General features: G+C 41.3%; 3 protein-coding genes across 6 annotated transcripts in view; 2 read left to right on the top strand and 1 right to left on the bottom strand.

Annotated features, from left to right (window-relative positions):
- The first annotated feature begins 33,138 nt into the window (after nucleotides 1-33,138).
- Nucleotides 33,139-36,403, top strand: znf414 (zinc finger protein 414). 2 transcript variants are annotated; one of them, XM_078284356.1, is made up of 6 exons: nucleotides 33,139-33,229; nucleotides 33,429-33,539; nucleotides 34,161-34,266; nucleotides 34,395-34,939; nucleotides 35,530-35,581; nucleotides 35,799-36,403. In XM_078284356.1, the coding sequence occupies exons 1-6, from the start codon at nucleotides 33,175-33,177 to the stop codon at nucleotides 35,806-35,808; spliced, it is 879 nt and encodes a 292-aa protein (XP_078140482.1). In that variant the 5' UTR covers nucleotides 33,139-33,174; the 3' UTR covers nucleotides 35,809-36,403. The 2 variants fall into 2 exon arrangements, with proteins under 2 accessions (XP_078140482.1, XP_071775921.1); XM_071919820.2 differs by having other exon boundaries at nucleotides 35,530-36,403.
- An 831-nt stretch (nucleotides 36,404-37,234) lies between these two features.
- Nucleotides 37,235-51,060, bottom strand: mtch2 (mitochondrial carrier homolog 2). 2 transcript variants are annotated; one of them, XM_071919818.2, is made up of 13 exons: nucleotides 50,945-51,060; nucleotides 49,429-49,513; nucleotides 48,478-48,584; nucleotides 46,493-46,519; nucleotides 44,483-44,539; nucleotides 43,676-43,733; nucleotides 43,166-43,217; nucleotides 43,014-43,073; nucleotides 41,042-41,135; nucleotides 39,957-40,004; nucleotides 39,780-39,847; nucleotides 39,623-39,698; nucleotides 37,235-38,132 (listed from the first exon to the last, which is right to left on the bottom strand). In XM_071919818.2, exons 1-13 carry the CDS (start codon nucleotides 51,029-51,031, stop codon nucleotides 38,046-38,048), a joined length of 906 nt encoding a protein of 301 aa, XP_071775919.1. In that variant the 5' UTR covers nucleotides 51,032-51,060; the 3' UTR covers nucleotides 37,235-38,045. The 2 variants fall into 2 exon arrangements, with proteins under 2 accessions (XP_071775919.1, XP_078140884.1); XM_078284758.1 differs by lacking the exon at nucleotides 37,235-38,132 and adding an exon at nucleotides 39,286-39,510 and having other exon boundaries at nucleotides 39,572-39,698.
- A 14,751-nt stretch (nucleotides 51,061-65,811) lies between these two features.
- LOC139925120 (high choriolytic enzyme 1-like) overlaps nucleotides 65,812-72,089 on the top strand; it is a 9,519-nt gene continuing 3,241 nt past the window's right edge. For both annotated transcript variants that reach the window (XM_078283336.1, XM_078283337.1), the window contains exons 1-6: nucleotides 65,812-65,840; nucleotides 67,682-67,712; nucleotides 67,797-67,862; nucleotides 68,102-68,254; nucleotides 68,518-68,635; nucleotides 71,356-71,534. In XM_078283336.1, coding sequence (XP_078139462.1) covers nucleotides 68,128-68,254; nucleotides 68,518-68,635; nucleotides 71,356-71,534 — 424 coding nt within the window. In that variant the 5' untranslated portion in view covers nucleotides 65,812-65,840; nucleotides 67,682-67,712; nucleotides 67,797-67,862; nucleotides 68,102-68,127. The remainder of the gene's footprint in view (nucleotides 65,841-67,681; nucleotides 67,713-67,796; nucleotides 67,863-68,101; nucleotides 68,255-68,517; nucleotides 68,636-71,355; nucleotides 71,535-72,089) is intronic.

The following is a 72,089-nucleotide window of genomic DNA, read 5'->3' as shown; positions in this document are numbered from 1 at the left end:
GAGGATGTTTTGCCGCTGCGATTTTAGGCACCACATCCTGCCGACATCAACGCGGGGTTGTACAACATGTTTGTTTATACTGACATTATAGAGCATCAATCAGTAGGGGACTGTTATGTGCCTCTTTTGAGAATTGTACATTTTGCCGGACCAAACAATCAAATGATCAGAAGGACATATGACAAGCCGCATTACATACCCCTCTCTAAGACACATCGACGACATAGAGATCTCTCAAGTCAGATCAGAATCAAAATATACCCTTTACTTATGGAAAAGTTATCAAGTTACACTTTAGACCTGCAAAGACATCTTTTTAAACTCGTGATCATATATCAGCCTTATATTCATAATGCGGATAAATACGTTTCGTACTATACGGCACAAGCGGGCGGAGATTTACCGAGCTACAGCGGAGTTAGTTCACAATACGGAGCCGGACTAGGGGGTATTTTCCGAGGATTGTTTAGAATGGCATTTCCACTTTTAAAGAAGGATCTCCATATCGCCGCCCCTCATCTCAAATCAGCCGCTAAAAACATAGTTTCTGACGTCGTCACTAACGTCATGACCCACGCCAACAAGACGCAAGAGGGGTCAGGAATGATGACCATGGCACGCAGACCTATGAAACGTCCTCCTGGCAAAAGGGGGAGTGGCCAACCGAGAAAGCGGCGTAGAATCCCAAATAAGAAGAAGAATCCTAGGTCAAGAAAAGCTATACAGGCAAGGAGAGCTGACTTGTCTAAACATTATAGGAGCAGTGTAAAGAACATATTTTAACAAAAAAAAAATGGCTTTGCTACACAACATGTCTGGAGAATGTATTAAATCCGAATTGGATCTGTTCCTGGTGCCGCTCACACAAACTAGTATTGAGAAAAATGTTTACGTTGAAATTCCTCCTCTAGCAGCAATATCTGATACTGCTCCTTTGGAATTCTTTGTTTCTGCAAGCAACGAGAATTATCTAGATTTAAACGCGTATCTCTATCTGCGTGTAAAAGTAACCAAGGCTAATGGAGGAAATTTGGCACAGACGGACGAAGTGGGATTCATAAACTACCCGGGATGTACATTATTTTCACAAGTGGATATTTCTCTGGGAGATAGACTTATAACACAGTCGTCAAACACTTATCCTTATCGGGGTATCATCGAATGTCTTCCCAATTATGGGAAAAATACTTACCCAATACCCAGTTTGGATCCGGACTCTTTTACACAGCTAATCATATGGATGATGTGATTGCCGGGGGAGATAATGAAGGCCTAAACAATAGATCTGCATACACAGAAGGAGGGCGTGTGGTGGAATTGATTGCCCTCATATATTCCGATCTGAAACTCAAATTTATAAGATCTAAAAATGAGTTTTGTTTACTACGCAACACAGTTGATGACTTTCGTGTCAACATCCTTTCGGCGAGTCTGTTTGTAAAAAAGGTCACAGTATCCCCTGCTGTTAAACTAGCACACGGCAAAGCATTAATGCACGGTAATGTAAAATACCCCATTGACAGAGTCTGCCTCAAAAACTTTAGCATACCTGCAGGAACAAGAGTATGTAATCAAGAAAACCTGTTTCTAGGACAGATACCCAAATTTATTGTTATAGGGTTTGTTGACAATGAGGCTTTTACAGGTAGTTATGCCCGTAACCCATTTGCATTTAATCATTATGATATAGAGTTTTATACGCTGACGGGCAGTCATATCCCGCGAAACCGTTTCAACCAATTTTGCAAGAAATAGCGCCATAAGAGAATATCACCAACTAGTTTCGGCAACTGGAAAGTATCTTAAAAACGAACCTTTATCAATAACTCGGGATGAATTTTGCCGTGTTATAGTTTTGTTTTAATATGGCTCCTGATTAAGGTTGCGGACAGCATATCTCACTTATTAAAAACGGCAATGTCAGGCTAGAGGCACGTTTTAGAAACGCTCTCAATCGAACAGTTAATTTAATGTTATTTGATTCAGTCATCGAAATATCTGATCGTAGACAGGTGTTACTGGATAACTATTAGTCACTCTAAACGACTACAGAATGAATACAATTGAACTAACTGCCTCTGTTAATAAAATAGCCAAGACTCCTCTCTTTTTTTAGGAGTGTTTGCCAGTGATCAGCTTCCTAAAACACCTATTAAAAAACTTCCTGCTATGCTAGTGTTGAATACAGATCCTTCTTACCAGAGTGGTCAACATTGGTTAGCAGTTTGCATAAACAAACAAGGTGTTGGATCTTTCTTTGACAGTTTTGGCAACCCTCCTTCATATTCTCATTTTCCAGAATCTATTTCTACATTTCTCAATAACAATTGTAAGGCTATACAGTATTCTATAAAACAAGTGCAGAATGTATGTTCTATTGTTTGTGGTCAACATGTTTTTTTTCTTTACCACATGGAAAAAGGCTTATCCTATGATGAAGTAATGAATAAATATAGTAACAATCTGTCTAAGAATGATTTTATGGTTTGTAAATTTGTGAAAAAAAATATGACCCTCTGTAGTGTGTAGCAATAGTGTTTTTAATTGTGTGCAATGTGTTCAGTCAGGAAATGTATTGTCTAAATAAACATGTCTAAATAAAAAACAACTCAATGATATATGCTGGTTTGTTTCATTTATTAATATTTGTAATTTACATTGAACACAGTACAACTTTGACAAAAAGACATTCAAAAAGCTAACCGCTTTTTAAAACTCATTTTAAGGGGTAGCCGCCATTTCTAATTGGCGCCTTTTCCTTTTAGAAGGTTCTGGCGTAGAAATAGCTTTTCTTTTATACTCTGTAATTTTCTGTGTGACTAAGGTATATTCAATAAGGCTAAAGAATGCAAATATTCTTCCCAGCCTATAGGATATTGCTGCCAGCATTAGCAGCAATATCAACGTTGTTTGGAAAAGAAAGTTAACGTATTCTTCTCTTGCGCTCCCTGCTTTACCATTGTTGGAAATCTTTGCAAGGCGTTTGAGTATTTTGGGGCTTTTTCATGTAAGTCGTCGCTTTTTTGTTCCAAGATGTCTTTAATAGATCTGTCCAGTTTGTTTTCCACAGTCTGCCGAATAGATTGTTGAGCCGGTTGTTGTCTTAAAAGATTTAACTGCTGTTGAGGCACTAGAAACATTTACTGAGCATGCTCCATGATGTTCTACCCCCGTCTTGCTGCAATAAGACTCGATATAAACAGTACAGCCACACTTAAGAGAGGTAGGAGAAATCCGCCAGATTGGTTTATCAGCTTTTTCTTCTTGGTCAAACACACCTTTTTATCAGCAATCAGTTTAATCCCCGCTTTTTTCTTGTTTAACTTTTGATATTGTGTCTTCGTTAAAGGAATTTTCCCTTTAAAACATTGAAAGCTATTTCACACCGTCAAAATAAAGTCTGTAGAAGCAGATTGAATAATAAGCTTTTTCTGAGCAGGCGTCGCTTTATGTAACGATCATAATAAAGACAAATTTCTTCTTATACGTTCTGACATGATGCTTTATTTGCTTTTAGGCATGTACACAACAGGCATATCAGAGAGCAAATCTGTTCTGAGACGTAAACGATCTGGGGTCTTGGCTTTATAATCAATCAAAAGATAACCATAAGGCACACTTGTAGCATCTTCAAAACATTACATAAAATATTTACTTTTACCAGGAAACATTTGTCTAGCCATAAGAAAAACCTGATATTTATCTCTAGGATTTTTAAATAGAATTAGATAATTGGTATTCAAATTAATTTTTCTGCTAACTTTCCCTTGAAAAAACAAATTCTGTATTCTATGATGCACATACTTTGTAAACACATTTTGCACTTCAACATTATTGCTAGCATCATTCATCAATAATTAACAGATTGTTTTTATGTACAGGTAGCAAAGATTCATCACATAGAGAAACAGGCAAACCTTCAACAAAATTCACATTTCTAATTTTCAACAAGTCATCATATAACGGTTGCCAACATGAATAAATATAAACAATGTTTTTAGACATGAGTTTGTCTTTCCGCTGTTTGACGGGCCTGATACAATTAGACTAAAAGGATGTTGTAGTCTAAAATCAAATTCGGTAATTTCTTTAACAGCCATTTCAGAAACCATAAGGCAACGTTGTGAAATCTGGAAATACCCTACGCTTCGTGTACACCACCTGAAGTCGTTTTTCAACTGAAGTGTTTTTAAGCTGAAAGGTCTTTTTATTTCTTACGATCGTGTCCGTTTTTGTCATTATATTTTGAGTTCTTTCATCATGTTCGTCATGGGCCACAAACTGTTTAACTAGGCCTACAAGGGTGTCATGCCTGACAACAGAGGCATTTCGGGCATTTAGAGTGATACCCTTGCATTTCAATTGGGTTTTGTTGTGCCGTGTCTGATACGCGTAACATTTTGGACCGCCTGACACAAACTCCACAATGTAGTTGTCCTCTCCGGTATCACCATTAATCTCATCAGTTAGGTCACCTAAAAAAGGACCCAACTCTGGAACCCAGTCTCCTTCCTTGGCCACAAACACCACACTGTCTGTATCGGAATAGATACATCTCTCCCCTAGTTTGTCCATTAAATCGTACAACATGAGTCGAGCGTATGCAGTTGTCATGGCCCCGATAAAGATGTTTATGTCTTTGGTTTTAGCTGCCTGTGCGTTTGCATATCGCCACTGAACAATCGCTACATGATCAGACACAAATGCAAACTGTCTAACATCATATTGATCTCCAAACATGTAACAGGCAAATTGTTCAGGATCTGTTACTAATTCGCATGTGGGTAGATTTTCACGCATTGAAAAATGACCTCACAAAGAATTAAGCAGCAGTTTGTTGATGCTTCGCACGGCTTTGTTGACAACTATTTTCTCGGGATTTAACTGGATACCCTCTTTTTCATGGTATTCTTTAATGTTATTTAGCCTTTGACTCGTCATCTTTTGCATAGCTGGGGTATCCGGAGGCCTCCTGTTTTCGTTGTAAAAAGGTTTTTACATACTCCTTAAACAGAGTCGCTTTTTTGTGGAAAATGCCACACCTCGTCAATTTTATCAACTACGTACCCTTTTTCAATGGCCTTTTGTAGCTCAAAACTGACCCACACTCCTGAGAGAGCCCTCTCAGAATTGTTGTGGTTACAGCCCCCGGTCTGGTTTTGTGTCTCAGCACATGTCCTACACAGGGGAAACATTAGTTTGTTGTTACATCTGAATGGGAGTACAGGGTGGCACAAACCACGAGGAGGTTGTACAGTGCATTTTATCAAACCGAAATAGTTTTCAACGGGTAAATCGCGAAAGATAATTTTGGGGTGTCCGATCGCGTAACTTTTGCGGGCCTGTACTGTAGTGTACAAGGAGGTAAAGTCATAATAATGAATTTTTTCATCCTCTGCCGCTTTGTAGTACAGCTGGTATGCATTAGTACGTCCGCCAAACAATGCCTTTCTGGGGTCAAGTCTTTCAGGAGCGTCGTAATTTTTCAAAAAACCCTGCACTTCAGGATCTGATTTTTTTTTGGACGACTCCCACTCGCATTCCCAAATCGTTGTCACATTTAGTTTGTACGTTAGTCTAAGCGCCTGTATTTTTTCCATTAACTGTCTGTACAAAACACCAAAAGCAATACCGTTGACCGCGTTTTTATGGCTAGGGTTGTAGCACTTTGGACACCCGTGCCAAAAACATCCTGCAAACTCGTAAGCTGTGCGGTGATTGTCATGTTCACAAAAGCCATCTACGTAATATGGCCCAAACTGTTCCTCGCCATGATTTAACGCGTGATGAATTTCGGTGTTTTTGTCCGCAACAAATTCAAGCCACTGAATAGATGCGTTGGCGTATGTCTTGTGTTGGTCGATGTAGGCCCCGTCGTGTGTCAGTGCCACTGTGTTTTCCGGGAGGAAGTGTGTTTTAAACACGGCCATGCAGCAGGAGGCTAGAGTGGTGTAGTTAAAAGGATCTAGCTGTGTGCATTCTATAAACGCTTCGCGGTAAATTGCGCATGCTTTGTGCAATACTACGACGTCATTTATTCCATATTTACGCAGCTCGAATTGGAAATCAAACACCTCGTGACACACGGTAGTGTACCACTGCATGAAATCAGATCTTTCTTTATCTGACATGTTGTCATAGCCATAGAAGCGCAGTTCAGGGTACGCTCCTACATAATTGTGGTTCTCAAGGGTGTTGAAAAAGTGTGGAAAGTACCCCTTTTTTGCATCTTCAAAACCTAATGCCGCGGGAGTCTTAGACAGACGCATTGGTAAAAAACTGTATGAGTCAATCCATCTCTGTTTGTACGCTACATCGTACATCAGCAAAACTCTGCTACCGCGCATTGTCAGTCTGGGTGTGGTCCCTTGTTTTGTGAAATAGTCAAGCATGATGTAGTTATCAAACCCTGATGCATTGTGGGCTATGAAGGTGTAGTTTTTGTATTTCGGCTGTCTAAATTTTTGGACAAAGATCGACGCATGTCGGACCAGCAGCCCACCATTTTTTGCCTCGAAAATCAATGGCACAGACAAAATTTGCCACATGCCTGTTTTCATCCGTTCGTGTTTCAAAGTCATAAAAGATGTATTTAGTCTGCGGTTTTGAACCCCTTGCAGGCTGAATAAAACAGTGATGTTCTATGTCAGAACTTAACACATCTCCGCAATGGCCACATTTTCCCTTCTGACATTTATGGCCTACAGCATTTGATTTGTTACTTAAAGCGTACACACGGCCGCAGTCGGCACAGTATTTGGTGCGATCGCATGGTCTGAATTTTCCCCCGCGCTGGGTCGTATTTACAATACTTTTGTGTTTGTCAAAACAATACGTCGACCTACAGAAGCGCAAACAGTCTGGACAGCGTATGTTTTTTGAATCTCGATTTTTGTGACAGTCGTCAGAGAAGCAGATGTTGCAAAAATATTTACACTTGTGATAGGCCTTGGTTTTATATCCTTTGTAGCAGTAATCGCAAACATAGGAACTAGCGAAAAATCCGGTTTTGCTTTGTATGGCGTAATAATGCTCGTCGTGAAGATAAAGCCATAAGGTATTAGGGTGGGGCTGTTCACGGGTCTGATACATTTGTAGCTTTTTAGTTCCATCATTGTGATAGAAGACTAGAATCTTGATACCCATGTGGTGTTCAAATTTTGATACATCAGACAGAGAGACTTTGTGGTTCAAATCAAACCCTACCTCCGCGTGGATTTGACGTGCCTGTTCTAAAGTTTCAGATTCTGTCTGATGAGGGTTCATAAAGCGAGCTATACACATAGAAAAACATAGATTATTGTCTGTGTTTGTTGGGACGTATAAACAAGCCTTTTTCTTTTGAATAATCTGATCGTATGGGATGCTCCCTAATTTACGCCGAGCGCCGCCGCCTCCACGTTTATTGAGGGCTATAGTGACCGCAAACTCAAGCCCTTCATCTGACAACATTCTGTCATTGCTTTGCATTACCTGTGCAATCGTGTTTAAAAAGGTTTCTGCGTTGTAGCTGTTTCCGGCATTTAACACAGTGCACACGTCACTAGACAGAGATGGACCTTTTTAGGACAACGTTTAAAATGCCGTCAGGCGCCGCTAAACTGTTTGAAAAATTAACTACTTCTGTTAATTTGTGTTTCAACAACGCTAACGCCGAATTTAAATCATCCAGTCTAATGCTTCGCAAGTTTACATTTTGACGTATTTCGACCCCGTTAAATTTTCGTCTTTCAGTAATGGTAAAATCACGCATACCACCCGCCTGTTTTATACGCTCCATTAGTTGTGGGCTTAATTTGTTGTTTAAGGGTGTACCGTTTTTAGCTGGAACAGTACCTCCCTCCTGCTTTACACACTGCTCAGAATCCAAATTAGATTGGTCTAAATCTTCTAGATTTTCTATTACAGACTCTATCACACTCCCTTTGAACATACCCCAGCTTTGCAAAAGTTTAAGACTATCCGTAGGAGACATGGACTCGAGATCTGGGTCTGGAGATTGTTCTACATCATGCAGCATGCTTTCAAGGCTATCTTCAATGTCGGATATATTTTTGAGGGGAGACGTTTCAAAATCTAGTGATTCGTTGTCACTTTCTAAAAGTATCACAGATTCCTCCGAATCAGACTCTATCCCTTGCCACATGGTATCAATTTCATTTTCTATATCAGACAAACTTTTGAGGGGTGTGGTGGGTTCAAAGTCAAGGTTTGTAGGAATCATGTGTCTATCATTATCATAATCCGAATCATCATTATCACTAGCAACATATCCGCTACGTCTGCCATATTTTGATTTACGCAGACACTTTTTTGGAGGCATGATGAAAGAACATAAAATAAAATAAACACACTCTGTCGCTCTCTCTCTCTATTTTTTAGCCACCCGATTTCCTTTGCGGTAATTGCCTAGGATTAACCGATCAATTTTTTTTGCGTTAGCTTGTTGTATTTTGGAATATTTTAATATTATACGTGCTAGTTGTTTGCTTTCAATACATGCTTTACGTTCTGCAATTTTTATATAGTTAACAGACATCAATATGGCCTTAGCTAATCTTGCCACACGTTCAATTTTATCTTGAGCGCATACGACCTCAGATTCTTGGCGTGGTCCGGTTGAGGCCTCTCGTCCCCGGCAGGATGTAGGCCTACGGGATGATCCTACTTGCTGCCCTTGCCCCCGGAAGGTTGTACGGGATGATCCTACTAGCTGTCCTTTTTCCTGGGGAAATTCGTTGTCATCCCAACACTGGATTTGCGCTTCAGACAACTCTCCGGTTCTGAAGACAGATGAACAGCTTCTTCACGGGTTGGTTCTGCAATTGCGGCTGGGGGTTCTGGAGCTTTGGATGTCTGGAGTCTCGTCACCGGATACTGAAATCAAAAATAAATATTGCCGTATAAGAATTTTAATTCGCTACACCAGTTTAGCAAAATTTGTCTTATTTAAAACATTAGCATCTCACCAGGCAGAATTTGTGCATCTGTCCATTCTTCTGAATCTGAGGGTAAGCAAATAGTTTCTTCCTGGTTCCTGGGTTTTCTTGGCCCTACGGAAGTCTGAGCCGCAGGGCGTTTTGCGCCCGGAGTTTCGTCACAGGATGCTGAAACATAAGAACATTCTTAATTGACTACATGTTGAAGTCCCCTGTTTGTTATCCATTTAAAAACAAGAGAATCTCACCAGGTTCAAAGTTCAATCTTTTACGGCGAAAGAGAGGTTGTCTATTCTTGGTGCTTGAAGTCGATATAAACTTTGTCAGCTCATCGATGTTGTTCAGAGTGGTATCTTAAACAAAATAAAAACACATACTCAATTCAAAACCCTGAAATCAACAGGGTGTGTATTAATAAGGAGAAATTAGTCTAAATAACAGACTAACCGTAATTCGGAGTCTTTTTGGTGGGAATTATTTTTGGGCAAAAATCTCTTCAGAGAAGGTCTCTTGGGTGACCGGGAATACACGCCTTTTTATTCTTTTGATGTATCTCCCCATCTCTTGTTTACCCCTCCCATTTGTAAGAAGATAGCTGTTTTCGTCTGTTGTGGCTGTGGAAAAAACATTTCTTTAAGCTAAAAAAATAAAGTAAATGGCTTTCATTATAAAACCTTTTGCTGTTAGTGAAAAATCCAAAAACATCATGTTATTGTTCTGATGTAATTGTGTCCCCCGCGGAATACCGCGCGGATTTTTTTATTTGGAACCTGTTGGAAACATGTCGAGACACATACCCCAAACGGGCTTTATGATGACAGGACAGTAACACACAGACACCCTCCTTTCTCTCCCACACTCCCGACTGACACCCCCCCCCCCCCACCTCCCTCCGACTGCAGTCTGACAGATACCAAGGCATACATAGGATACACATTATCGAAACAAGTAATTATAACAACACATCCGGTGACAAACGGACAGAGTCGGTGGAAAATGTTAAATTATAAAGGTTACACTTTCACTGACACACACCTAAACTTCCTACATCACAGACACACCTAAACTTCTCCCATCCCTTCTCTCACACTCCCGACTGACACACTTTCACTGACACACCCCCACCCACGTGACCAAAAGTCTCCACGTGGCCGCTGCCGGCACACAGAACAGCGCACACACACACACACACACACAACACCCCCCCTCCCTTCCACAGACACACAAACCAACAGCGCACACTGTAACGCGCGCACGGCCTTTACATTTTTATTGCGTGTGTGAAAACAAAGCCAGACTTGAAATACTACTGACATAAGTACCTCCACCGAAAATCCAAACATTCTTGCCGCAGTGACAGGATTGCGACGCAACAGGTCACACCTGTCTGCTGTTGGGCTTTGATAGGGGCAGGTTTGGTTATTAGCAATTAATAATTGTGAAATTATTAATATTCATAAAATTATTGACGGGAGTCAATGTTAACGGGGCACCACCCTGGAATCAGGGACCAATAACCGAACCTTTAATGTAGTCTCAAAATGGCTGTTCACCCCCAAATGACAGTGTTTAAGTACCACTGTACATTTATGAGTGAACAGTGAAGGGTGAATTCGTACACAGGCCCTCACAACCAGCCGTTATTACAACACATATGCACAAGAAATCACAGACAACTTCTCTTTAAAAGTATAACAGAGTTTATTTAACTTAAGCAATATCAATCAATAACACTTCAGTTAATCAACAACTATAGGTCTAAACTAGCAAGCATAAAGGCACAAACAGCATATGACACGTATGGATGTGTGGGGGAGAGAGAGAGGGCAAGATGGCGGACGTGACCAAGCAGTTTGAACAAAGGGGCTTTGGAACCAAGATGGGGTTGGAGTTAGGCAGTTAAACCAACACCATCTAATCCTTAGGTAGCAATGAATGTGAAATGAGATGTGGGTGTGTGTGTATGTATATGGTGGTTAGTAAGAGAGGGAGAATAGGGGGGAGCACTCAGGGTAAACCTAGAGATTCTACTCGCCGTCTAGAGACGCAATAGCCTTTTACCACACAGAAATTCGGGGTACGACTTGAAAATAGTACACCGGGTTACTGGTCTTTGAACTGGTAAAATGCAGTATATTGGCTCTATACGGTGGCTATTAACACAGATGCAAGTTCAGCGGCATGCAATTGAACACAATCAGCTTTACGTTAACACAATCAAATCAAGCAGCAAGCATAATGATTGAGGTATCTTCACACAGCATAATATGGACGCGGCGGTCCGATGCGCTTCCCAATAAGCACAATTATAGCTTCTGATCAGTCAAGCTTATTTAACACACCTATTCTAGTCTCTGGCCAGAACCAAAGCCTCTTAGTCATGCCGAAGGAGGACTGTTGTCGGGGACTTCTGAGATCTGGACCCCCAGGACTCGAGTGTCGTCGTACTTCCTGAGAGGACGCACACGTGTCTCCCATGACAATTGTGCATACCTCCGGATCGCCTGCATCGTGACGTCATGGCACACGCTTTCGTGGAGGTTATGTAGGAACAAGGACTTAAAAGCCGGATCCTCTTCCATTCCTGGAGCACTGCGCCCTTGGAAATATGCGGCTCTCAGGCGCCGGTAGTATTCCTTAGGGGGTTCCTGCTTCTTCTGCATGATGTTGAAGGCACCAAGGGTGGCGGACAGTGTTGTGCATGAACGCGCTAAAAGAGCGTGTTCATGTTTTTGGTGAACTGAACGTATCAGTTTGCAACTAATGAACGTGAGCGTCGTTAACTCTCGCAGGAGTTAACGACGCGCACTGTGTTTTACGGCACCCGGCATGGCTAGTGCAACTGGCAATTCAGACGCAGCTACCGGTACTGCTGAAGTACTCTAAATACTCTACATTGTGTGCTCTGCAGAACTGAAATCATAGCACATCTTTCAGCTAGTGACTGTAATGAAGCCAGTGGTGGAGCCTGTACCAGCTCGCTTGGAAGCATATGAATCTATTTTATGTTTTTGAACTGCTGCATAATTTGGTTCATGTAGGCTAAATACAATTTCCATTGCATCTACAGTATACCTTTACTGCACCTTTTTTCACTTTCTGCATAATATGACACATTAAGTGGTAAAACATATACTCACATTGTTTTTTCTTGGCTTTTAAAAGTAATCTGTCTGTGATTCTATAGTAGTATACAGTAATTCATTTAGTTTGGGAAGTGGGCAGTGGCAATGATTGGGGGCTGGGGATGGATGGGTAGGAGGAGGTTCTATTGAAAAAGAATAGCTCGGAGCAGCTCATTTAAAAAAAAAAAAGAAATGAACCTGAACTAGTTCATTTTTGGGGACTGTGAACTTAGTTCAAAATTGTGAACTATGAACGTGAACTAGTTCATTTTAATCTGTGTGAACTGAACTTTGAGCTAGCTCTTGTGAAGTGTGAACTTGCACAACACTGGTGGCGGAGGCTGGGTCAGTGTATGGTGAGTATTCCTCCCGTAGGGCCCGACAGAGGGTCGAGTAGCGGTCTCAAGTCCTGGGCGAGAGTGTCTCCATGAATGCATGGACGCTCCTGGCCGTGGTTTTCCAGACCAACCTGAGTTTCTCGCGTGTCAAGGTGCGCGGCAGTTCAAGGAGGCAGCGTTCGACCTCTCAGAGGTAGGCGTCCACATTCGACTCCCAATTGGTTGGGTCGAATCGCTCTATGTCCCTTGCTAGGGACTCTATCAGGCGGACGCGCGGTTCTGGTTCTCGGGACGGCCGTTGGCTCCCGAGTCGCTCAGGTCGTCATAGCGATGAGGCCTAAACCTTCCCCTTCTTGGTGGGGAGGGAGTTCGGTCACGGTGTGAGCGACGCGTAAGGCTCACCGGTTGTCGAGAACTCAAAGCCCCTTCGACCACTCACTAGTCGCATGTACTCCTCCCTCCGCGGAGGGGATGGAGTTCGATCAAGGCGCGGTCACAAACTGTGTGACGCGTAAGGCTCACTGGTGGACAAGGGCTCGAAACCACTTCGTCCACTCAGGAGTTGAGTACGTTCCTCCCCCCTTCGCGGTGGGGAAGGAGTCCGGTCGAGGCGCGTAATGGCACGGTGGAGGCTGGGCCAGGGTACGTCCCAGGAGGGTGTGGCACTTGTCGGCTTGCCGGTGGAGGTGCTCTATAGCTATCCAACATGATGAATTCAGAGACTGCACTTTCAGGGGCTCCCAGGCTCTTGGGCATGGTCTTTGGATGGGCGTGGGTGGCCTGATTGGCCACTTTCATTTCTCGTCTTTGAGCGGCATGAAGTTCTTGACGCAGGCGGCTGGTCTCGGCCGGGTTTCTTCTAAACGGGTTTGGACCAGGTGGGTTGAAGAGAGAACCCGTTGGGGAACCAGAGGTGGCGACAGGTGTTCCCTGACCAGAGGTGTCGGCAAATGCACGTACCTGACCGACCTGAAGTTCTTCGCTTCTGGTCTCTGCTGGCTGTCGGGCAGCCTGGAGCTGCTTGACCAGATCTTCACTGTGTCTCCTCATCCGAGAGTTCTCTGATTCAGCGTTTCTACTTGTTGATGTAGGTGATGGTTAGTCAGCTGCACAGACTCATAGTTTTGCCTTAGGTGGGCAAACATCTCTTCATATGCTACAGCCTGTAGCTGCATTTTACGCTGACAAAGGAGGTTTATCCGCGGGGTTGACCTCGCTGTTGGATGGTTAATATAACCTATTAGCTCCTTTAGCTCACACTCGCTAAGCGTATAGCTCTTGAGGTTGTTCCTTTCCTCAAAGGTGAGGGAAATGAGACCGGCGACCGCATCCAGCAATTCTGGATCGTCTACCTCCCGGGGAGCTGCAGCGCCAGACGCGGAGGGGTCTTGGCTACTCATTGTTTTCTTCCTGATAAACACGTTTAGTAGCCCACTCCCTTGTTATGACAAGGAGTGTCGCTGTGACACCAAACAAACGCACAGGGGATAGGCTTTAGACCTGTGGTTTGTAAGCTGAAGTGTTAAAGCTAATTACTCTTTTGCTATCTATCCTATTAGGATGTTAATGAGGTGACCTCAGTAGCTCTGGTGAGTAACAGCTATGTTAGGGATCTCCAACTCAAGCTCAAACAGTCTGACAATTCGCTATTTGTCAATAACTACTAACCACTAGTACACACTGAAGCAACCCACACACCACAACTGACTATATGCTTGGCAAGTCACACGAAAATATTAATTTCCAAAAATCAAAATTTCTGAAAAATTAAAGTTTCAAAATTCTGGATTATTATGCATAAATATTGCAATAATGCTGGTATTAGAAGGCCTCAGACGGGGCTCCATTTGTTGGGCTTTGATAGGGGCAGGTTTGGTTATTAGCAATCAATCATTAATAATTGTGAAATTATTAATATGCAATTATTAATATTAATATAAATTGACTGGAGTCAATATTAACGGGGCACCACCCTGGAATCGGGGACCAATAACCGAACCTTTAATGTAGTCTCAAAACGGCTGTTCACCCCCAAATGACAGTGAAGTACCACTGTACATTTAGGAGTGAAGGGTGAATTCGTACACAGGCCCTCACAACCTGCCGTTATTACAACACATGTGCACAAGGAATCACAGACAACTCCTCTTTAAAAGTATAACAGTTTATTTAACTTTAGCAATATCAATCAATAACACTTCAGTTAATCAACAACTATTACACAACTATAGGTCTAGCAAGCATAAAGGCATAAACAGCATATGGCACGTATGGATGCGTGCATGAGAGAGAGAGAGAGAGAGAGAGAGAGAAGGCAAGATGGCGGATGTGACCACGTGAGTGGGACGTCTCGCGAGATTCAAAATGGCGGCTGTGACCGCGCAGTTTGAACAAAGGGGTTTTGGAACCAAGATGGGGTTTGAGTTAGGCAGCTAAACCAACACGATCTAATCCTTAGGTAGCAATGAATGTGTAATGAGATGTGGGTGTGTGTATGTATATGGTGGTTAGTAAGAGGGAGAATAGGGGGGAGCACTCAGGGTAAACCTAGAGATTCTACTCGCCGTCTAGAGACGCAATAGCCTTTTACCACACAGAAACTCGGGGTACGACTTGAAAATAGTACACTGGGTTACTGGTCCTTGAACTGGTAAAATGCAGTATATTGGCTCTATACGGTGGCTATTAACACAGATGCAAGTTCAGCGGCATGCAATTGAACACAATCAGCTTTACGTTAATACAATCAAATCAAGCAGCAAGCATAATGATTGAGGTATCTTCACACAGCATAATATGGACGCGGCGGTCCGATGCGCTTCCCAATAAGCACAATTATAGCTTCTGATCAGTCAAGCTTATTTAACACACCTCTTCTAGTCTCTGCCCAGAACCAAAGCCTCTTACTTGGGAAATCACTCTCGAGTGATTGATGTGCGTTTCAGTCCGTCTTATCGATCCGGTGGGGTTCTCCCAGGCGGGTCGGCGGAACCGTTATCTCTCCGTGCACGGAACAACGGTCAGCTGGCTTTCCTTGTAGGCAGCGAAAGATGTCAGCCAGGAGTAGACTTGATTGAAGAAACGTATCCTTACGTCATCTTCTTGGAGGGAAGGAGTGTCCTTAGCTGTATTCTCTTCCAGTCCACTTCTGCAGGTCTGCTACACACGGCAGTGCGTGTAAGGAGTTAGAACGCCGGGTACACAAACAGCTAGTCTAATCCTTCTGGCTCCAACAGTGTTACAGCTAACACTAAACAGTCTGGGCTCATCCAGCGAGTTGAAGACTGCGCCTCGGCTAAACAAAAGAACATTTCAAACGTTTTCAAGTACCACTTAGTTTAGCAACGAAGTCGCAAGGAAGGGGCTTTGCGGAAAAGTAGCTCTGGAATTTATACTCTTAGTGACATCATGGGGACATCCCGGGGCTCGTCCAATGAGGGACTGGAGTTTAGATTCAAACCAGCTAACACCTAAGTGTGAATTCCAGGGCCTGCTGGAATCTATTGTTTGAGGCTTTTAAGTTTCCAGGTAGGCCGCAGATTTAGGCTTTTAATTTTACAAGTAGGCCTTTCCTTTGTTTAACCACTTGGCCTGGCCCAACACTGCCCACTCTAAGTCTTCAACTGTCTCTGTTCTACCTTCCTGTTTCAAAATACTATAAAGAAGATTTGTCCACCGCATATCAGCGGAAGAAAATGAACAAAACCAAGTAGGGACACCAAGCTGACAGGTCACACTGTGCTGTCTGCCAAAAAGCTGGGGTACCTCTAATAGGTTTAAGGAAGCGATACCCATCATCAAACTCCAACAACTTCTTCAAAACTTCTTCGTTGTTCAACAGATCATCACTAACTTTTTGGGACGTACGACCTCCTTTTCCTTATGCTATCGATACATTTGACTTCAATCTCAGACATGTACTGAGCAAAAAAGTATATTCTACATTTTGTGCAAACCTGCCATCGGCATGTAAAATTCTGTTATTAAAATAACGCGACAATGTCAAACGATTCTCTCTACTTTCATGATATGTATTACATCCCTGTGGAAACATTTAGCTTCGTTTGCATGATCAGAAAGCAATTTAACAGGACTATTCCCTTCTGCTGGCACCACATTCAATATATCATCAAAATACTGATCCAGCGCTTCCTGACCGATGTCAACGGGCATGAGACACGTGTCCTGAAACATACAATGTTGCTGTCTATCATGCAAAAGCTCATCTTCAACATCTGTAGATGTTTCGCCATTGTGTACATTAGTATCACTCTCCTTTCCTAAAACCTCATTATCTTGTTCCCTACAAAACTCATTTAGCCACGCTTCATTAAACTCTACATCTTTATAATGCACATTTGTTGTTTTAAATATTGCAACGCTTGCCTTATGTGCATCGTGTCAACAAACTGATATTCATAATGCCCTTTATATGTTAGCTTACGCTTCAATTTTACCGGCAACAAAGATCCTTCCATATTAGAACGGGACAGCAAATTGCTAGTCTGCACAATGTTTGCTGGAACACATGTCACCGGTCCATGTACTCCATTTTGCCCACCTTTAGGTAACGCTAACATTTTCATAAACGGTATATGTAAAAGCAATCAAATGTTCTAAGCTATTCAAACATGCCAATTCTGCTGGAATGGGATGAACTCGTGAAGAAGCACTGCAATGCAGCTATATTTGACTCAGCAGAGAAAGAATCCACAGTGATGTGAACCCTCTCTCCGTCTCCGTTGCCAAACAAAGCTGACCATATGAGTTAAACCTACAGCTGTTACAAGTCTGATGTTATTCTGACTTGTCATTTTGGAAAGTTGTACATTTAAAAGAACATACAATCCCCTCATGATCACTGAAATGTGTTGCAACACTGTTGCCTCTACTTCATACTGTGTTGTTTTCACATACACATGGTCAATTAACGTCCCTTTCTCTGTTGTGGGTTGTCACAAGCTGAACATACCCTTTGTCTGTTACAAATGTGCAGATTGTTGATGATTTCAAAATGTCATTATTGAAATCGCCCATGACAGCAATTGTGTTACATGTGTACATGTTGAGTCAAATTTTGCACAGTCATCAAACACAGTAAAAGTATGTGTATTCAATGTGTGCCTTGTTATATTTTCAATCAAGAACGGGGGCATACTCTGAATTGCATCCTTAATGTCGTCCTTACAATATATGGTTTTATCTTCAAAATCTTGAATAACCAACCCTGACAAACTTCTAACACGACTTAATGCCACATACGCCTGTCCTGCAGAAAATATTTTTTTAAGACATACCACAGCGCTATCAACATGCCTTGCACTTTATGTACTGTACAAGCCCAAGCAAGTTTAAGTGGAAATTGACGTCGCAATCCACCTTTATTGGTAACCTTTTCTTCCTCTGGTTCAATACCCGTAGAACCCATTAAATCTATTGAAACACTTGCAGATCTTTTCCTCCTCTGTGCGCCAACTTGATTATCATCAAACTTAACATACACTTTTTGAGGAAAGTTGTTATTGTTAGAGCTCACTATGTGTTACGGTACCACATACCCCATTAACCAGACCATCCATAACACCCATGTTTTTACACAACATTACACAAGCATTCTTACCCAACAACAGCTGTTCAGCCAAACATGTATTATAAGCTTTGGCATGATGTCCACTTTTTAATTTGAGTTTCCCTGTTTTCTTATTTACAAAATCCTGAGCATCTATCTCCACATATTCAGGACATGTCTTAAATAGCTGCTGAACATTATGCTCATTTACTTGTCTATTTGTAGGAAATATGTGTTAGCTGAGCTGATTTCACCAGTTTCACAATGTTTCAATGTCACTATTTAACATTGGGGTCCCTTTTGAACAAGTTCTTACCCTGTTCAACAACTCTACAAACACATTATCTTTTTGCCTAACTATTGCTTTCAATTCCACAACCCTAAATAGACTAGACCACAAGTTGACACCTATATCATCAACATAGAGGGGTTTTCCTTTAACTGGAGGCAACTGAAAAAAATCTCCAACAGCAACTACACTCACATTTCCAAATGGGGAAAAGTCACCAGTTTGTTTAATCTACCATGAATATAAGACAACAGTTTGTGATCAACCATGGATATTTCATCAATTATCAAGATCTGCAGATCACTACATTTAGCACGCAAAGAATTGAGCTTTTCTTCACCCAAAGGTGTGTACGGTAAGCGAACATCTTTTCCAATGCTAAATGTATTGTGAACAGTTGCTGCATGTAAATTGTATGCAGCAATCCCTGTAGGAGCAGTTAACAAAACACAAATGTCAGGATAACGACACGCTGGTGACAACAGCATTGCCTCATATTGAATAGCTTTTATTAAATGGCTTTTTCCTGTGCCTGCACCACCTCTAATAAATACATGTAATGGATCTGGGTTTTCCCCCATTAGTTTGTCTGAGCACCATTGTCGTATCTGATAAAAAATAGACAGCTGTATCTCATTCAGAGATCTAATAAAGCCAAATCGTCACCTCTGCACATGTTGTTTTTCTTTTCCAAATGTGCAACTTCTTTACTGCTAAATCTGGAATATTTTCCTCATGTTCTTCCACTGTCTGCTCTTTGTCTTTACGTTCTTGTTCACACTGTAAACGCTCTAATTCTTGCTCTGGGCACAGCTCGCACCAGGCATCTTCTATCACACCATCAGTATCAATTGCATTTTGGATATTATCCAATTCATCCGCTTCAGTTTCAAACTTGCTTCTATTCAAATCGACAACTGACTTGACCGAATGTCTTGATCCGTCAAGTTTATTTATATAGCCCTTTATCACAAGCATGTCTCAGAGGACTTTACAGAGAATGTGTCTAGCTAGATCTAACTAAACACAATCAGTGGTGAACAAAATTATGTAGGACAAACAGCGAAAAACACAAGGTAGGCAGGAGCAGATTTAGCAAGACAAACAATCTACCTATTCTACATAGCCTAACCTACCCGGCACCCCAGCCTTAGACCCTAAATGCACACAAGGAAAGACTCCCAGGAAAAACCTTAGTAGGAAAACTTGGAAGAAACCTTGGTCGGGCTGAGGCAAATAGGGATCCCCCCCCGGGATGGCTTAGCGTGCAATAGGTGCCGGGGCGAAACATTGACAGAGTCATGGGCAACAATGATGACAGGAGAAAAAAGAGAGAGACAAAAAGGGTGGAGAAGCTGCATGCGGCGATGAGAGGGGGCTGAGGCCAGCACTAAAGCAGCGAGGACAGTAGTCGTAATTCAGCGTCCAGGTGGGAACAGCGGAAAGGAAGAGCAAGGCCAGCATTGACGAAGAGCGAGGGCAGCACCCAGCACTGACCTGGAGTCAGAGGAGAGAGAGGAAGCAGCGTACACACATGTACAGACGAAGGGGAGAGAACAGCTGCAATAGAACACACAGGGTCAGAGACACGATGGGAGGGAGCAGCATCAGGGATGGGACCGAGGCAGACGACCGCTGCACTGAAGTCTGAAAAGGGGAGAGAGGAGGGGGAGAAAACAGCAGCAACAGAACACACGGGAGACGCGTAGGGTGGGAGCAGGACCAAGGCCGGCGCAACACCTGTCCACTGGCAGGTGGAACACTGGACCGGAGTCTGGGGAAGGGGAGAGAAGACAGACGGAGAGAGAGAGATCCAGGTGGGAGCAGCGTCAGGGATGGGACTAAGGCCAGCCCCGAAGACCATCAGGGTCTGAGGAATCTGAGAAAGGGTGGAGAAACCAGCCACACACAGAGCTGTGCAGAAGCAGCCCAAAACCCAGACACGCTCATACAGACAGCAGATAGAAAGTGATTAGACACAGTGTAACCAGGAGGCGGCGCTATGCTATGTTCCCAACGGCAAATTTCTATATAAATACTGTCTAGGCTAGGGTAATAGAATAGACTGTGTCGAGCCAGGCCAATGGTGCTAAGGTAGGTCGTATGGTTGTGAGAAAAGATAGGTTTTGAGTCTAGATTTGAAGATTTTGACAGAATTAGCTTCCCTGACTGTAAGAGGTAGCTGGTTCCAGAGATAGAGAGCTCGGTAGGAGAACGCTCTACTGCCTGCTGATTTTTTTTCTTGATTCTAGGGACAATAAGGTAGCCAGCGTCCTGCGATCGGAGGGCACGAGGTGGAATATAAGGGATGATGAGGTCGGATAGATACGATGGTGCAAGCCCATGTAACGATTTATAAGCTAACAGAAGCACCTTAAAGTCAGATCTGGCTTGAATTGGGAGCCAGTGAAGGGAGGTTAGGATTGGAGTAATGTGGTCAAATTTTCTAGTTCTGGTTAGTATTCTGGCAGCAGCATTTTGCACCAGTTGTAGTTTTTTTTTTTTTTTTTTTAATACTGCAGTTAGGTAGGCCAGAGAGTAAGACATTACAATAATCGAGTCTTGATGAAACAAAAGCGTGTATTAAGGTTTCAGCATCCGTCGTATTTAGCAGGGAGTGAATTTTCGAGATATTGCGAAGGTGGAAGAATGCCATCTTAGTGATTTCCTTAATGTGAGCATCGAATGAGAGAGCTGAGTCGAAAGTACCGCCAAGGTTTTTAACTGTGGGACTCTGGGTAATTAAGCAATCCCCAAAGTTTAGAGTAAGGTCTGCAACAAGAGGTAGTTGGGTTTTTGGGCCAACAACTAGCATCTCAGTTTTGTTGGCATTTAGTCGCAAGAAGTTTTGTGACAGCGATTAGGCATAATTCTAGGTTTGTAAGTTGTGAACGGTCGTCAGGTCTAATTGGTATGTAAATTTGAGTATCGTCCGCCTAACAGTGAAATTTAGTACCATAACTGCGGAAAATTTCACCAAGAGGTAGCATGTAAATGGAGAAAAGCAAAGGTCCGAGCACAGAGCCCTGTGGTACGCCAAAGTTAACTTTAGAGTAATCAGATATAGTATTTTTATGTGAGACACAATGCGTTCTATCAGATAGGTAGGAATTTAGCCAGGAAAGCGCAGAGTTGCGGATGCCAACATAGCTCGCTAGGCGGTTTAAGAGAATATTATGATCGACTGTATCGAATGCCGCACTCAAATCAAGTAGGATAAGAACAGAAGAAGAGTCGGAATCTGAGGCGAGGAGTAGGTCGTTTACCACTTTTGTGGTAAATCACTAAACCTCACATGGCCATTCTTGTAAAACTGTTCAAATGTTTCACAGTTTGGAGGTTTTAGCGGCATATCTACACAATATGACAGAAACAACTGCATAATACTTTGATAAAATGATTCCAGATTTTTTTGTCTCAGAAAAGCGCACAGAACGAACAACTGCAGGTTGTGTTAGTGTTCTTTTAGTAACATAACCACAATCATCCTTTAATTTAATCCGGGTCTGGGATTTTTCATTTTTACTCAAAACACGATATTCAGATGCAAATGTTGCCATACACATGTCATTAAAAGCACTATCATTTGGCCTATTCTTATAACGATCAACAAAACTAGACATCCACATGTCTTCTGTGGTAAGAAGATGTGATGTTGCCTTTTGCCTCAACACATTTAAAGGCAAACTCATTTTAACTACATTGTCTCCTGTTGGTACAAATACAACTTTCCTCGAACATTCCTTCAGATGCATATTTGTTAACCTATACACAGCTTCTTGAGCACACACACATCTGTTATGTAGATAAACACTGCCTAGATTTTTCAATGCATCTTTTGCACTAACATTTCCGTCTTTAGATGCTTCTCTTTGGGCATTCCCTAACATCAATCCCATCTCCCTTTCCGCCTTTGAAATATAAGAAATGATGTACACTACACATGCATATGCATCAACAACATACTGGATGTCCATATTTGCATTCCAACATTTTAACAGTGGCTTGCTATACTGATGTACCCAAACCTCATTAGCCTGCCTTTTCAACACATGTGTATTGCACCCAAGGCGTTTATATGCAGCCTCAAAAGTTGCTTGATTTATGCCTAAACTTTTAAACAAATGTTCCACACTATCATAGCTACTGTTCTCATCTGAAAGAGCCTTCTTGATTGCTGTCATAATGTCTGCTGCCTGCTCTCTTTTCATTTTATTAGAATCTTTCTGACCCTGATTTACACATGCACACGGTGCCAAATTATCTGTCTCATCTACCTGACACTTACACATTTTGTGCAATCTTCATCGCTTTTGCCACAACATAAATGTTCGAGCGGATGCTGGCCTGGGAAAATTGAAACGACAAACAGTGTTTTTCTTTTCACAAGTTTTTGAATGCTGCTGCACAGATGTGACAATGTCCAATAATGTGTCATCTTGTGATGGTAATTCACATGTTACATATTCATCAATGAATTGAATTACCTCTTCATCTGTGTTTTTAATCAATCAGCGGGGCATTCTCGATCCAAAACAGGCAATGGACATGAGGTGGACCACCTTGCTGAAATTCCACCCAATAAAAGTAGTCCTTTATTTTGCCAATTGGATGCCATGGAGACATAAGTACCTCCCTCAAAAAACAATGCCACCGAAAATCAAACCTTCTTGCCGCAGTGACAGGATTGCGACGCAACAGGTCACACCTGTCTGCCCACTCTAAGTCTTCAACTGTCTCTGTTCTACCTTCCTGTTTCAAAATACTATAAAGAAGATTTGTCCACCGCATATCAGCGGAAGAAGATGAACAAAACCAAGTAGGGACACCAAGCTGACAAACACAAGCTAGCAGGTCACGCTGTGCTGTCTGGGAAACATTTAGCTTCGTTTGCATGATCAGAAAGCAATTTAACAGGACTATTCCCTTCTGCTGGCGCCACATTCAATATATCATCAAAATACTGATCCAGCGCTTCCTGACCGATGTCAACTGGCATGAGACACGTGTCCTGAAACATACAATGTTGCTGTCTATCCTGCAAAAGCTCATCTTCAACAACATCTGTAGATGTTTCGCCATTGTGTACAAATGCTGTAGGTACAGGGTCAATACATGAGGTGGAGGAGTTACACTCGGTGACAGTCTTGCAAAGCTCAGTTAATGTAATACAAGTAAATTTTCCCATGGTTACATCTTTTTTACAGGGTTTGCTGAGGTCATCTGTTTACATCAGCAGCAATGCTGGTTCTAATTGAAGTTATTTTGTTATTGAAGAACAATGCAAGTTCTTCACAATTTGATGCAGAGGACTGCGGACGGGTGGGGGCAGTGTTGAGTAGCTGGTCAATAGTGGAGAATAATATTCTAGCGTTTCCAGCATTCTCTGTAATAATCTTAGAAAAGTAATCCTTTCTTGCTAGACGTATTGCTCTGTTATAGACAGTCATGGCTTCTTTGTATATATTACAGTGAACTGTGAGCCTGGTTTTCCTCCATTTTCTTTCAGCTGCTCGACAGATTCTCTTAATCTCATTAACACTGTTATTGTTTAACCATGGGGAGATTCTGTCAGTCGACCTCTTCTTAACCTTTAGTGGAGCAACAGTATTTAAAGCAGATGACAAGGTATTGAAATTTTCAACCATGTCATTTAAAGAGCAGTCAATGCTGTATGACTCAAATGATTTCATAACATTAGAGAACTTTGCTTCAGCCTTGCTATCTATCCGCAAACTCTCAGAGAGGCTCTGAATTTACAAAATGAGGGCCATTGTCACTAGGACCCTGGGAACAACCACCACCAGTTACATGGTCTTCAACTGTGGGAGGTTGGCGCTGTAATATGGGCAGTCTACTTGCAACGTCAGCACGGTGATCTGGAAGTTATGCAATGGCGGTGTGGTGGCCATCAAGAGAAGTGCTACACACTATAACCTTAATTTATGGCACTATTGGCTCACAATGGTGATTGTGTGGTGACAATCAGCCTGATTTTAGTTTAGTCTATTTAAATATCCTCCTCCCATATCTGTCTAGTGTTATAGGGGGTTGGGGTGGGTGCCTGTTCTGACTGAGTTTTTGGTTTCACTCACATGGCTACTATTGCATTTTGCACAGGTGATTACAAATACAGTTTGTGTTTTGCCAGAAGAATTGTTCCTGCCAGGGAACGAGGCATTTGTGATATTTGTAATGGTACTCCGTCTTGTTCCATGATCCTTACCAGTATGTCCTGTACGTTTTTGTTCTTTTTGTATGTGGATATTAGGAGGATTTCCTTTTCTGCAGCTTTTTGAAGGTTATGTTTGTATTTCCGGTTGATGGCCATGCAAAATTTTGAGTATGTTGTAATTAGTGCTATTAGTCTCCCTTCCTTTTTCTCCTGAGATTATTTCCTGTGAGGTTTTGTTTGGAAGTAATCCTTTACTTTTTGTAGAAAGCCACCAGAGTATCCGTGTCTCGAGTGCAGATGTTTGAGTGGCCTGTTTCGATCGCCTTCCTGTGTGCAGATTCTGTCAAAACAGAGCAGTTGGGATTTGATTAAGCCTTTGAATGTATGTTTGGGATGGAAGCTATACTTCTATGGGAGGGCATGTGTGTCGGTCTTCTTGAAGACCACAGAATTGTCTGTTGCCGTAAAGTTTGGATCCTTATAGGTTGTTGTGTCTAAAAAGTCAATGCTTTGTGCGTTGGTCTCATTTGACCTTGATTGATGGGAATTTAGTGTTGCAATGAATTGTTGGAACTCCTGTGGTTCATGTTGCCGTATTCCCCAGGTATCTATAATAATGGCTTGTTTTTTCTCCATTTGGGAAAAATTGTGAGTCACATATGATTGTTGAAAAATCTAGTTTACACTGAACAAAAATATAAAACGCAATACTTTTGGTTTTGCTCCCATTTTTCACATTTTAGAGTGGCCTTTTATTGTGACCAGCCCAAGGCAGACCTGTGCAATAATCATGCCGTTTAATCAGCATCTTGATATGCCACACCTGTCAGGTGGATGGATTATCTTGGCAAAGGAGAAGTGCTCACTAACACGGATTTAAACAAATTTGTGAACAAAATTTGAGAGAAATAAGCCTTTTGTGTGCATAGAAAAAGTCTTAGAGCTTTTATTTCAACTCATGAAAAATGGGAGCAAAAACAAAAGTGTTGCGTTTATATTTTTGTTCAGTATATTTATTTTTTAAAATGTAGCCGATGTGGTGGGTGGATAGGGGATTCAGAAAGTAGTCAATGTATTCAGCAACTCTATAACTTTTGTTCCCACAGTCTGAAACAATTGGCCATCCTGCTGGAATTTTGTGGTATAGTCCATGTTTCTGGTAGTTTGTGAATTTTGGGAAGGAAGTAGAAGTATCTTGGACTTGTGTCACCCTGTCACTTGAGGTGAAATGCTTGTTTGCTTATTAGAAACTTTTTGGACTAATTGGTCCAGGATGTTATGGATATTTTCTATGAGTCCTTATAGGTGTTTGGTGTTCCCTGTAGTATTTGGTGCCACTGAGTTGTCTCTCCGCTTCCTGTATGTGGTGTTCCCTGTCCATAATTTACACCTGCACTTCCTTTGCCTGCTGGTTTAATTATTATGAGTTTGTTGCTCTTGAGAAATGTGTCCAGTCTAGGGGAGACTAAAAGTGCAACATGAAATGAGAGTGACTAAGAAATCTGCTCTGCTTGCAGACTGGGCTGGCTTGTCTTTATAGCCATGGTTGTCATATGGTGAGCCAATCAGCTACGGTCATCCTCGGCCACTCCTGTTCCCAGCCAATGAGCTGCCACTTGTCAATTTACACTCAATCAAGACTCATTCACAACACCAGAGACTTCACAGAACAACAAATGATGACCAGCGGTCGTAACAAGGGAATATAGGGCCTCCCACTCTGTTGGTTTCCAATTTCCCAATGTTCATGTCGGGTGAATGGGTTTTCTGTCTTTGTTTTTTTGGAATAGTTTTCTTCTGTTATTGAAGAGTCTGAGTCGCTGCTCTCTTGTCTCATTGGGGGCTGTGTAGGTTCTGCCACTGATTGCTTTGTTCATGAAGTATGTCCTTTATCCTGCATAGTGGCGGTTGGTATTGAGCATGTGTGAGAAGCTACCGTTAGTATGAGGCTAATGTTTTCAGGTTGAGTTAGGGTTAGTTCTGTCAACATTTCGGTCCTCCAAACTTTGTCAAGGCATTCAAAATAATAACGGTGTTCTGGGTCTCTTTTATACCCCTCACCACTGATGGGCTAATCAGCTGCACCTTGCATGCCCATCAGAATTATGTGAATCCCTAACCCTCCCCACAGTTTAATTGATCAACAAGACAAGGAGGGGGAGTCAGCGAGGATAAGGGGTGCAGGGCCAGAGAGGGAGGAGAGGAAATGAGGAAAAGACACAGAGACACACCGAACCCCAATAGGGAAATACATTGTTCAACTACAAAGTTAAAAGATGAACAATGTACATGAATCAACAGTACCATCACCATTAGAATATTCACCTTCAACCTGACACTACATCAGCATATTAATTAGCAATAGGGCAATATATGATTTTTCAAAATTGGCAAACTCTCAGTATGTAAAAAGCATAATAGTGTGATGAAACACAACTTTACTGTATTACTTTTCATTTACAAAAATATAGATACGTCAAGTTCATCGTTTAAACCAAAGCTAGTTCCATATGTCAGGAGCTCTGAAATCCAGTATACTGTACCTCTTTTAAGGGGTGCTTCTATTAAGTCACCCTCACATCTAAACAGAGCCACTTTTTCAATCCCACAATAGCTAAATGCTGTGATGAGACGATTGGCCGCTTTAAAATGGGCAGCTATAGGGTTATTGAGATCACTCTTGTTGTCATTCCCACAAACTTTTGAACAGCTGAATTTACAAAATTAAATTCTGTTACAGCACCTCTCTGTCTTTGTTGATCACATTAAACCTCATGTCCATAAGCTATAACTTATGTCAAAGACACTAATGATGTGTTACAGTCTCTAAAAAAACATTAAAGATGTGTCAGTCTACCATATGATGGACATTTGATCTTGAAAGTCTCTATACAAATATTCCACATCAAGGGGGGAAGAATTTTATTATTTTCTACTGGAAGCTGCTGAAATTGTACTGACTTATTTATTTTAGTGTCAACAAGGAGTTTTATTTACAGGTCAAGGGAACGGCAATGCAAATTTATATGTTGGATGATTTGAAATCAAATATGTTTTGGATAACACTCAGAACCCTTATTTACCATATATCAAATATTTTAAACGTTTCATAGATGACATCCTACGCTTATGGACAGGAGCAATCAAACAACTTCTTGACATGAATAATTACGCAATAGACAATAACAAAAGTGAATCATTGATGTTCAAACTTGAATATCAACTTCCTAGATCTGTGTGTTACAAAAGAGAACAACCAACTGGTTACGGACCTTTACAGAAAGCCTACAGACAGAAATAATTCATGCATGGATAGTTATCATCCTCAATATATGAGGAAATTGTGTTTCAAACAAAGAGGGTATGATGAGCAACATTTAAACTAGCCCCTTCAAAAAGTGACAAACAAATCAAGTCATGAAAAAAAGACTCGACTGCCATAGCTGTATGGCAGGTTGGAGAGGGGGTGTAGGGGGTCACTGGATTAGGCATGCTGGCAGAGATAAGGGGAAGAATAATTGAAAGAGTTGAATTCCCTGACCTGGGCCTTCAACTCCCATGCCATACGTGGCATTGTTCCAGGATAGGATTACTTTTTGGACATGGTCTGTTGTGGGTGTTATGTTTTATAAATTGATAAGCATGGTACAGTTTTGCCCCACTAGTGAGCGTGTGTCGCTGTTGTGTTTTGACAGGGTCCCTGATTTTAGAATATGTATGTTTTTCCAGATTGTCCCTCAATTGCCCCTCAACTTAGTGTCTCCTGGAGGTCTGCTGTTGAGTCTGTGTAATGGTTTTCCGTGATTTGTTTGCCAGTGTGTAGCCAATTTCTGGCATTTCCATATAGCACTAGTTGTGTGGTTGTATTTGGATTGGCTGGTCGGATGGATGTGTCAAGGTGTGTCATTGTCCTTGAGAGAAATACAGGTGCTTGTATGTTTCACAGTGGAGGTTTGGATGTTTTCCAGGTGGTGACAAATTTTGAAATTTCTTAACCAAAATTTTGAAAGTTCTGTTAAGACTCCCAGACAAGCAGACAAGGTTAGGCTACATTCGCCAGTTAGGTTTTGAATTGGAAATAATTTCTTGTTAAACTTATTTCGAGGAATTTCAGGATGGATTCGTCTGGTCTGCTGGAGTTGGGATAGCGCTGCAAGGCCCTCGCCACCGCCCCCAGATCCAGAGCGGTGTCAATATTGGTGTACAATGAGTCAACGTCAATTGAAAACAGAAAGGCATGCTGTGGCACCTCCAGCTGTCTCAATTTATTCACGAAGGCGTAGGTATCCTTAACATAACTTGCATGTAGATGTGAGATAGGATGAAGGAAGAAATCAATAAACTCTGCTATTCTATATGATTCTGAGCCACACTCGCTGACTAAGGGAAGGGACAGTCCTCTTAGAAGGAGGTTTATGGATCTTAGGGAGGAGATAGAATAACCTGGCGCGAGGTAAATCAGGGCCTCTGAGGTAAGTAACCTGTTTAGCTGTTAACACTCCTTTTTCACCTAATTGTTTAACCAGCTTGTGTACTATGGACTGAGTTTCAGGAAACATTGGTTCCTTCCTCCAGAGGTTGGTAATATGAGGTATCACTAAACTGCCGATTCGCCTCCAAAATATAATTGACCCTGTCCTGAATTACAGTTTGTCTGCCCTTATCAGCCAGCTTAATGATTATCTCAGTTTTAGTGCTCAGGGCCTTTCTCTGAGCGACTGCGATGTTGCTGTTTACAATGTTCCTTTTAAATTTAAATTCCTCCAATGTTTTTATGTCCTCCCCTATTAGTTTCTGGATGGGTGTGGCGATGGATGCCAAATCGGGTTCCCACCTAGGATTTGTAAATGGCACATAAGCATAATCTGATTAATAACTAAAATAATCGATCATTTTCCACCTTCTATGATAAATGTGTAAGTCCCGACGCAGTTCCTCTCGGTCCGGTGGCCTGGGGGGTTGGGATCAAAGTCAGCCCCGTTCTAAGACTTTGCGCTCCAAATGAGACAGTCTGTAAGTAGAGCATAGATTGGTTATGTTTGACTGCGCGGGAGATGGGTCATCACTGTTCTCCCTTCTTAGAAGTTTAACTGGTCTCTCCATGAGTCAAACATAATTTTGGCGGTTTCGCTGGTCCAATGGATGTTATCTTTTGTGATGTGAAACTGAGCCTGGCCAATTTGCAGTAGGTAACCAAATTGAGGATCAATATCAGGAGCCGTGTCCACCAAGTATTCATTGAGGCATACAATGCAGTCTTTCTTGGGCCCCTAGGTTCTGAGAAAGATTTTGTAGGGGAATTAACAGGACAGCATGAAGGAACATCTTTTTGGATGTGCTACTTTTTCCCTCTAAGGTTAGGGTTAGGGTTGGGGCTGAGGGAACATGCTCCCGCCAGCTAGTTAACCCATTAGCATTACGGTCTACTGCAAATGTTAGTTTTAAACCTTCTGTCCTTACTCTGGCCTATTCAGACCCACCAGTTTTTTTTTATTTTTATTATTGCGGCCTAAAATACTTGATTTTGCGGCAGCTTTTCTCAAAAATTGCTATTCCATTTGCAATGTTTTGTGTGGTTGTTTTGCAATAAAATTGTGGGAATTGGTGAAAATTGCAAAAAAATAATTGCGATTTTTATTTTTTTATGTGATTTTCTCTACCTCTCCTCTCACTCACACACACACTTACTTACAAAACTGTACTCATCACAACCCCCTTTAAAAGATCTCCATCCTTCATTAATGGTTTCCTGCTGATTAGTAGACAGTCATGTTTGTTAACTCTTAAATAATCCATTTCACGTTACCTATTGTAAAGTGACAGCTTACAAGTCCATGTGAAACATTACTTAAGGGTTGTCCGACCAGGAGCGGTTTCTGGCATAGGTGACATAGGAAATTGCCTAGGGCGGCAAATGCTTGGGGGGGCGTGCGTGTGCCCGTGCCCACACAGTCACACACACACTCGCTCAGTCTCTCTCAATATTGCACTCATGTTGGGGATGCGCACAGGCCGGAGCGGGCGCCCCTCCACAACTCTCTCACTACAGGTCAGTGAAACCACACCTAACAAACCGAATGTAACCGCACTCTCCTAAACACTCAAAATCGAAGCCCCAGCAGCAGCTGATATACAGCTTCCAGTTACCGGATGGATGGAAATAAAAAAAGGAAAACGACATTGTACCACCTTGTTTTGTTGGTTTAGTCTTGATGAACCTTGATTGACAGGAGCGGCGGGGTGGGCAGTCATTAGGTCATGCATGCTAGGTAATGTTATATGAACCAGACTGATGTGTAATGGCACACAAGCAAAATAGCACCTCAGGTTTGAATTATATAGATTTCAGCCAGTATTCAAAATCTGAATCTCAATTCATGTTCAAATAAATGTTGTGTATTTTTGATTTGTAAATTTTGTGTGTAATATTTTTCTTTGTTTCAGTGTTCTGTTATTATTTAGGCTACAATAGTGTTAAGGGCTAATATACCCCATAAAGACTCACATTTAATTTAATGCTATTGGAAATAGTTTAGTTTTCTTTTTTGTTTAGTTGTAAGTTTTAGGTTCGTTTTTTTTTTTTGCTCTGTCAAAATAAGTAAGTTAATAATGCCTTCATGTATATTCATATCAGTTGCTCATCAAAAGGTGATTTTGCTGCTTTTTGTATTAGAGTTGACACCACATAAAAGGAAAGAGCGCTGTGCATTTTTACTTTTTGCTTTTACTATAGTTTGCCAATCCAGAAAAGGAGTATGTGTTGCCGAGGTGTGGACGGGTCAGGCTCTGACTTCTGGACAGGACGGACCTCATTCCTTTTCAAGATAATCCACTTTATAAACTGGGGGACACATCCAAGTGCACATGATTATGAGCCTGTAGAAGAGGCTGAATTGTCATCAGAACACTGGAGAAATAAAAAAACCCAAAACATTATTCTGATGTAACTGTTGTCTCTCAAGTAGGCTACATAGATACATTTACATTTAAAAGCAAGCTGTGAAGCTTAAAAACAGTAGCCTAGTAGCCTATTTTATTATTTGTATTTAATGGCTGTAAAGGATGATGCATGTCCTCCACCTCTCTCGCCCAAGCTTTCCTGTCTCTCTCAACTTTGAACTATCTAATAAGGCCAAAAATGCATGAATAGTAAGCCATTCGTATTATACTTGCCTTTTGGAAGACTGACTGGATGGATCATTGTCAGAGAACCCTTAATGTTTGACATGGACTTGTAAGCCATTGGAAAGGCATAAAGAGCTGTCTTAACCACATTTATACTGGAAGTAGCCTATTCTGATAAATTTTCCTAACCGACAGGATGGGCTACATAGTCTTAACTACATTTGTACAGGTAGTAGCCTGTTATGATACATTTTCCTACCTGACAGGGTAAATGTGAATATTTTAAATTCAGAGTAAGAATTTTCAATTTGGTTTAGTAAAAGAAAAATTTATAAACAATATCTGAGGAGTAGAAAGGAGTTGGTCAATTTGCAACCAGATTAGATGACTTGTATTTGAAGAGCTAAATGAAAGAAAAGGAAAAGAGCTAAAGGAAAGAAAAATACTTATTGATAAAGGTTGATAATGAGGAAGTTACTGAGCCAAAGGTAATTATTGATGAAAATATTCAGGTGTTGTGTAACTGTAGCCCTGTGATTCTGGCTATGCTTGACACAAACCACTCGTCACACAGGTCTCCCTGGGGACGAAGTCTAGTCTAGTTTATTTATATAGCCCTTTATCACAGTCAATCTCAAAGGCCTTTACATAGCCTACTATCATATACCATACTACATCATACATATACATACTACACATCCTGTACTAGGTCATATTCATACACATTGTTTACTACATCATGTACATACTACATCATATACTAGATCATATACATCATATACCTTACTACACACAAACACACTCACACCTATGAGCAATTTAGTCTTCAATTCACCTGACGTCACTGTCTTTGGACTGGAGGTGATGCCCATTTGTTTTCACTTCTGGCAGTACTGCACTTGGTGTGGTGTGAAAAATGAAAAGAGAAATGTTTCACATACAGTCCTACATCATTGGCCACAAACAGATTGCACACTTACAAACTTTTTAATACTTTATAAGCATAAATGAGGCGGAGCTAATGACACTATATATACATCTCTGCTGTCATCCAGTGACAACTGGGACAGAGGTTGGATTTTACAATGCACTTGACCACGACCATTGCCACTAGAAGGTGCCAAGTAAACGACGCCAGGTTTGAACAAAATCAAAGGAACCTTATGGCATGAAGAACAATAATGCAATATATTTTACCAAACTCCAACACAGTACAGGTTAGTGCAGGTTTTTTTTTATTTATTATAATTTTTTTTATCCCATCTATATTCCTCATCATAATAAGACTTAGGCTACATGTGCCGTTAAATTGTGTCATATGATGAATGTAGATCATATGAAGATGTTTATCGCTTTATTTTATTTATTGATTTCCTTTTCTCAATTTTACATGCCGCTCAGGCGTTTTCAATCTACCGGGTGTTTCAGAAGTATGTATCCTGTATATAAAATATACCTACTTTTGAAACAGGCTGGCATGGCATTGTAATTACGGTAGTTGCAGTGGATGTTTCTTAGCATGCGCAATGCCTGTGGTGCATTCTGGTTGTTGTAGTTCGGTTGGCTTGCTCTGTTGTTGTGTCAGCACAACGGCTAACTAGAGTTGTGTTTACAATGATGTCGTCGGGAAGCGCAGCCCCGCCACAGGCTGTTGATAATGGAAAAGATGGTATGTACTGTAGCGCTGTTGTTGCACACCGGTGCCAAAATTAGCTTATTTCCATGTTAATATTGTCATGTATGACTGACTACGTGACTTACCTCGCTAGCTAGTATGCTAACCAACGGAAGTTCCTGTGGCTATCGCCTGCATTTTTGCTGCCAGATATATTCAGGGCATTTTAGAAAATATTACTTGTTCGTTTTAGGAAATCGAAGGACATCCTGCCCGTTGTACGGCTGTAAGCGTGTGTACACAGACATGGATGCCTTAGAGAGCCACATCAAGGACCATGAGATCCCAGCACAGTCTCTTCCAGGTGAGCCGCCAGTCCTAACATCGTATGGTAGATGATACAGCAAACTTCGTTCAAAAAACTGGTCGTTATACGTTGCCTTGCTTATCAGCAGCAGTAGAGCATCACTTAATACCTTACACAAATATTTAGGTTCTTCTGGGAAATTCGGCACCCAGATTATCCACGCAGCAGCTTTTTAAATAAAAAAAACCAACTTCACCCTGCTCGCTAATGACCTTCACAGTGTTATTTGGTGGGAGAAGAATGTGGGAATAGCCTACCGGGCGAACCAATTGTAAAAATTGAAATTATATTAAAGTAAGTGTTGCTTGGTATATTAGATGTAAACCGAATTGAGGAGTGTCTCATAAAGATTCACGGACTGTTTCAAGTCATGTTATACCAGGTATGTACCTTTTTGTGGATAAGCAAGACCGCATTAAACCGCCTTTGACTGGAGTTTGGCGTTTGTTTCTCTGCAGACAAAAAGAACGGCACATACCAGGGCTTTATCCAGAATGGCTAACATTACCATGAGTGCATTTTTTAACATGGGGCAGTCTGGATTTAAGCCCTATACCTGCTAGTGTTGGTGCCATGCTCCACCTATTACAAGACATCACCTGTATTCTCTCTCCTTAGGAAAAGTCTTGCTCTGCTCCACTATCGGCTGCAGCGGTTCCTTCCCCAGCATGCAAAAACTGATGGAACATATGAGGAATCATCACAAACCCAACATGTTCTTCTTGTGAGTAGTTCTTTATCTCACTGTCTCTGGACTTGTAGCCAAGTGTTGTGTACATTTACTACATTATCAGGTGTTTGATGTTGCTTGATGTATAAATGTTTTTTTAAATTTTTTTTATATATGTTTAGGTGTGAGAGCTGTCGTGCCAAGTTGCGGTCCTACCGTGGCCTTCTCACTCACCTGCATACATGTTCCAAGGTGCCGCGGGGCAAAATGAGGGCAGCTGACCCGACGCCTCCCCCTATGGCCAAACCAAGCACCTCTCCCACGGCCACTGACCACGATACCCCACAGCAGGACCCAGTGTCTACCCCCCTACAGATCTCCTCCCAAATCCAAAGCACAGAGGTTCCCCCCCCTGCCGGTGTTTCTCAACCAGACCCGGCTGCCGCTCCCCTCCTCAATCCCCCATGCTTGTCAAACCAAGGGCCCTCCTCTCCCCAGCTCGATCTTCAGCAGTTGACAGAGGCAGCTTCCCAGTCCCAGTCCCAGATCCAGACCTCTAATCCGTCTTCATCTCTAAGCCCGGATGGCCAAACAGCGACTACCGATCCACTGGAGCCCCAGGGTCAGCACCAGCCACAGACTAAGTCTCCCCAGCCGGTCCATCCTGCCCCAGGGTTGTCCCCTCACTCTCCCCCTGGATCCACAACAGTCTGGAGGAAGAATCAAGGTGACCCTCTCCTCACACACTACTGTAACAGCATAACACATTGCATGATCTCAAGCTTCAGGTTTCCTATACAGGTCTGGATATGTATGGAAGAAAGAATTTGATGGCTTTCAGGCCTGGAAAAGACACAAGAAAGTTTGGAAAAGGATAGAAAATTTGTAGTTGTATGTATATCGATACAGTAAAATAATATTTTTCTGTGATTTTAGACCCCCGTCATCTCACATATTCTGATAATTGTTTCTATAAAGAATAAGCTTCATGTATATAGAGTGATATGGCACAGTTAGTAGGACTACTATCGTCATAAATCATACTGATCTCCACTCAAAATCTTCAAATCAAGAAATTAAAGTCTGGAAAAAGTCTGGACTTGAGTAATTGAGATGAACACCGTCTATTCAATGGCCAGGCCCTGTTAGGGTGATGTGAATTTTTTCTGCCTCAAAATGAATGTTTTCAATGTTTTGTGTAATGTTTAGAGGTACTTAATTTGATAAGTAACACAGAGCCAACAATTTGAATTTAAAATTGGGATGTGCAGCTCCTACGTTCAGACATTAATCTGTTTCCTGTCCTCTATCCAACAGGCCCATCCAGCAACAAACGCATCCTTTGGGAGCACACCAGGGGGCGCTATAGGTGTGTGCAGTGTGGCTACTCGGCAGCCAACCGCAGGGATATGACTAGCCACATAAACACTCAACACAGTGTTAGCAAGCCTGCAGGAGACACAGTTAGCCCTGTTGCTAACACCTAGCTTGGAAGCAGGGTTACTATGAGGAGTCAGTCCTGCTGTGTGAATTTACTGAACAGGATGCAGATTGGAAGCTAACCTCGTCTTGTGCTTGTCTTCTAGTCCCAGATGAAATGCAGAGCTCACCTTCCTCTGTGGCTTGACAGACGCAGAAACTTCTACCTATGCCAAAGTCTGACTGCCCTTTTTTGGCTGATGGGACAATGCGCTTTTTTTCTCTGGTTGACTGAGGAGTGTGTAGCAGTTGAGTAATAAACTGTCATATTGGTTGTGATCCAAAAGGATGTGGGATGGAAGGAGATTACTTTATTGTCCATTTACACAAGGCACTTAACAGATGTCTTCATACATATCCCTCTCGGACACACACGTACAGTAACCTCCTGCACCTATACATTTAATCAGAGGTCGGAGTACTGGGTTGCTTAAGGAGCTTGTGGAAGACATTTGGTACCTTAAGATAGCCATGTTATTAGCACTCTTTTATTACCATGTTGTTTGATTTTCATTCATGATTCTTGTGCAGAAAGTTTCACTGCTTCCTTATTCATGGAAGTTGCCACATGTCCATTTTACACTAAAGCATATAGCAATGAGACCCCTGAATCTGTGAAATGAACAATTTCTTTGAACAGTGTGTTATGCCCTCTTTACCCAGATAACCTAATAAAAATGCCAGATCATAACCGGGAATTTCCTGGTGAAAATGCTCTGTGTAAATGTGGTTTTAGATTGAGAAACACCACCGGAATGATCCGTGGAATCACACATTTGACTTTGTAACAGATCTTTTAGCTACAGGCTTGGTGGGGGGAAAACTGGCTGATATCTAAACTCTTAACTGCAGTCTGTCAGTGTTGTCCACCTCTCTGATATGGATATGATGAAGTTTGATTACATTTATTATAGATTGGAATTGATCAATACTACACTGGTTGTCTATGGGAAGCTCTTAAACTGAATTGATTCTGAGACATTCTGATAAGATTCCACTCGTATTCATGAATGTTATTTAATTAGTGGTATTAGTACCATTGTATCCTGGGTTTCAGTGCTGTTTTACTGTCCCTTTGTCTAAATTTTTTCCACTTCAACAATACAAGCTGCAATGTTTTGGCTTGGATCTTAAAGATATTAAATATTGGCCAAAGATATCTGCTATTGGCAGCTTCAATTAAAAAATATGGGTATCTGTATTTACTATGGGTCAGTTTCACTGCTCTATTGTTCCTATGATGACATTTCTTTTTTTCTACAGCATTTGAGAAATGATATACTGTGATAGGTGAAATTTCTGTATACATTGAAATGGGCCACTACTATCCAGCGGTTCCAAATGGATAATTATGAATGCTACTGTAGTGTCACAGATGGTGAAAAATGAAAAAAAACCTTTGGGTATCTCAGCTTGTGTCCTTTTTTTGAGGCTTGATGCCCCAACTTGCTGGTATGTAGGCTCCTTTTCCCTTTTGATGGTGTTTTTAAACTGTACAGTCCACTACTGCTCAATAATACACCAAACCACTTAACGAGGAAGACAAGGTCAAAAAAGCAGTCTTTATTTGGGTCAGTCAGAATGAGTTGATACAAGCACTTGGCTACTCAGAAGGCCAGAGGCATTTTGGTGAGCTCAAGCTACTCTCCACGCCCCTGTGTGGCCCCAGAGGTTGCTGTCCAAGCACCATGGATTCTTCTTTTCCTTGATCATTAGCACTACTAACTGCCTAGCCCTGGACCCAGCAGTGAGGTTTTTAGAATGATTAACACATCAAGACAATACCACATGACAAGAGGAGGTCCCACTTTCCCATTAACTTGTGAATTATTAGACATTACCACATGCAGATTTAGGTACTGTTTTCAGCAAACAATTCCCATCACGTGGATGAGGGAGGGTCATCATAACTGAAGGACAATCTAGATAAAGGAGGAGAGGGACGACACGTATGCATTGGTCTGTCACAGCAAGAGGCAGACAGGTAGTTTCACAGCACCGGCCATCCTAGTTTTCATACAGATGGGTTTTAAAAAGGTGAACTGTAGTGTTGCTCCATTTCATCATCATAGTAGCCTGCAGTTTCAATTTGTATAAATTTCTACAGGTTATCAAAATAAAACTCTTCAATGGATTCCAATCAATGCAGCACACCTTGCTGGAAACTAATGCAATTTTTCATATTATTTGATGGCAGGTTGTTTAGAGAAACAAAAAAAACAAACAAAAGAACTCTCATCGTAAACAAGTGCATACAAAAAGATTAAGTGCCGACTGTCCAACCCCCAGCTCAGGCAATGTCGATTTTTTTTTTATATTATTACAATTATATTCTGGTCAGTTCCCTTGAGGCTTTAAAAAAATCTCTTCTGCTCAAGTGCGTACGTCTTTCCTGCTGGAAGTTTCCGGAAAAATAAACTGTTGCCTCTGCTCATGTTGCCCTGGAGATGGAGAGAAAAAAAATTGGATTAGTAGTGGCCGATAGTGTAGAAAGTTATATACAATGGATATCAAAATTCTATACACCAAATTTTCTAGGTTACATTAAATCAGACTTTTTTTTACTTTCATTTGGATAGTAAGCAGCAAAATCTGGTAGTGTGAGCATTTTGTGGATTCAATCTTAATCACACCGATCGACTTGCAGACTGATCTGCGCCGCCCCAATCATATCAAACATGTTTGACTTGGAGGAGTCCTCAAGTGTGTGGGGATCACGTAAGGTTAGAGATTTTGGTGTCAGCACTGGCAAGCATCAAGATCTTGGTTTGTCAATAACCGACTAGGTGGAACTGATTAATTACTTGGGCACTAAACACTGACTGAGATAGTGCCACATAGTGTTGTACAGAATCTAATCATACCATCTACTCTGTAGGGGGAACCTGTGGTAAAGTAGTTTCTATCATGTATTGTTCTTGAATTGTGTTCACAACTATGTGTCTACACAGACACACGCCACCATAACAACCATGTACCATGGTGGCAGGACATAAAAGAAAAAACCTGTCGAAAAAGTGGAATTGATGGACGCCAAGAGTGGACTCAGTTTAGATTCCCAGAGTCAACCAACCACCACCAGTAGAGACACTCCTTGGGATTGGCTACTTGTGTTCCTGTTCCTAGTCTACATTCATCTAGCTAAAGATAGCTAGAATAAGACTGGAAGTAAGGCACTTTTGCTGTAAAAAAAAAAAAGTGTAAAAACAGTGAAACCAGTGTTTGTCAATGAGGGTTGTATTTTGAAGCTTATAGCCAGAAGTCATAGTTTTAAACTCTAGCTAGCTAGTCCGCTCTTACCAGTAGTAACAGAGTGCAAACGTGTTTTGGATTTTGTATATTTTGGGGATTGTAAGCATATTTGATTTTGTATACACTTGAATATGGAAGCCATGTTGTCTTAGTTTGTGTTTCGTTAATACAGAAAACATCAAAACATTTCTTCTCCAAACCCTTTGTTGTCTCAAAATGCATGTAATTAACTAGTACTTGCAGTTATTTTTCATTTATTAATACATTGACAGAAATGAGTAGCCATTTGTTTTTATGTTCATTCTGCTGGTTACACTAAAAGGGTCTGATTTAATGGGTTTTCATATCAGGCCTCAAGGCAATAAGAAAGAACTACATAATTTCAAAGGTTGTGTAGACTTTTTTGTCATTCACTTCGTGTACAGGTTAAACTGAAACATGTTGTGATCCACATGGTGGTTACTGAATACTAATAGACAAATTAAAAAACATTCACACCCAACAAAAAAGGTCACTTGGGTTGAGAATAGCACAGGAAAATAATAGAATCCATGCATAGAAACATAACTGAGGCTACCACTGAGGTGTTAAATTAATTTTGCATTGGCAGTCATCTACTGACGACTACTCGTGTTGTGTCTGAAATCTGTTTAGTAGGCAGGGTGGGCACGTGATTTACCTCTTTGCTTAGATGCCTCCAGCAGTCCACCCAGGTGGGATATACTGATGCATAGGGGGGCAGACCTCCAGCTAGCCTGGGAGGGAGGAGAACAATATGAGTCTGCTTCATGAGACACTTCTGACTGATTTGAATCTGCAAATACCAGGCTACTCACCCGCAGTTATTGACAGCCATAAGGTTTGACACCAAAACAAAAGGGTATGTGAGCATACTGGCAAAGAACTGGAAGAGAGAGCAGAGGAACAAGCATATTGATTTAGCTGGTTAATACAAACTGACTGCTAATGTTTGCTATACTGCTGAAGTAGACAGTCACATTTGTCCGACTCACCCCTGTCACAGCCTGAGAGCAGTTCTTGATTTCTCCTGTGTGACTCATCTGTACAGAGAAAAAGATTAATATTGTTGTTAATTCACTTTTACATATTTGAGACTGGGCTGAAAACTTCTGGTGGGGGCTAAACCTAGAATTTCTGACTACAAAGCCTAGTAATTGGGCTTAGTGGGGAGCATTTCGCCCCATTATTTTGCAATGCATGCTGTATGTAATTAAATCTTGTTTTTCACTGTTTTTAGCCCCGGTGGGTTGCTCTGTTCACCACTTTATGGATCACGTGGCCCGCAGACTTGGTGGGGGGGGGAAACTGGCTGATAAGCCAGACTGCAGACTCTCAAGCGGGAGACCCGAGGTTGATTCCCGGCAGAGACGCTTCCACAAAATTCAACGTTGCGGGTCTGTTAGACTCTCAGTCTTGTTAAAATACAAACTTTATGGTGTCAAACATAGCTTGAAATTAACTGCTGTCCAGGCTAACAAAGACGCCCTAAATAAAACTACATGATATGTCAAAGTTTGTAAGGTGAGAGTAGCACTGACTTAAACTTAAATACTTAAGATATCCCTTTAAAGCATAATACCAGTGTTCTTGACAACATGTAGACCTGAGCAATAGGATTCGGCCGACATTTTTGAGGGTAGACACATACAGATACCAATATTTTTAGATTGAATGTGCTGACAGACAATATTTTGTGCCACTGTTCAATATCAGCTGACCATTTCATGCCCAAAAATTACAAGAATTAAGTGTTTCCCCCAGAAATCTGCTCGTCACAGTAGAAAAGCTTCTGAAACAACATTTAGGCAATGGGACACCAAAACTCTCCATTAAAAACACAGTTGGATTCCACACAAGTATGCATGAATATGTTTTATGATTATTATACTGTCGCATTAGAATCAATTCAGGTTAAGGTCTTCTCATAGACAACCACTGTCGTATTGATCAATTCTACAACAAATATGTAATCAAACAAACTGCATCATATCGGCCAGATCCCATTTTTAATGGAAGGACAATATCGGCACCATATATTGGTCTAACCCGACTGAGCAGCATAAAAGGTGTCACATACCGAGTCGTCGATGGCGTATGTGTTGATGAGGTGAGCCAGCAGGTTGCAGATCCACAGAGACAGGACATCCCCGAGTAGGCGAGGGATCAAACCACTAAAAAGCAACAGAAAACATTAATATCCCTTCCATTTAAAATATCTTAGTCAGCTTGCCCTGGTCAAATCACAGTTCTAAGAATACAGTCACATATAACCTGGGAAAGCATTTAGAGGGTGAGGGAAGGTTAAGCATAAAAATACAGCCTAAAAGCTGCCCAGTACTACCAGTTTTAGCCACAGAGCAACCAAAAAAAACAAAGAGACAAGCAAAAGCTGATAAAATGAGAATTTGCTATCACAGGTTGGTTGAGTGGCATGGTTAACAGTTTAACAGACTGACTGACAGTCAGGATGAGCCTGACTGTATGTGTATAGCTTTAAAGGAATACACCTTTTTTGGGACAAAAATTACCGAGACTGCTGACTCTGGTGCTCCATGCGAACACTTTAGCATACACTGTGTTGAGTGATAGTAGGCCACTAGATTTATCCAAAATAAGACTGACCTCTTAGTAATTAAAAGTTGTTTTTTATTACATCATAAACTCAATATAGCTGATGTAGCCAGGTTTATTTAAAAACTATTTCAAGTGATCAACCATGTATTCATCTGCTGCATTTTTAGCTTGATTTGTTAAATTGTTCAGTTTCCTAAAAACTTGAGGGGTATACTATGAAGCTAGATTATGGAGTTAGGGTTAACCTGGAGTTTACAATGTCAAGAACGTGGTTCACATTATAAGCAAGATCACCATGGTAACTTAACCTGCTCCAGAGCAGGTTATGTGTCACCATTTCTAGAGGATACCATGGACTTCATTAAAGTAACTGCAAAAATTACATCTACAAAACCAGATATGAATAGAAACACTGCATTCAAATGAATGATAAGTAATGAAAAGAACTGTACAGGGGGAAACTATTGAATTAAAAGACAGCAAGAAGGGCTGTTCACAGGGCAGCAGTGTTTAGAGACTGACAAAACCACTTTTCTTTCCATGACGCTTTATTAGATCAGAGATATAATGAATGTTTGTAGCGTTTCCAGGTCACTTGTCCACTCTATAAAAGAGGGCTTCTGACAAATAGCAGGTAGCTTACATTAGTAGACTAGTTATTGATAATGAATTAAATTTATGGTTGCATGTTAATTTTTTTCATAGGATTGCTGAGAGTGACTGATGCAATCTAATATATTGAACCCCTATTACATCACCGCAGACCCGGGGAACATGAGGCCGACTTTGAGGCTGTGAAAGGATTTTCTATTCACAATGTCACGACACAATACTGTATCAATGAAAAGTATGCCCACTGTGCCTTAATGACAGGGCAGTGATAAGCCTATTTACTTATGTATTTACACCACCTGCAATTGTCCTTAAGCAATCCTCTAGCCTTGGCAGCAGCAACTGCTACTTTTTTCTGTTACAGTGTTTTGTATTGCTCATATGTAGTCATTAAAATAGTTTGTTGTTCTTGAGAGAACAGAAATGTTAGTAATCCATTTCTTTTCCATACTTCCCACTTTTACAGTTACTGAACGTGTTGAAATTGTTACATAAACCCACAATTATTTACAGTCTACTGCTTTTATTGTTTTATTACTTTATTATTTTCTATTGCCTTTTATATTCTAGTTGTTCCTTACCTCATCTTAAACACGCTGCTCTAGATCTGCCAATGTTGCATGTGATTGGCTATCTAAACCCCGCCCCTTTTATACAAACACGCTGATAGCTGGATTGGAAAGTCCTGGGTTGAAAGAGCAAGTTGATAACCACCTTCATGAGACTAGCTAGCCGGGATTGACATTGTTTGGTTTTGTGCAGCCACATATCACAAACATAGCCTGACTATGTTGAACTGGCATCATGACAGAAGACACCGGTGTATTCCTTTAACCACAATGAGACTGGAGACCCAAACTTACGCAAAGAAGCCCAGGATGCCTTCTTCTCTGTAGACGGTGATGATGGAGTCAAACACGCCACTGAGAACAACAGAAAAAGACATTTGTAAAAAATTCTACAATGTTCATTGCTCTCCTCACTGTGGTTTATGCCTGAGGAATACAAATTTTACCTGTATTTCGTTTCTCTCCCAATAAACTGGATCATGCATCGCAAAGTGATCACTGTAAAGCAAGTCAAGGTAAATATTTCAGACAGGTAGACTGGCATCTTTCTACACAAATTCCACATGAAATTTTGAATGGCATTTTACAAATGCGTTTCAGCTGAAGCCATCTTCTGTGCTTTATTAGCAACTCTGGAACCATCACATGCAGAATAATGTTGTTTAGTTAGCCTGCTAGGGCTATCACAACAATTTCAGTTTTTTCCTGTTACCTCTGACTTTCACACACACACTCACTCACACACACACACACGTGGAAATATGAAAAATGTGACTTTAAATGACAGGTGTGTGCAAAATATGTAGGCATCATTTTGTCTTTTGTTGTATACATCAATACATTCAGGTACATACAGGTTGGGTGCTCATTTAAAATCTCAAACCAACTTAAAAATAATGAGCTGAAATTTCAAAAGGGAGCAGTCATTCATGGTGAAGGTAAGAATGTGATTTTACCATGGAAGGGATGTGTGACAATGGTGGCACAGGAGCGAGCGATCATCTCTTTGGTTGTCTGTAGAGATAGGAAAAGGGAGAAAGTGGGATGAATGATACATCAATGAAGCTGAAGAGACCGATTCACAATTAAGATATAGGAGACAAAACCAAGCATCAAGGTCAAGTGTAATAAAGATAGGAAAACTGGTCACACCCAAGTAAAAATGGCCATCAGTTTCAGTGCAGGTTGCATAAATGATCCGTGAGACCCTTACATGTATAGGAAGAGTATAGAGTGGGGTGGAGGGGATAAAAAATGATTCATGTGCAAATCCTAATTCTTTATAATCCAATTCAAAATAGATTTTTGAAGCCCTGAAGTGGATTCAATAAACATGCATTTGGTATTAATGAAAAGATTTCATTGTTAATTTGAGCTTATCTACACGTGTCTCTGAGGTCACAACACAATAGAGCTCTTACAAGTGACCCTCCTCTACACCCTTGCCTAGTTTCATCTTATTAATCAAGACAATTTACAGGTCATTGATGTAATAATGTAGAATGAAAATTGGGTCATTTGGATAGGCTGATCAATCAGGGTATCCATAAACACACATGTATTTAATACATTGAAAAATATTTTCTCAAAAATAGAAAAAGGTTGTAAATTGCTCTACAGCTTCCCATTATAACAAATTCAGTCAATGTGTGAAAGTGTAACAAAGACAACAAAGAACTTTCCTGATGACATTTCCTCTTGTTTGGTGTGTTACTTTCTGGCCTTTGGCAGTATCTTGTTATGAAATGTATAAGTCAACTTACCTCATTGACAACGTGCTGTAGGGAGCCCTCCTCAGCCTTCTGACTGCTGCCCAGTACCTAAAGAACAAAGACAGTCTCTCAAATATCTTAGTATGCCACTAAGATCACTTCCTTGCCTGTTCCTGTTACTTCTAGCAACACGATTAACAAGTCACCAGAAGTCCATTCATTTCCTATAGGGAGCCCAAGTTGATGTAATTTCCGTCAACCCTAGGGTTGACGTTAGTCAATGTATGGGAAGTTACTTCATCTAAGCAATCTAAAAAGCATATGGCTTTCATTTTGAAATAAGTTGTAGGAAGCATCAACACATCTCGCTAAGTTTAATTTCACAAAAATCCATCCAGGCTTTTAGCTAGTTGGAATGTTCCATCTCCTGCAAAGGGAACAAGCTACCGTAGCTAGCTAGCTAGACAGGCTACTTCACAGGCTACAGTGAAAAAATATCGGCAGTTACTATTATGAGCCTGAACTCAGACTTAAGCGAAGTCCCAAACTGCTTGTCTACTCCCTACTCACTCTCTTTGCCAAAAACTTTGCATCTATATAGTGGTCTGTAGCTACAATCTGAGCCTCTCACACCAACCACAATCTGTCAGAATAGAGCAACCCACTTTCTCACAGTGTGAATGCACAGTAAGATATAGCTGCACTTAATTTAAAGGAGAGCATCTAAGCAGGGGAAAAGGCAGAGCAGACCCGGCGTCAATTGTGTGTAAATATGTCATGCCGGAGAAAAGGTGGGTTAAAATAACCCGGCTCTGACCCAGCCCACCACCAAGGAGAACAACTGGAGAAAAGCCCGACCTGACCCGGTATGTGTTGTGTTCTATGTAAATGAAAGCCAGGGCAATAACCGGAGCAAATACCATAGTAACCATCTCACACCACAACAAGCATTCCATCACCTGTGCGTAAGGTGTGTGTGGAAGCTGGGCTATCAACAGGAAACTGTGGCAAACAGTCAACTGCTGTCTACTACTTGAGGTGAGGGAGAACCGCAAAACATCAAAGCTAGATTAATGAAGACTGTTTCAATTCAAGCAGGCAAAACTACAAATATTAATTGAAACATTTACTGGACGTATAAATGGCCTAGGTTTCAAACAATACCACACAATCATCCACATAAAGTTGATTGCTGCATGAGATCCAGCGGTTCCCCCTCCCACAGTGTAAAGATGATCATACTGATTTAAATGGGGGATAAAGAAGCTTGTGGAAATTGATCACGATTAATTCTATCCCGGCTCTGCTACGGCATTTTTAGCCGTATGCATTTTTCCTTCCAATGTTTAGACACTGCTGTCATTCAATCTTCAAGTGAGACCAGGCAGATAGGTTAAATAGACTGGACAGGCTGCCTGGCCAATAAAACATGACCCTTCGACAGCAGAAATGATTGTCAATTTTTTATTATCAACATTGTCGATAAGGTTGAATTATCGTTTCAGCCCTAATGCAAATTACTCATTTGTGTAATAAGGCTAGATTGCATGCAGGCTGTTGGATTCTCAATGAGAGTCTGACCAGCTACAGATCCTGGCATTACTGGAGGATAGAAATCCCATTCAAATGATGACGTGTTCATTGTCATATCAGAAGAAGTGGAAGAACAGAATGACATGTTGCTAAAACTTGGAAGCATTCAAATGTTTAACTCATTGGAATGCCCACATCCATTTTCATTTTTATTTAGGAATTTAAAAATCAAACATAAATAAGCTGCATGAACATTTTTCCCTAGTCGTATTTATGGTAAATGCGACATAATAAGCATGCAGTATTAACTTTCCCAGCAGAGGTACCATATTATCATAGAAATACCCAAATACTGAAACACAAACCACCATCAAAACACCAAGCATAACACTCAATCACAATATTTACCTGATGTATAGTGAATACTGGGTGAGGGTGGAAGGTCAATGACAATGTGCAAATGTCCACGATAATGATCCCTATTGTATGTTAGAAAATAAACAACTGATGACAAAAAAACTTATTTACCTGAAATTTGCCTCGTTCCTGACATCTCTGTAAGAGAGGTAAAGGTTGACATTAGAGAAACTGTCCATGTTAATAAAAGTCTTTCAACAGTTAGAGTTATATTTGGAGCCTGGCTGGCCCAGACATTAGACAGAGGTCATTCCAGTTCAGTCACATGGAGTCAATGGCTTATCCAGTATGTAGCCTGTTCTAATGACATCATTTGCCATACAAGTCTGTACAAGTGGTGTAACGACAAGGCAGGCATAGTCAGTTACTGTGAGGAACAGATAAGACTAACCAAAAGGGTGGTACACTCAAAATCAAAGTGTTTCAGAACGCACTGGGTTTAAAACACCCAATTCAGGAAGTGGACTTTCAATATTCAAATACTAAAAGATGTTTTGAATAAAGGTTGTCATATCAAATGATTAAGAATGAATACTCTTTATAGGCCATGCACTGCTGTTTCAATTTCCATTTTGACTGGATTAAACTGTAGTTTAATTGACCCCAACCCGTGTATCATATGCTGCCAGCAAACAGGAGCAGCAAATGATGACATAATTCAATTAACCACCAGCTGATCTATACCAAACCAACAATATTTGAAAATATGTACACTTATCACAAATACAGGTTGGCAAATTATTCTGTGCCAATTTCCTATCAATTGGCAATTGGTGGAACTGTGGCCAACTCCGGACACACACTCTGACTTCACTTCCCGTCTTTTGGCACAACTTTCTCGATGAGTACCCTACCAAGACAATCAGTTATGAACTGAAAATACAAAGTGAAGAAGCAAACCCTTAGATTGCATTTTCGGCGACTGTGTCTTCAGGCCGAGGTTCCATAGTTAACAGTAATTAGGCTAATATCTAAGAAGAGTATTTAAAAATGAATGCCAACATTGGCTGAAAAATTTAAAAAGAGACTTGACTACCTAGCCTGCAATTCCTACAGCTCTCTGTGACAAGGAGCAGGAAGGGTTAATACTGAAGCAGACAACCTGAAATTTGTGTCTGGACTTTGGACAAGCCTTTTGCATCGTAAAACTATGCATTATCATCCACTTGCAGGGATTGGAAGACAATTAATTACAAGCTAAGGTTAAACTAATATTGAACTTAAAAACAGATGGAGCATTATTCATTTATGAGAAACTTCCAATGAAAACAATACAGGATGAATTATATTCATTGTTGATTGTGAATTTTTGGTTGAATTTTAGTAGAATGCTGTCGGTTGGCCACATTGACATTAGCTTTATCAACACAAAAGATACAACCCAGGTGTATAAAAACATTGCATACAGACTAAATGCGGAATGGGTCTTAGTGAGCAGTCAAATCCACAGTTATGGATGTACAGAAGTCTGTCAAACAGTGCAGGGACAACAAATAGATCACACTCATAGGAACACTAACATGACGTGATGAGTTTGCTGAACTCATAGGGTGCGATCACACACATAACATGTTTGGAGCAGTTTATTCAAACACTGGAGTGTTTACTCCTTTAGTTGTGTTCATTGGACCAGGTGAGAACAATACCATTCAAACTCTGGTGGCACCAAATAACGGCACCGAGACGAAAATGCGATTCTCAGTACTAACGAGAGAACTGTGTGGTTTGTTAGGAATGACAACATAATCTGAACCAACTACAGGAAACAACCCTGAAATGCAAGGTTTAATGGGTATAAGGATATGCAGCCAGCAGTTCCTCATACTTAGAGCCTAGTACAACAAAATGAAGCAAACTGCAGTCTAGACTGATGCTCATGTTCAGCTATTACTTAATGTGTTCTTAACTGGTATGAGCTACATGTGGGTCCATGTGACTTTTGTTGACAAGCCCCGTTTCACATGTAACTGGGTAGTGTGAACCTAAACAAAGCTAATACAAAAATGCGATAAAGTAAATCACTATGGTTTGGAACAAAGAAAAACTGTTGGTGTGATCGCACCCTTAGATGGTCCAGTAAATCTTGCCAGACCTACCTGCACAACTCTGCTGTGTACAATGGTGCCGATGGTGCCAGCGCAGAGTCTTGGTGCCAGCCCGTTGAACAGACCCGCTTTGCCATCAATCTTAGTGATGTGTTGTGCTGAAACATCCAGAGAAAGACAATACACAGGAGGATAAGATATAATATACAGAAATATGCTATGGGTGTTGGAATAAGATAGCCTTGCATCTATGTGCACTCATAATACATACACAGAGTCAATTTTTTTTTCATAGCTTACAAGAGAATGATAAATACAGGAACCAAGGGTTTGACCTTTTATTAAAAATCAGATATCGGCCAGTCAATGTCATCTACCACTGATATGATGGATATGATGCAGTTTATAATGCAGAGTACATAACCCTTAATCTGACTTGTTGCTAATGTGACATTTTGATATTATGCCACATAGGTATGCATGAATGCTATGATGATTATGATTGCTATTATCATCATCATCCTAGGTTTCATTGGAGAGTTTTAGTGTCCCATTGTCTAAATGTTGTTTCAGAGGTTTTTCCACCCTAACAAGAATAAAGGTCTGGTGGAAACACTGAATACCTGGAATTTTTGGCATGAAAATGGTCAAATTTAAAGATACTGAATAGGGGCACAGTAAATCGAAAAATTTGACCATTTTCGTGCCAAAAAATTCTAGGTCTAGTAGCTCTGCCTTCTAAAATGAACTAGCCTTTGTCAGAAATCACCTACATTTTCATAGCTTTAGAAAACACCAAACATTACTTTTGTTTTTTCACTAGGAACCAACTACGATAAACATCAAAAGCTTCTGACTGTAAAAAGTGGAACACAGCCATCTGACAGCTCTCAGTCCTGTATTGGTGTTGCCTTTAGGGCAGAATCACATTACATTTATTGATCTATATACTGTACATGCTCAGTGAAAAGCAATGCAACTAACCTGGAAAGTCAGACTTACCATAAGCAAATAGTCCAGGTAGCTGGTAGACTTGTCTGCCAAATAGGTTCCTGCCCAGAGTGGGGGGGAGAGGCTCATGTCCAACCTAACAACAGACACAACAGGAAACTGATACTGCAACTGATATGCAATTTAACTTTAACCAGTATGCTAACTGTTATTAATATGCTCTTTAACTGGTACTGATATGCGTGTTTCACACATTTGCCCCTGGGGGGATAAATAAAGTTTATAAAAATACGTTGTTAATATGCAGTTTAACTGGTCCTAATATACACTTTGATAATGTCTCAGCACAAACTAACCGGCTCCTCCTCACTTCCTGATTCATGTTTGACACATTTAGTTTGCTGTTTAGGCTTGAATGTTTCATGTAGTTTCTCTACTGGACTAATTTTGCCATTTTAAAATTCAACACTCGACACAATGTCATCTCTGTCCGTCATTTCTTCTGTCTTGAAAGCAAACAAGCTGGCTAAGTGATTAACGTTGACATTAGCTAGCAAGTGCTAATGTTAGCTATACGCTGGCAAGCTATTTTAGTGGGCCAAAGGGCACCTATCATTGAATGACACAGAGGCCCCCGAATAATGTTCTAGCAATGCAGTCGTGTATGCTACAGATAGGCTATTTAGGATACTTACTGGCACAACTGAAAAAGTAGTGTCTATAGTAAAATAGCTGCACAAATAGCATGTCAGTGAGCTAGGTAACGTTAGCTCGTTTCTCTGACCTTTCACCGTAGTGTCAAATGCTTGCTAGCATACAAATGACAGGTCAATAACAACAATATGATTCTTAACGGAATGAACTGCAAATCACACAATTCAAGATTGCATTGCAGGAAAATGTCTCGTCGGTAATAATGCAATAAAGAGGGCATCAACAGTAGCGGTCGGTTGGCAGCTAGCTAGCTAGCAGTTCTGTCATGTATGGAGAGAACGCAACAACAAACTCCATTCATAAATATGGTAATTCAATGCTTCCTTGCTTATCGGGAAACCTACATACCTCCTAGAACATGCCTTAAGATCTTTACATGTCGGTGGGGTTTTCTGGTATACTCGGCACATAGTTAACCCACGAACCAACACTTAATTTCAATAAAATGTCAACCTTTAGAATTGGTTCACACGCCGCGCTTCCGCCCACCACTGTGTATTTTGGTGGAAGCAAAACCGTAGGGACAACAGCCGAACCAATTCTATAAGTTTATATTTTCTTGGAATACGTGCGGCTTTGTGTATTTAATGTATGCCGAATATTAGAGTGGAACTTAATAATTCATAAAAGGTCTTAATTCATGTTCTGCCCGGTATATACATTTGCCGATAAGCAAGGCAACATTAAACTGCCAGATTTTTAAATGGTGTTTGACGTTCTGTATGTCGTATTGGGGCAGCTAGCTTGTGTGTAGCTAGGCTAGCTAACAGTGACTGTGGCAACTTCTGGCCCTTAGCTTGTCAGTAACAGTAACTACTCCCCAGCGTATGACCAGGAACACTTCTCCTCTTACCTGGACCAAGACTTTAATGTACATCAGAGGGTGGGAAAGGACGGTGAGCCCTGACCCCAGCAGTACTTGTCCACACGTGTCCGCCATTATTGGAGAGACAGGAGAGACAGGAAGTTCATCTACCTCTTCTAGCGTCTGAACGGCTGTTGGCATCCATATTATATCTCATTAGCTCATTACCGCCATCTAGTGCAGTTATTCTCAGCCTTTTTCATATCAAGGACCATCTTCCTTCTCTCAAGGACCCCAATTTAGTCCACATTAGAACCACGGACCCCATTTGATGAGATTTTGTCTCTCTGACCCAAATCTGAGAATATTTTTATTGTTAGATATGATTTTGTCCAGAATTCCATGACTATCTGTATTGTAGGTAGAGAGATAACAGTGAAACTATGATCAAAACAGTCATTCTTCTACATTCTCTAGTTGTGTTATACACATATATAGGCCTACATACATCAATGAAAAAAAAAACATGTCATGGCAAAATTATAACTATACATGACAACAATAGACTCCGCAACAAAGAAAAAGTGAGCAGCACAAAGGTACTCTGTTATGCATATAATGCACATTATCTGCTTTTAACAAGCTCTAAAAAAGGACTCCATGTTTTCAAAAAAAGATCATGTCGCCCTGAAACTCTGAATGCTACTTGCTCATAGCTAGCAATGTTAGACATAAGCTCTAGCCAATGCTCAAATGAGGAGGACGTGTTGACTTCCATTGGCACTGCCTTAAAATAATTCTGCATCCAGTGAGCATGGCTAAACGACACCATAATTCCTGTCACCAGAGTATGATTAGATTCTCAGGTAAGATACCTAGCATGCACAGTGGGGGATCTTTAATTAATGACAGGTTAAGTACCTTATTTACAAAGGATACTATTTTCTCACAGAATTCCTTTACCCTCTCGCAATCATATAACATATGTATCATTGTGCCCACTTCATTAGTACAGCGCCAACAGGTGTCATTATCTCTTAATTTGAGCCTAGCCATTGGCTTGAGGTCCAATAGCATCAATTAAGAATCTTATAGTTGATGAGTTGTGATTGAGCTTCTCGGGCTGAGGTATGCCAGCAAGACACAGCCTCATTCCATAATTCCTCTTTAATCTCTCTCCCTACATCCTTTTCCCACATGGTTTTAAATCCATCTAGATTAGGTGCATTAACAACTCTAATATAGTCATAGAATATTGATGCGCCGCCTTTTCTATGAGAGACAGTTAGGTCTTGGATACGTGTTGACGGGTTAGGTTCGGTCTTAATCATTGAAACGAGGCAGTGTCTAAGCTGTAAGTATTTCCAAAAGTCTGTTTGTAACAGATTGTAGTTTCGCTTCAAATAATTGAAGGAGACCATATGACCATCCTCATAAAGATCCTCTAAGAACAAAATCCCTGCATTAATCCATTGGGGCCAGCAGAAGGAGTTATTAGCTATTCTAAGTTTTTTATTGTGCCAAATAGAAGCCTTCGCTATAAGCCAAGGGTTACTTTTTTCCCACGGCGCAGCCAAGGGCATCACGAGCCAAATTCAGGTCAGGCAGGCAGTCAGTCAGTCAGTCAATCAGTCAAGTAACACTTAGTGAGATGTCGCTTCGTGAAATGGCCTCTAGTTTTCCGGCTGGGCGGTGTTTGGACCTTCGGGCCAATCACAGTGCTTAAAAACAGAAAACTCCACTCAACCGGGAAGCCGGGACACATTAAAAAAACGCACAATCAAATGACAAGCACAGACAGTTTAATCTGAGCCGTGGAGCGGACAGGTTGTGTTGGAAAATGAAGAGAAAGAAGAAACTAGACAATCTTTACTATTTTCAACTGAATGTGAGTGATAAAATGTGTTCAAGTAAATTTTAAAAGGTTGATGAAAGAGGGAAGACGAGGAAAATGGCGGAATGAGTAGAAAGCTCTGTTTTCTGAGTGCCGCGGTGAAATTAATAATTGCCTTCAAATAGAGACATCGAAACAGGAAGCTATGCTGAAGTTGTGTGGACTATTTGTTGTTTTTACAGACAAGTTTAAGTGACAAAGTATTAGCTGCTGTGGATTATTTGCTGGTGGAACAACGGCGGATTAGTGTTTTGGAAATGGTCATAGACTGAAAGCAACAGAGGCTTCGTTTCAAGAGAAGACATAATTCGTTGTTCTGTGGAAGAGCAAAGTTTATTCTTAGACAGACTGTTGTAATGTGAATGTTATGTGAATGTTATTTTCAGTTAGGCAGTCAGAGGACCACCATGGAAGCCTACGTGGGGTCCTTGAGTTAGCTCAGTGAGGTGCGTTAGTTAGCACAGGGAGCTGAGTTAAGCGGAGTGAGCAGTTGTACTGGGAGTCGTATACAATAAACAACCTGTTGAATGGAGATCCTGGAGTCAATGACTGCGTTTGAGTATCCTGGTTATGATCGGGTTTTTGAAGTATCCCGTTTTTGTGTTTGCGCATGTAAACATCATATCCCGATTTCAGAAACCTGGATAAGCCCTTATCCCGGTTTTGAGAAACCCGATTATGCTAGCCCGATCAGCCAAGTGACGTAACAGAAAAACACAAACAATGGCGGCAACAAGAGCGTCTCACTTCTGGAGCGATGAGGAAACAGAGTTTTGTCTTTCGGTGATGAAAGAATTAAATATACTTGGCAGTTTAGATGGGAGAAAGCATCGAAATGCTGACCTATTCAAGTCTGTAGTATACAGACTACAGGACGCCGGTTTCCCAACACGTACAGTGGAGCAAGTCAGGTCACGGTGGAAAATACTAAATATTAATATTAATTTAAGGTTAACAGTTACAGAGGAATATCAGATTAACGATTTCAAAATTGCCGGTTTGTGTTGTAAACATCACAGGTGCCTGTGCAAATAGCATGCAGTAATCAGTAACCGGGATACTAGTATCTATCATGTATACGGGGATATGAATAACCAGATTTCTCTGTGTTCCATGTAAACGCCATATCCCGAATATGATCAAAACCGGGATAAGCCTCATAACCGGGATACTCAAGTCCATGTAAACGCATTCATTGTGGAATCCTTGACATTTATTACATTGGCGACGAGGATAAACTGCGGTCTCGGCTAATAATGGCGACATATGGCAAAATCCACGAGTTTGATGCAGAATCGGATGACTGGCAGCAATATGTGGAAAGTCTGGACTTCTACTTGGTGGCTAACAAAATCACAGATGGAGGACAAAAGCGAGCCATCTTCCTGAGTGCATGTGGTGGGAAAGTCTATGCCGTGCTACGGGATTTGTGTCAGCCGGGTAAGCCTGGAGATTTTTCTTTGACGGAGTTACTGAAGATTTTGAGCGACCACGTCACACCGAAGCCCAGTGTCATTGTTGAACGTTTCAAGTTTCATTCAAAAGTGAGACAGCAAGGACAGTCGGTCGCATCATTTGTAGCTGAACTGAGGAGGCTCACTGAACACTGTGGGTTTGGGATGGCACTGGATGACATGATTAGAGACAGACTGGTGTGTGGCATTAACGACGACCGCATTCAAAGGCGTTTGTTATCGGAAGCGGATGACAAACTGACGTTGGTGAGGGCAATGGAGTTAGCAACATCAATGGACAGCGACTAAAGATGTAGCCGAGCTGCAGCAAACAGGGGTGGAGGGACCCGTTCATATAGTTCAGCCCGTGGCCTCGGACCGGCAACCACCTTCTGCAGGATGTTTCAGATGTGGCGGAAATCACGGGCCTGCTGATTGCCGATTCATATGGAGTTTGCCACAACTGCCACAAGAGGGGACACTTGGCCAGAAAATGCCACAGTGCCAGGCAGCCCAGACAGAACCGAGGAAACGCACGAGGACACGCACGAGGTGCAACACACATGCTGGAGGGTGATGAGGACGAGGAGGACTATGCTCACATGCTGTACAATCTGGATGATGAAGAGAGAGTGGAGCCATACAGAGAGCAGATGTCAGTGAATGGACATGACATTAAATTTGAAATAGACACTGGTGCAGGCATAACAATTCCGAACGAGAGAACATACAGGAAGATGGGAGGGGGGCCACTCCATCGAACAAGAATAAAGCTGTACACCTATACCAGAGACAGAGTAGGGGTGTTAGGCAAGATGTATGCACAAGTCAGTTACAAGGGGCAGACCAAGCAGTTGGCATTGCTGGTGGTAAAAGGGGAGGGCCCAAATTTGATGGGGAGAAATTGGCTCAAGGCTATCCGACTAGACTGGAGGGCCATTTTCAGACTGCAGATAGGTCAGCAGCAGGAGTTGAATGCTCTGCATTCACAACATGGGGATGTTTTTAAAGGCAAGCTGGGCACTTTGGTGGGGGCTACAGCAAAGATTTACGTGGACCCAGATGCCAAGCCACGGTACTTCAAAGCCAGGCCTCTGCCATATGCTCTCAAAGAGAAAGTTGAGGCAGAGTTGGTCAGATTGGAGAGGGAAGGCATCATTGAGCCTGTGAGTTTTTCAGAGTGGGCCGCCCCTATAGTTCCCATACTAAAACAAGACAAAACAACGAGAATATGTGGGGACTATAAGGTCACAGTGAATCCAGTGTCCAAGTTGGACAACTACCCCATTCCAAAGACAGAGGACTTGTTGGCTGTATTGGGGGGGGGGCAGAAATTCACAAAACTGGACATATCTCAGGCCTACCAGCAGCTCCCACTGGATGAAGAATCCAAGAAGTTCACAACAATAAACACACACCGTGGTCTGTATCAGTAGACCAGGCTACCCTATGGGGTGTCATCGGCCCCAGGCATATTCCAGCGCACCATGGATAATCTACTACAAGGACTTCCCACAGCCAACCAACCAGACACAGTTGAAGTCTTTCCTGGGCATGCTTAATTATTACTACAGGTTCTTGCCAAATGTCTCCACCGTGCTGGAGCCACTACATGAGCTCTTGAGGAAGGGAGACCCATGGAGATGGGGAAAACGTCAGAGCCAGGCATTTGAGGCTGCAAAACAGTGCCTCCAGTCAGAACAATTGTTAGTGCACTTTGATGACTCAAAGCCCTCTACTTGTCCTGTGATGCATCACCTTATGTTGTCGGAGCGGTTTTATCCCACCGCTTTCCAGACGGCACGGACAGACCAATCGGATACATGTCACGATCACTGTCATCAGCAGAACAGGGTTATTCCCAGCTCGAGAAAGAGGCGCTGGCGATCATTTTCGGCCTGAAGAAATTCCACCAGTATCTGTTTGGCAAACACTGCACCATTGTGACGGACCACAAACCGGTACTGGGTCTCTTGGGAGAGAGTAAGGGCATCCCACAACTTGCCAGAACACACAACTTGCAGCCAGAATGCAAAGATGGGCATTGATTTTGGCAGCTTATGAGTACACCTTGGAGTATAAGGAGGGCTCAAAACATGGGAACGCAGATGCACTGAGCAGGCTCCCACTGCCAACCACGCCCATCGCTACACCACGTGAGGGGGAGGTGGTAATGCTCATGGAGCACATGAATGGCACACCACTACAGGTAAAACGGATCCGGGATTGGACCCGTCGGGACCGCATCTTGTCCAGAGTACATCAGTGGCTGCTGCAGGGCTCCTGGCCCTCAGTGTGCACCAACCCAGACATGCAGCCTTATATGAGACGACAACATGAATTGAGTGTGGAGGAGGGGTGCATCCTGTGGGGAAGTAGGGTGATAATACCACCACAAGAAAGACAGACTATGATTGAGGAGCTTCACGAGGCCCATCCGGGGGCCTCAAGAATGAAAACATTGGTCCGCAGCTATGTGTGGTGGCCAAACATGGATGCAGATTTAGAGTCAGTGGTGCACAGATGTCATGCATGTCAGTCTAACCAAGCCACCCCAGCAACAGCACCGCTACATCCGTGGCCAAACCAACCATGGATGAGGCTGCATCTGGATTTTTGTGGGCCAGTATTGGGGAAGATGTTTCTAATTGTCATTGATGCCTACTCAAAGTGGATTGAGGCTCACCCAATGCAGTCTATAACTTCATCCATGACAGTGGAGAAACTGAGGGGCATCTTTGCCACCCATGGGATCCCAGCTGTCCTTGTCAGTGATAACGGGCCTAGCCTGGTCAGTGTGGAGTTCAAACACTTCCTGAAAAAGAATGGCATAAAGGATGTAACGACAGCACCATACCACCTGTCCTCAAACGGCTGTGCTGAGCGTGCCATGCGTGTGTTCAAGGAGGGAATCAAGAAGATGGGGGAGGGTAGTGTGGAGACAAAGCTATCTAGGTTCCTGTTCAAGTACCGATCAACCCCTCAGACCACGACCGGAGCCACGCTGGCTGAGCTGCTCATGAACCGAAGGATCAGGACCCAGCTGGATTTGGTGCGTCCTTCACTAGCTGGCAAGTTTGGACTGAACCAGGCCAAACAAAAAGAGCATCATGATAAGCATGCCGTCCGACTCAGTCTATGTGAGAGGGTACTCGGGGCAGAAGTGGATTCCCGCAACACTCATCGAGAGGACAGGTCCAGTATCTTGGAGAGCGAAAACACAGGACGGCAAGCTGGTGAGACGGCATCAGGATCAGATTCGTCCTCGTTATGACCAGAAACTGACTGAATCCAGCCTTCAAGAGGAGAGTTTCCCTGTGGACTCAGCACCACAAGAACCAGCAAATCCGGAGCCACAGAATCCGGCACAAGAGGCAGTTGTACTGGTGCCCCCAGAACTGGGTCCTGAAAGGGGGCAACGTTATCCAGTGCGAGTTAGGAAGACACCCACTTATCTGAAGGACTATGTTCTCCCCTTGGGTGCCTTGAGGAGGGACAGTCCACTCCCTACCTCGTAGCTTAGTTTTAAGTTCAGGGTTTATATGTATGTATATATATATATATATATATATAAAAAGTATCTTTGTGGACTATGGGGGGAGGGAATGTTGTAATGTGAATGTTATGTGAATGTTATTTTCAGTTAGGCAGTCAGAGGACCACCATGGGGGCCTACGTGGGGTCCTTGAGTTAGCTCAGTGAGGTGCGTTAGTTAGCACAGGGAGCTGAGTTAAGCGGAGTGAGCAGTTGTACTGGGAGTCGTATGTGACAATAAACGACCTGCTGAATGGAGATCCTGGACTGTGAGTCATTGTGGAATCCTTGACATTACTACAGAGACTTTTTGATATGGACTATTAATTTACCCCTATCTGTGGGTTTACTAGTTTTCGTGCCGTGGAAACCATTATTCAGTTTTCAGTCCGACATTACAAGTCCCGGTGGCGGTGCTGGCGGGCAGCTGAAGTCGCGGTGGTGAAGTTGTCCATAGGAGTGGCGATGACTCCGGGGTTTTTGGAGGAAGCTGACTGAGCACTGCACAGGTTTGGAACAGAGTTGCTGTTCGGGATTGAAGAGGATTCTGCGGTGGTTGCTTGGTACAGTGCGCGGATTTCGGCAGTGATAGCAGTGAGAGTTGCACGTTGTGTCGCGGGAGATACACCGAAGATCATGTTTATTGTAAAGATAGGAAATATTGGTCATATATCATTTTCTTGTCATTTTGATGATTTCGGTGAGTCTGACAATTCATATTAGACCTAAATACAAAAGAAGGGAATAAATCATACAATCTGATTAATTCCATCCATTAATCAATGTTAACTAAGTTTCCAGTTCATGTTATTGAGTTTAGGCTTACCTTGGAGCAGGGCCGGATTTAGCCTGCTTTGACTGGGGGTGCAGTCAAAATTTTTCTAGGGGGCATCTTTTTACAGTCATCATGCTTGCCAATAAAATGTCATATATTATTATAAAGAGTTAGGCTCACTGCCATAAGTATGTTCTACTTATATTAGATTTTCTTTCATTTTCCCCACAGCCATCCACTCCTAATAGTACAGCTTTATTTTATTGTTAATTGTAACATCTTGAATTAGGCCTACATAGTCACTTTTACCCGCCACCACCACCCCATCTTAGGAGGGCATCTTTATTAATAACTTATAATTTTTGTCAGCATAGATTAGTCATTATGGTTACAAAAACACATTGTGATACGACATTGGCTCTAGTGAAGCCATGGGTGGTGCAGTGTCCAGTCTGGATTTGGGGTTTGGTTGGTCTGGCTGCTCTCTGCTGTCTCTCTGACCTTGACTCCCAGTCTCTTGTCCTTGCTAACATACTGATAGAATGGACAACATTACCTTTAAAAAATACAATTCACCTGTTTCACAGTTTACTAGCATTTCCTTGTTTGAAGGTGATCATACCTGAGTAGCTATCAATACTTTCTGCCACTCCCCTAAAAACTGTTCTGTTAGAATAGAGCAGTGCATGTATTCAGAATGCATGCCTATAGGAGACTGTAAATGACTATATTCAGATTAACTCAAAGATAATATGAAACACCACTGCAACATATTGAGCCAACATTACAGTCAATCAAACAACAATAGATAGCTACATATTCCTTCGCTCTTGGCAAACTTTATACTACAGTAATTTAAGTTACAAAGACGGATCATGTGAAAATGACAAGATGTCTGTCTGTTTACAAGTTAAATTCACTTGAACACATTGTCTCATTTTCAGCCCAATGTGAGTGATAAAACAGATTGTCTAGTTTCTTCTTTCTCGACATTTTCACAACACAACCCGTCAGCTCCGCAGCTCAGAGTAAACTGTATGTACCTGTCGTTTGATTGTGTGTTTGTTTAAACTGGTCCGGCTTCCCGGTTAGATGGAGTTTTCCGTTTTTAAGCACTGTGATTGGCCCGAAGGTCTAAACACCGCCCAGCCGGCAAAGGTTGGTGTTAAAACCGAACCGAACCAGTGGTTCAAGTGCCCCAAACAGGTGCAAACACCGGTACTGCTCTGTATTTATTTTTTCAGAACCGGAACGTCAATGACACCACTGGATGTAACCTAGAATTGTTTCCTCTGTCAAAAGATTGAGAGCGAGTGAAAAAACATTCCTGGATAAAGCCACAGAAGCTGCTGGTGACAGTCGTATTCATAGTGGCGGTGGAGGTGTGTGTGGACGGGGGCTGGGGGGGGCATGGCAAAAATCTGGGGGGGCGTAGCCCGACCCAGCACCCTGCTGGATCCGGCCTCGCCTTGGAGTAGGGGCGTCTCACCCATCCTGTTAAATATGGGGAGGGAGGGTTTGTGCTAAGTCTTAAATCAGAGTTAGCGAGTGCACATTTTGCAGTTCAGGTAGCTGCCATGTGAGAGAGAAATCCTGAAACCCACTTTGCCATGTTTTGTAGTATTCATACTGGCTACGTTATTGAGCAGGACAGGTATAAACATAGTTGCACACGTGAGTACTGAGACTAATTGTATTTGGGGTGGGGACTCAGATCCTTCCACTATCACAATCGACCAAGGTAGGAACACACTAATTATAACCCTACAAAGCGGTGGCTCAACCCCTTCGTTACATGCCTCTCCCACCATGTTGATATAGTAGGAACACTTGTTTTAATGTTAATGCATTACTCCCTCTTAGCTCTAGAATGTAATAGTTTCCTGTCTGCCTGTCTACCCGGTTGTACTGGTGTCTGCTTAGCTGAGATTTGTGACTCAAGGTATGTTGAAGTGGTACCACATGTGAAGTGGTACTGTAATTGACCAATCTCATCTGCTGTAGTTCCTGTCTGCCTTTGGGTGACCTGGATGACTACCCCTGGAGTCTGCTTAGCCAATGCACATTTATGTCAAGGTACTAGTTACTTTAGTTAGTGGTAAGTAGGGTATGATAAATACCTGAGGTAAATTGTTGTTACAGCGTTATAGACCTGTTACTAATGTGTCTCCTGTATTGTAGGTCTCTATCAGCTGCTGTTTTGCCTTCATAGACATAATAGTTTTGCCTCAGTCAGTGTTTTGCCTGGGTAGTCTTGGTCTTAAATAGGGTTTTGCCTGTTTTAACTGTCTGTGATTGTAGAACTGGGTGTTTGTGTTTTAGATCGAACCAACTGGTTGTTTTGTATTTATTACAATTTCCCATTTGGCAGACGCTTTTATCCAAAGCGACGTACATATGAGATTTTAATACAACACAAGCAAGGATCTACTCAGGAGAGAACAACGAGAGTAAGTGCCATAAAGCTAAGTTCTGGTCTGACAGGACATAGGTGCTACGAGGCAGTGCATAGAGGCAGTGCATAAAGGCAGATAAAGAATTTTTTTATTTATTTTTATATAGATTACAGTCCATCAGGTGAGAAGGTGTTCACTAAAGAGCTGGGTCTTTAGCCTTTTCTTAAAGATTGAGAGGGACTCTGCGGATCGAATGGAGTTTCTTATGCTTTGTTTTCATTGATTAATATTTTTGGTTATTCCCCTCTAGTGGAGCTGAGTGCTGGCTTGTTGTGGAGGCTAGGCACTCTAGTGTGGTTCCCTTCACCGTTTGTAGTGGTAAGAGCACTGGGACATATTGTACACCTGTTTGCCGTGAGTACATGAGTGGTGGGTAAGTTATTGCACTCCTGGAACACACCCTTAGTTAATCTGCCTCCCCATTGCTGGCCCACTTTCTCTTTTTTTTTTTTTTTATTGTTTTATTAAAAGAATTATATTGTTAACATACTAAGTTATTGTAATAAATCTTTTGCTACATCTTCATAGAAATGTGATTCATTTTCTTTGCATTTCTAAGCAACTCTCTCTACAGACACTTCCAGTCACCAATTATTCAATAAATTTGCATTTCTTTTAGAATCACATCTGTCTTCCTTCAGTTAACGAACTTGTATAGCTTGTGTATGACCGAGGTTTTAGTCCAGGTTCCTCAATATAATTCCTGGGGTGAAATTCCCTAGGTGGCGTTGTCGGGTTAGCTATATTTTGTTTGCTTCTACCTCCACCCTGCCCACCCTTCCCACCCTGCCACACTGACATTCCAAGACCCAACGGACAGAAATGTATCCATCAATAATTCTGTCCATTTTCCGACGGATCAGTGAGGCCGCAGCTAGTGGAATTCAACACATGCGGCGTGGGCCTGTACAGGATCTGTACTTGTTATATTGATGGGCCATTTTCCAACTTTCCCTTAAATTCCAGAACTGGGTTTTGGTGGGGTTAGAAAGGTAGCTCCTCTTCGATTCTAACCCAAGCAGGGGCTTTGTCGGGTGGCACATTATTTTTTGATAACTGTGAGAGTGAGAAGGACCAGTGATACAATCTATTCTGGGAAGGGAAAGTCCCCCATGATCCTTAGCTGCGTAGAGCTTTGTACGATTAAAGAGGGGGTTCTTCCCCTGCCAGCCAAATGATTCCACACATTTGTTGTATACTCTTAAGAGTGATGGTGGAAAGGTAAGTGGCAGCATATACTGTAGTTAATTTTAGGGGCTATAATCATTTTTACTAAATTAATTCTACTGAATAGGGATATCGTTAATTTGCTCCAATTTTGTAAAAGGCCCTGGATATTGTGAATAATAGGTTGAAGGTTAATCTGCATCATTTTTTTTTTTCTAGTACCTGGCGTGATCTTAATGCCTAGATATACCATATCTGAAGAACCCCATTTAAATGGCCAATCTACCCTAATTGAAGTAGGGTACCTTATTTGACAAAGGCATTGCTTCCGATTTGGCCCTATTTTATAGCCCGATATCTGAGAGAAATTATGAATTAGAGAGCACATTGCAGGAACAGTTGTTTCTGGGCTTTACCTGATTTTCTACTGGCATAGGGGTGAGTAGATAATGACTGAATTTTCATTTTTGGGTGAACTTCCTTTAAGCTTCTTTCCCTTAGTCATTTTGCCTGTTTTTGCAAGACTGTCTAAACCACATGTGAACATTCTGCAACTTTTCCCACAATTGGAGAACTGACATGACGAAACCGCGTGTGAACATTCTGCAACTTTTCCCACAATTGGAGAACTGACTTTAACACAACAAGGTCTTGCATATCTGCACTTCAGATTTTAACCACCCAGGGTGCTTGAATAATTGTTGACATTAACTTAGTGCTGGCAAAGCTTAATGCAACATGAATGAACATGTAACTGCTATTAATGTAATCATCTGTGCTACTGTAGCAATGGTTGCTCTGTGTTGCTCAGTTCAGTTCTGCAGGGCATTGGAACTGTTGTTGACTACCAAGGCAAATATAATAATTTTTCTCACTTTCACTGCTGCTTGGCTTTGATCAATAACTGAGCTAGACAATCACTTTTTTTTTCTGACCTCATCAACAAAAATATGAATAATGCATGTGTCTTATTCTCCACTGTAGGCTGACTAACCCCCAAGTGAAAGTAGCCCCTGAACTGCTCTCCACTCCTTGCCTCCTTTTTTACTGAAAAGATTCAGAAGATGAGACAAGAAGTCAGCACCTCCATTTCAAGTAAAATTTCTGTCACCTTTGTATTTACACAAAACAAATCTAGCTAACATGTCACAGTTTAATCCAGTTGATTACAAAACACTAGAAGAAGTTGTGTTGCATCTAAAGTCCTCTACCTGCTGCCTTGATAGTCTACCGACAAGCCTTTTTAAGAATGTTTTTGATTGTATTGCATCAGATGTACTGCATATAGTCAACAGTTCCTTGATTTCCCTAAGGCCTTGAAAACTGCAGATATTAAGCCTCTTCTGAAAAAGAATAATCTTGATGCCTCTATTAGTAATTACAGGCCCATATTGAATCTACCATTTCTAAGTAAAATAATTGAAAAGGTTGTCTTCTACAACTTAACAGTTTCCTAACCTCCAACAATACTCTCCCAATCGGGATTTGGTCCCACCACAGCACTGAGACCGCTCTAGTAAAGGTTTTAAATGACATTCGTTTTAATACGGACTGCGGAAAAATCTCAGTTCTAGTTTTATTGGACCTTAGTGCTACGTTTGATACAGTAGACCATGACATACTGGTAGGCAGACTGGAAAAATGGGCAGGGTTGTCTGGCACAGTCCTAAACTGGTTTAAATCTTACTTACAAGACAGAGACTACAGAGTTCTCCAGGGGTCGATCCTTGGGCCTCTTCTGTTCAATCTCAGATCAACAGATGACTACGGTCCAATAGACTCATAAATAAGTGCATTGAACAAATCAATGACTGGATGTGCCACAATTTTCTGGAACTAAATAAAGATAAAACTGAAATAATTGTTTTTGGTGCCAAAGAGGAGAGACTTAAAGTCACTGCTCACCTTGGATCCCTCTCACTGAAGACTAAAAACCAAGTCAGAAATCTTGGTGTAGTTATGGACTCTGACCTAAACTTCAATAGCCACATCAAGACAATTACAAAATCTGCCTACTATCACCTTAAAAATATCGCAAGAATTCATGTCCAAGCACGACCTTGAAAAACTTGTTAATGTATTTATTTTTAGTAGGCTTGACTACTGTAACAGTGTCTTTACAGGTCTCTCTAAAAAAGCTATACAACTGCAGCTCATCCAGAATGCTGCTGCCAGGGTTCTAACCAGGACTAAGAAAATGGACCACATCACTCCAGTGCTGAGATCACTGCATTGGCTTCCTGTGTGCCAAAGAATTGAGTTTAAAATTCTGTTGCATGTTTATGAAGCACTTAATGGTTTAGGACCAAAATACATTTCTGGGGCCGTATCCACAAAGCTTCCTAGTACTAAGAGTTGGTCCTAGTGGTGAAATTCTAAGAAAACTCTGAGAGTGATGATGTTTTTTAAGAATTTCGCCTTAAAAGTAAGACTAAATCCTAGTAAAGATAAAAGCTATTCACAAAGCATCTTAGCCGCTAAGAGAGCTCCTAAGGTGGAAAACTGTTAAGATTAGAGAGGAGGACTTTTAGGAGCTTAGGAGTTTCTTAAGGAGAGGAGGAAATGGCTGAAAGATGCAGAAAAGATGCATTAATGCTGTTGTTATAAAGTCATCACAATGTTAAGATATTTAGCAACAGGCAAACAGTGCAGCAGTGATAATTTAGGTTTATGCAACCACATAGTAGAACAATCACACAAACAATCACAGCTCCTTCACAGACTCATATTGTGACGCAACCTATTTAATTCCCACTGGACGTGCGCACCGTGCGCCGACAAAACAGCAACTATGGATATAGCGAGTTTTTTCTGTATTGTCTGGTCACTGATGGGACACATGTCCGCATCATCGGCAATATACACTTGTTCAAAAATCCTATTCATATAGGCTTGCCAATATAGTCTATAAATTATACTAATACTACTGTGTCTTGAGCCATTTTCACCAAATCTTAACATCAAATTAGTAAAGTATAATAACATTACTGCATTCACCCAAATAAAGGCAGAACGCGTCAACTTGTGAGGACCATACAAGTATTAAAAAGTACCATTCGTATGGTTTTCAAAGATTTTGTCCAATGATCTCTATTTTTTTTTTTGAAATTTTTGATAGTATAAGCAAACCACGCGTTAATATCGAGTAAATTGCGTTTTATCTTGTGTGATTCCTTGTGTGCATTCTGGATGACAAAAAGAGGCGTGTTGATTTTTCTTGATCAACCAATGACAGCGTCCAAAGACAGCATCACACCTAGCAACGGGGTCAACCACACCTCCTCACTAAGATAAAAGTTCTTGTCCATTCCTTGCTCAGAGTTGCTCTGAGAACTTTCCTAAATCACTCCTAAGCTAGGACTCCTTGGTAAGGAATTTTAGGCTAAGATAAGAGCTCTCTGAGAGGATTCTCAGAATATTTGTGGATACGGCCCCTGATCTCCTTCAATGTTATGAATCCGCCAGACCCCTCAGGTCTTCAGGTACTGGTCTGCTTACTGTTCCCAGGGTCAGAACAAAGCAAGCGGCTTTTAGTTTTTATGCTCCTCATGCCTGGAACAAACTTCCAGAAAATCTGAGGTCTGCCTCACTTTTGATTCACTTTAGAATCAATTATCTTCAATTATCAATTATCTTCTGCTCTGTCCAGAGCTTTACCATCCAGGTGAGTCTCAACACACCAAGGGATAAATATGGGACGACATTAGTGCCAGCAGAGACTGTATTCGGATCACATACAATTTGAATTTGTCATGCTCATATTGAACTGTTAAATTAAAAAATGAATTTGTTGAAATCGGTAAGGCACATTTCAAATTTTAATGCAATTAAATGCATTATTTAATTGGACTTTAACTGTAATTTCAAATTCAGTTTTCTGAGTTCAGATTGTGCTCTCTGAGAAACACATCTGGGAAAAGCAAATGAACAAAGATCCAATCCAACAACATTCAAGAGCGTACTACTACTACTGCTGTGGCCAAGTCTGGACACACTCTCTGATATGGATTCCGGTTTTTTGGCGCAAATTTCCCGATACAGTTTTTAAACGGAGCATCACTAACACTGATCATCTGAGGAGTTATAAGTTAAAAGGGGCATATGCAGTCTGGCCATTTATATGCAGTATTTCCACTACATTCAACAGTGACCATGACAAACTCAAATTTATGCAATTCAAATGTAATCTCTTTCCTACAGAGCCCGTGAGTGTCCATCGATAGAAAAATAATTTATGTCGTGGCCACGATTTATTGTAACGTGCGCACGATATGCAATTCGAGCTCTCGTTTTATTTTTTCGTGCGCACGAGATACAATTCGTTCCCTCGATCTGGTTAAAATGAGCGCTCGTTTTGGTTTTGTTTTGGCACAAAACGTGCACTCGAAATAGTGATATCGTGCTCTCGATATATAATACATGCGCTCTTCACGACCTTATAATATGGAGCCCGGGAGTGGCTATTGGGAGAGAAAAAAAGTTATATCGAGTCCACGATTTACTGTAACGTGCGCACATTTTAGTTCATTCGTGCGCATGAGATACAATTTGTTCCCTCGATTTCGTTAAACTGTGTATTTTAGGAAAAAATGCAACTTAAAAGTTACCTTTTAGGTATTGCAGATAGGCCTAGTAATGATTTGGTATGTTAATATCCATTGTCTGTTTACACTGAATAGGCGTATCCCCCAAATATTGCAACATATTTAGCCACTTAACCTTCAGGCCATGTAAACACAATCAGGTGGCTGCAACACACCCAGGACAGCGCATCATAATCGCAACATAATCACCAATATGTGCACTGACTCTTTATAAGCTCGTGAAGAGCGCATGTATTATATATCGAGAGCACGATATCACTATTTCGAGGGCACGTTTTGGCAATTCGTGTGCACGAAAAAGAGGAAACGAGAGCTCGAATTGCATATCATGCACACGTTACAGTAAATCGTGGCCACGACATAAATAATTTTTCTTCCGATGGCCACTCCCGGGCTCCGTATTATAGAGTCAGTGCACATATTGGTGATTATGTTTAAATGTGGCGCTGTCCTGGGTGTGTTGCAGCCACCTGATTGTGTTTACATGGCCTGAAGGTTAAGTGGCTAAATATGTTGCAATATTTGGGGGATACGCCTATTCAGTGTAAACAGACAATGGATATTAACATACCAAATCCTTACTAGGCCTATCTGCAATACCTAAAAGGTACCTTTTAAGTTGCATTTTTTCCTAAACTGCAGAGTTTAACGAAATCGAGGGAACAAATTGTATCTCGTGCACACGAATGGACTAAAACGTGCGCACGTTACAGTAAATCGTGGACTCGATATAACTTTTTTTCTCTCCTGATGGCCACTCCCGGGCTCCGTACTTTCCATAGAAAAACAGGGTCCTATTTTAACTCATACAGAAATTGTTTTTCACTTATTTAACTTGACTGTATGTCAATATCATTCAATTATATGTAATCTGATTTCCTGATTCCATGTCTTATTGCAGGCTTCATTTGAGAAGAGTGATGAAGACTATGGTAAGCTGTGCCTACTTTTCATGTATTACAGTCAACATATGATCTTATACCAGATAACATGGACAAACTATTTCTATTCCACAGGCAACACCGTTGATGATGATGATTTCAGCGTCTCAACGCTGATTGAGAGGGCCAACGTTAATGTTGGTATGTTGGCCTCCATTGTAAACATCTTATGCTAGCCATTATAGATCCCATAAGATAAGATGAAACTCTTGCTTATATAGAATATAAGCAAGAGACAATTCCAACACATGTAATGTATAATATTATGTAAAATGGGAGAGCTGGTACTACGCCCAGATTCTGAACTGCCATTAACTAAAATGAAATGCAATATAGCAAAACAATGTGATTTTCTCAAACATCCTCTTGTCATGTTGCAGGAGAGGGCTTAGGTGATCCAGTGGTGATGTATGGTGACATAGCAGTGAAAACAGGCCTGCAGAATGCTGATCCCTGCACAGCTAGAGGCTGCTTGTGGCCCAAAGCCTCTGATGGCAACGTCTACGTCCCCTACCGCATCTCTAACCAGTATTGTAAGTCTCACCATCTTGTCTTCAAAGGCCGGAATTTGATTATAGGTTTGGTTTGGGAAAATGTGTACTGGTGAATATAATTCATCAACTTCCTTGTTTTTTTTTAAATTCTTATTTAATTTTTTTTAGTTTTTTATTGAATTTATTTTATTGTATTTTCCTCACTTTAGCAATGTTTTCCAATGGGATTGTAGCTGCTGTCCTCCCAGATTAGGGAGATGTCATCCATTGAATGGGTAATAAATGATGTTTCTGCTGTCAAGCCCGAAGGGAGAGAGCCACCATCATCCGAGGCCTGCAATCATTTGCTGAGTCGACCTGCATCCGCTTCACCCCCCTGAACAGGCAGAGAGACTTTGTGGATATCAAGTCTCTCTCAGGGTATGAACCACACAACACACATACATACACGTGCATGCATGTAGGGGAGAGCAGGGCATGTTGTCACACTTTTTACTCATGGGTGTATTTCTCAGTAGTGCCTTACTACTGAGTTACAATATATATTTTTCTAGCTAGATTAAGGTCTTCCCTGAAAAATGGCATTTTTACATTTTGAATAATTTAGTGGAAGAAAAAGTTAGTACTGATGAAATATCACTTGACAACTTGTGACAACTTACCCCTTGTCAGGGCATGTTGTCACACATGACAGGGCATGTTGTCACGTAGACAGGTGTCGTGTTTGTGCACACAATTCCATTTCCTCTTAAGTATATATACTATAATAACATGAAAAACATACTCTTGTATTGAAAACAACATACAGTACTTCATCTCAGAAATCATCACCCACCGCACACCAGGTAAAATAACCCCTAAAATAACACCTATCCTGGGATGCTCAGACAAACATAAATTCTGATACAATTTCTAACAGTATGATATATTAATGTACATGTAATATATACACATTTTATTTGATGTTTTATTATGTAAAATGGTTGTTAGTCACTTAAAGAAAACAGTAATAATAGTAATCTGCCTATGCAACCTACTTCTGTGACTGTGAGGCTTGACCAGCAGTGAGATCACTTGCTACACCAGCCAAAGGTTTGTGACTGTACCAAAATCATATTTATTCAGAAAAGAATGAATGTAAAGATATTTCTAATCATAAAAAGGATTTGGATAGTTATGACAACATGCCCCGAAATCGATGTGACAACATGCCCCACCCAGGCATTCCTGACAAAAGCCCCATCCCTGAGCACAGAGCTTCACTAAACCATTCAAATTGATGATCAGGTTATAGCTGACCCTTGCTTTTATGTGTCACAATGTATAATTATTTTGATTCCTTTATAAGAAAAATATTTTTATAAGATTTTCATTATTTACTTTCAGGTATACAAATTGCTTGATTGAGTGTTTGAGTTGAGTGTTTTGACTTAGACTGTTGTATTCAACATAGGTAACCTCTTATTAAGAAAGTAAATATTTTTGTAATTGGACTTTTGTCTCTAAAATATTTAGTTTAAGAAATAAAGCCACTGAGACAACTTACCCACGTGACAACTTACCCCGCTGTCCCCTACTCACAATGTACATGCATGCTTGCAAATATGCACATACAATGATAATAATAATCATTATTTGTGTAGCACTTTTCAAAACATGATTACAAAGCACTTTACAAATTATCAAAGCACATAAAATCAACAGCATCAAATCTCCTGGGCCCTAGCTATGTTGCTGACCTTTTACCCAACTATGAAGCTGAGCACAGACTCTGATGCTTGGGCAAGGCACTTTTAATGGTTCCTAAGTCTAGACTCAAACCTAAAGGTGATTTTACCATCAGGGCTCCTATTGTGGAACACACTGCCTACAACACAGGCTAGATAAATCAGTATCATCTTTTAAAATCTCTTCTTAAAGTTGCACTTATCAACTTTGCTCTTTGGCGGCCTCAAGTGACAGCTAGAGTAACTATTTGAATATTGAGGACTTCACTACCCAGAAATCCTGTAAGGTGGCTAAACTAAATTTCTTAGTGTGTGGTGGGGTGGAGGTACGGAACCCGGGAGTGGCCACTGGGAGAGAAAAAAAGTTATATCGTGTGCACAATTTACTGTAACGTGCGCATGTTTTAGTTAATTTGTGCGCACAAGATACACTTCGTTCCCTCGATTTCGTTAAACTGTGTATTTTAGGAAAAAATGCAACTTAAAAGGTACCTTTTAGGTATTGCAGATATGCCTAGTAATGATTTGGTATGTTAATATCCATTGTCTGTTTACACTGAATAGGCATATCCCCCAAATATTGCAACATATTTAGCCAGTTAACCTTCAGGCCATGTAAACACAATCAGGTGGCTGCAACACACCTAGGACAGCGCCACATTTAAACATAATCACCAATATGTGCACTGACTCTTTATAAGCTCGTGAAGAGCGCATGTATTATATATCGAGAGCACGATATCACTATTTCGAGGGCACGTTTTGGCAATTTCTGCGCACATAAAGAGGAAATCGAGGCAACGAATTGTATCTCGTGCACACGAATAAACCAAAACGAGGGCTCATTTTAACCAGATCGAGGGAATGAATTGCATATCGTGCGCACGTTACAGTAAATCGTGGCCACGAGATTAATTGTTTTTCTCCCGATGGCCACTCCCGGGCTCCGTATGGAAATGTTGAAGAGGTCCAGCTTTCACTTGCTGCTGTTTAGGAAGTTTTGCATTTTGCCCTTGAGTTTCAATTCATCACTTCCTGTATGGAGAAGATTTCCAACCAGTGTCCATATCACATTGGAATTTAAATTAGGCAAATAGGACGAATCTATGATGTCTCAATTAGTGGGGATAAGATGGATGGATTTTTACATAAAAAATGTACTTAGTGCAGCTTTAAGATTCATTTCTATATACAGGCTTTTACGTAATAATTTATCTGAATCCATCCCTATCCTTTTTATTTCTTCTTCTCTGCTCTTCTCCTTCTTGGTTCTGCTCGTTTTATTTATTTTACTCCATATGTTGTGCCATTTCTTTCATGTTTTTATGTGAAGCAGAAACAAACTCTGCTTTTAGATAAATGCTATACATATAAAGTAAATTATTATTATTTTTACCGCTCCATCTGCCTCAGGTGTTACTCGTATGTTGGGCGTCGTGGCTGTGGACAGACACTGTCTCTAAGTCGTACGCAGTGTGTTTACCACAACGTCATCCAGCATGAGCTTCTCCATGCCCTGGGCTTCGACCATGAACAGACCCGATCCGACAGAGACCAGCATGTTCGCATCCTGCTGGAGAACGTCAGGCCTGGTGGGTCACACTACAAACACAGTCTATAGTGATGCAGTGGGGGGTATTAAACATAACGCAACTGACAGTTACGTTTTAAGAACATAACTGAAAATGTATAAATGAAAAGTATGAAAAAAAGAACTACAGCATTTTGAGGGTGTGCAACATAACAGCAGTTGAACATAGTGAGATAAAGAAAAAAATGAAAATATGTACGATTTGAAATATACTAAAAATGAAATGTATGCAGTATGAAAAAAGGGAAAACTGCAAAAACATTTAGATGTATGCAATATATACAATTGAGAGAGATTATGAGAATATGAAGAAATCAAATATGTGAATTTACAGCATATATGCATGATGTGCAAATGTGTATTTTATTCACATTAGTAGGTCTACAGAAGACCACAAATGGGCATTGTAAAAAAAACTATTCAGCTTATTCAGCAGACCTATTCAACATATGCACAAAATGTGCAGCTTTGGATATGTGTATTACTAGTTCACCTTTTTAAAAAAAATAAAATAAAATAAAAAAAAAGCCTCAAAAACTCCAGATGGAGGAACCAT

This window comes from Centroberyx gerrardi, chromosome 1 (genome assembly GCF_048128805.1).
Source record: "Centroberyx gerrardi isolate f3 chromosome 1, fCenGer3.hap1.cur.20231027, whole genome shotgun sequence".
Taxonomy (NCBI): Eukaryota; Metazoa; Chordata; class Actinopteri; order Beryciformes; family Berycidae; genus Centroberyx; species Centroberyx gerrardi.
Note: the sequence above shows the minus strand (reverse complement) of the source record. Positions and strands in the feature narration are given on the sequence as shown.

Excerpts from the sequence above, each read along its gene's own strand:
- znf414 (XM_071919820.2), top strand. The coding sequence starts at position 33,175 with ATGATGTCGTCGGGAAGCGCAGCCCCGCCACAGGCTGTTGATAATGGA. Across the intron at positions 34,267-34,394 it reads AAACCCAACATGTTCTTCTT|GTGTGAGAGCTGTCGTGCCA; the intron begins GTGAGTAGTTCT and ends ATATATGTTTAG. Across the intron at positions 34,940-35,529 it reads AGTCTGGAGGAAGAATCAAG|GCCCATCCAGCAACAAACGC; the intron begins GTGACCCTCTCC and ends TCTATCCAACAG.
- mtch2 (XM_078284758.1), bottom strand. The coding sequence starts at position 51,031 with ATGGCGGACACGTGTGGACAAGTACTGCTGGGGTCAGGGCTCACCGTC. Across the intron at positions 40,005-41,041 it reads CATACGCCATCGACGACTCG|ATGAGTCACACAGGAGAAAT; the intron begins GTATGTGACACC and ends TTCTCTGTACAG. Across the intron at positions 39,511-39,571 it reads AGATTTCAGACACAACACGA|TTATGTTTCTATGCATGGAT; the intron begins GTAGTCGTCAGT and ends TGGTAGCCTCAG.